Source organism: Lissotriton helveticus, chromosome 10 (assembly GCF_964261635.1).
Source record: "Lissotriton helveticus chromosome 10, aLisHel1.1, whole genome shotgun sequence".
Classification (NCBI taxonomy): Eukaryota; Metazoa; Chordata; class Amphibia; order Caudata; family Salamandridae; genus Lissotriton; species Lissotriton helveticus.
Window position 1 is genome coordinate 327793459 of NC_136071.1, and position 72089 is coordinate 327865547.

The following is a 72089-nucleotide window of genomic DNA, read 5'->3' on the forward strand; positions in this document are numbered from 1 at the left end:
TGGAGACAGTGGACACGAATGAATACATTCAGGTGGAAACTGCAGACACCAGAGTTAGCAAACCTCACAAAATATATGAAATAACTTTACGTATAGAAGGGGATAAAACTAGGAAAATAAGGGGCCTTTTTTGGGATAATCTCTCCAAGGGCTATGACATCCTTCTAGCTGAAAAAGATTGGCCACCAGACTTCGTCAGGGAGTGCCCACATGGCGAAGAAATAATTATGCCTGCCTTCTCAAATCATATTCCAATTCATAAAAAATATACACTTGCAAGAAAGTGGGCAGTAGCTCAGGCTCCTGCTTTATATAAAAATCATGTAGGATGGGATGAGGACTCTCCTCCTCACAAAATCCAGTTAAAATCACAACCTACTGCACAAAGGCAGTATCCAATCAAGCAAGAAGCTAAAAAACAGGTAAAAGAAATTCTAGATCAACTAGAATACCAGGGGGTGATTGAAACTTGCACCTCACAAATGAACAACCCTTTGTTTCCTGTCTCCAAACCAGACAATTCATATCGTCTAGTTTTGGATTACAGACACCTTAACTCGTGTTGCAAAACTTTTGCAGTACAAAACTCGCATAGTGCTACACTAATGAATAACATAGTGCGCAAAAAATATAAAACAACATTAGACATCTCTAATGGATTCTTTTGTCAAAATATAGCACCAGAGAGCAGATACTTATCAGCGTTCTCAATAAATGGCGCTCAAAAAGAATTCTGTCGGTTACCCCAGGGGTACAAGAACAGCCCAGGAGTATTCTCAGCGAGGGTAACAGAGTTACTACAAACATATGATGACGAAGCATTATCTTATGTCGATGACATATACCTAACAGATGATGACTTGGATACTCACTTGAAGAGAGTGAACACCATAATACTTGGGTTCGCAGCAGAGGGTTACAAATTCAACTTTAAAAAATCTAGAATTGCCCATATAACAGTCCTGTTCTTAGGATATGAATTATCAAGTGAAGGCAAAAGCCTGGCTGACAATTTCCTAGAGAAATGTGCCGTACTCCAAGCACCTAGAACACTAAAAAACCTACAGTCAATTCTAGGCTTCCTAAATTTCGGAAGAACATACATTGCAAATTACGCAGAAAGGGTCAAACCCCTTTATGATCTAATAAAACCAGATTTTAAAAAAACCAATTGGACTCAAAAACACACAGAAATTCTGAGATCCTTACAAACAGATATGTTAATTAAAACAAAATTAGAAACACGTGATAACACACGCAACCTTGTGATTCGAGTCATCCCAGGAAGATGCGGATTCACATACCTGACCTCTAATGAGGGAGAAAAGGTACCAATTGCATTCAAATCGCACTTGTACACTAAAGCTGAAATGAAATTTAGCCCAACGGAAAAAATTCTTTCTGCAACACAGACAGCTATAGCAAAAGAACGAGCCCTTTCACAAGGTAAACGAATAATAATCGTTACACCGATACCAGCCCTAGAGGCTGTAACAAAAGCAAGCATACCGAATGCTAAAGCGCTCCATCCGAGATGGATACAATGGGCTAATTCTCTTGCTGCAACAGACGTGGCATACGAATTTGATCCTAACTTAAAAACACAAGAGTTTCTCCAATACGAATTCGAATGTCCGACGCCGACCGAAATTCTGCCTCTAGAACATTACGGCTGTATAATATATACAGACGGATCAGCACAACCCGCAGTAGGAGGTAAACAAGCTTACAGTGCTGCGTGGGCGATTGTAAAAGGTCGCTGGCACGATGGGAAATTCAAACCAGCGGTCACTAAAACACAATCTCTAGGAGATTGTACAGCTCAGCGAGCAGAACTACTAGCATTCAAGATGGCGCTTGAAAATACCGATCGAGAATTCCCCACACTCATAGTGTGTGATTCGTATTATTGCGTTCAGTCTTACAATGAATACTTACAGATCTGGCTTCAGAATGGTTTTAAGGATGCAAAAGGAGGCACAATCAAGCATTAAATGCTTTGGGAACAAGTAGTTCTTTTACAAAAGGAACTACCAAAGACTCACGTGATACATACACTGAGTCATCAACGTGATGGCGTTCACGTTGCAGGGAATTCATTGGCTGATGAGGCCGCGAAGGCAGCTGTGCAAACGGCTTCCGTAGCTGCCATCACTCGGTCAAAAACAAAAATAGACAGCGATATATTACAAGCTGTCAGCGCTACAGTAAAAGATGCGATAGAAACACTCCCGAAAGGCTTTCCAGTAAAGTACTCATACATAACTGATGCAAATAACGTTCCATTTGCTCGAATCCCTGGAGTGGGGGATAGAGTAATTCCAAACATGGAACATAGGTTAGGACTCATCATTGCGGCACACGAAGGACTTGCTTCTGTACATGCTGGCGTCTCAGCCACAGTATCGTTATTAAAACAGAGATACTGGTGGCCACAAATGAGAAGACAAACCAGGAACTATGTTCTAGAATGTGAAATATGTCAAAAAATGAAAGTATCAACAGTGAGACGACCAGCACAGACGCCCCTTCTAATCTCGGATAAACCATTAGCCTGTGTTTACCTGGACCACTGTGGTCCCTTACAAAGGGATGGTAACTATAAATATATCTTGGTCGCAGTGGATTCATGCACGAGATTCATATGGATGTGGCCCCAGCGAACGGCTGACGCCAGAACTGTTATAAAAGATTTGCGAGTCTTTATCGGCACATACGCAATTGGCATGCTGCATTCGGACCAGGGTCCTGCTTTTAGCTCTAGAGCTTATAAGGAGGCCATGGTCAGCATGGGCGTTACATTGCGGTATTCTTGTCCATTTCATCCCGAGGGAAACGGAATTGTTGAAAGAAAAAACCGTGACATAAAGCAATCTATAACAGCAAAGGTATTAGGTTCGGGAGCTGGGTGGGTCAAACATCTAATAAGTGTCCAACGTAGTCTAAACAACTTGCCAAGAAATTCTCTGAGGGGATTCAGTCCGTACGAATTACTGTTTGGAACTAGGATGCTAGTCTTAGATCTTGACAGTCAGACTTCAGTGGTAAAAGAAAAAAGCTTTGATATCAAAGATCGTTTGGCTATTTTACAGGACTTAAACGAAACAAGAAAAGACCTGAGCAACATAAAGTTGAAACAGCAGCCAACAACCACTGAAGAACCACCACCTGTCCCAGCAAGACCTGTCTGGATTCCAAAAGTCGGGGATCTAGTCAGAGAAAAGATCGCGGTAAAGAAGGAATTTGGGCCTTCTTACAGAAAAGCAGTTCCTGTCTTGTCCATCAACGGGACGAGATCAGTTGTACTACCGCCGCTTGCTGGTAAAAAGGAGAACCGAGTTGTATCCATCGACCTGGTAAAACCACAATCATGTGGCCGATAACAAACAGTAGGCCAAGTGGACTCCCGATAAGTAGTAGAACACCGAGGTTTGCTACAAGTACAGAGGTGCTAACTAAAAGGCTAATCACATTCGAAACGCCTACAGAACAACAACAAGGACTATGCAACAATGCAATGGAACTCACACCTCTGAAAACCCAAATAAAAACATTTAGTAGAGACACACCAACCTACAATGAAGTAACAAATGAATATGCTGAAGCTGCAAGAAACAGTAATCCTGAAGCAATTGGAACAATAGACAGAACGGCATCCGGCTACTTCATCAACTTTGAAGATTCTTCTGAAGATCTAAGTGAATCAAAGACACAGCCATCAACAAAAACTTTTAAAGATAAAGCTAAGGAACTTTTGAAACAGCTGAAAGAAACCTATCTGATTTCTCCGTGGATTGAATTTTGGGTGTCATTTGGTGTATTGATCCTGATACTTTGGCTCATCATGATACTATGTTTGGGACGCTTCATTGAGGGAAAATATGCTAAAATGGACACAGCAAGCCAGAAAATCAACTTGATCCTCAAGCCACACACGTCTTCACACGTCAAGAAAAGAGAACTTTCTTCAGTCAATTTCACAGCCAATCCTATACCGGGTGGGGTAGCATGGGACAATACTGACTATGAAATTTATGGTCCGGTAGAGATCCTCAAATATCCACACCAAATCAAGATCTCGTTGAGTGACTTTGTAAAACCAAACTCATTTGCTGATGATTGGGACTTTGAAAGTATTAATAACATGATGTCTGATCTAGTGATGTCTGCTAAATTTACCAAACATGATTATTTGCAGGGTTCGTCAAATTATGATAGTATGTACTGCTACAACCACTATGGTAACCATTTTTTACATAAATCAGCACAACCTAGAAATGTTTTAAATTATAATCAATGGGAACATTGTGCAACCCCTCCAAAAGGAAGCTCAAGAACCTTTTATGACAAATATTCATACTTTTCAGGGTTCAACACAAGTAATGCTGAAACATTTTATTTCAAATTGTCAAATAAGACAGGAACAAAAACCATGCTTACAAACACAAAATTGATATATTCGGACTCATTTTTTGAAACAAATGAATACATTTGGTTTTGGTTATTGGGACAAAAATGTTGATGTAAAAAGTGTTTGGGGTACAAAAGAATGGCAAGTACAAGGTATAGAATCATTGTTTAGAGCCTGCATGATCCCAGAACAAATTATATTCTTGAATGAAACTATTCAACAAACTACCTGTCTTGGATTAGCCAAAATCAAAGACTTAAATAAACCGTCTATTCCAAAACCAACAATGAACAGCAATAACTCTGCAGATGAAGAAATAGACGTAAACTATGTATTAAACCAAAACAGAACAAATCCTGATTGGAAACAATGGTTAATCTGGCCCACAGATACTAATAACTGTCAAGACAGATTCCTGAACAAAACACAGGGGTTCAAATTGACCAGGCCAGACCCTAGATATTCCCAAAGACAACACCCAGGGATAATCACCACCTACAGTGTGGGCAAACTCTGCCTTCAATGGCTAAAAACTCCCACACTGACAGAAATTAAGCAACACCTAACTTTACTTACTGATGGTGCTGACTTGCGTGATTTCATTATGGGACCACGCAAACAGCGTCAAAAACGCTTCATAGCAGCCTCTATATATGCAGCTTACAACGAGGCCTGGAAGATAACTCAAATTGAGACAGCAGAAAGTATACGGGAAATTGACCGTATTAATTTGGAAAAATCGCTTTCTGTAGTGGACAATGGGTTAATGACTCTGTCCTCCAGAATCTTTTCATTGGACAGCATTGTGTCATCAGCAATCGACATAATATCGCAAGACTTACTGTTGTTACAACACGGTCAGTCTCAATTGCGTTCTATTGTACAGCTTGGCTGGACGTTACAAAATCTGCGTTCAGGCTATGTGCCTTGGCGTTTAATCAACACAACGTCACTATTCCATATCTTTAACCTTACTGATAAACAGATCAGTATGGCACAGAAGGGTGCTGATTATACAATCCTGAGCATTGAGAAACTCGAGAGATTACCATTGACAATGTCAGAACGACCTGTCATTGAATGGATAATACATGGGATAATTAATATTCCGATATCTACTTTCAGGTTTCAATAATGCCAAAAATATATACAGGCTGGCATGTACGAAAAATTGGGTAAAGGGTACATTAAGACAACATGGAACTTGCCCTATTCACATGCATGTGTCAGTAATAAAGGACAGAAAGTGTTTCTTAGTGGCAATAATTTTGCGAGGTCACTAAGCGGTACACTTCTGTGTAATGGAATTAGTTTGCATGGAGCCTGTGAAGGGAATTCAAATAACCTTTCATGTCACCAGCTAGGCACACCTGCAACAGAGATAGAACCATTCTTTAAAAGACTCTATAACGGGAGTTACATTCTAATTATGGATCGCAGATGTTGTAGTCTACTGCCCGGGGTTCCTTATCTCGTTAGTACGACTGCGAAGGTCATGTGCTGTGGACGCTTATTGTTCCCCAGCTCCTTTCCAGACAGGGAGGCAAGGGCATGGCCTAACTTGAAAATTACTTCTATTCGAGTTGATACTTTAAGCAGAATGAAAACAGTGCTTCTTCAGACGCCGACCAGGCTCACGTCATCAAAAGAAACTTATGATCTCCTAGTCGCAAGGACAACTGCAGAGATTCACTCATTGTTATCAACTAATTCCCCCATACATTTCGCAGAAATCCTGAATGAAATCTTAAATATTTCTGATACCAGTGGAGTCTCAAATGTATTTAAGACAGTATTTTCGATGGCATTAACACCATTCAAAGCCATACTGGGTATTTTTCCAGACTTCGTCCATTCGATTTTTGGAGGAGTTCCCCTCATTTTGGGACTAATTGCAGGAATCCTATTCTTAGTCCTTATATTTCGTTATGGCAAACCATGTCACAGACAAAACACCTGCGACAAGGGAAGAAACAATCCGAGCCATTGGATACCGGGACCGGATATCAAAAATCCTGGGACTAACCCGGCTTAGAGACCTGAACATGACTTGGTTTCTTTCATTTCGGCCGATATGGCAAAGATATGTTTTACCTGTATTAAGGTGCATGCTGTGCGGAGAAGAATGCGTGTTGGACACCTGTCTGACGCTACAATCGGATGCGCCAATGGATGCAGAAACATTGTTGGGTCCGGTAAAGGCTCATGCATTGTGCTGCCCTCAACGGCTGCCAATCCTGATGACGGCATTCGTGGAAACTTCACCACTACGATTAAGGGGTAGTGAAGATCAAGATGAAAGCAGCATCGATCAGGTACAACCTTCTGTCAGCAATACTAATCAAAACGTCAATGGAGACAATCATGCACATGAATGCATGGTTACATCCTTTACCGAGTTAGTGGAACTCTCACAGGAAGCTGTTGACAGCTTTTTCAGCAGTCTCAACGATATGATGTTCTCACCAGAGCAGAAATAACGACTCTTGAGCAAGCTAGCACACGGCGTTCCCGACACCTTGAATTTGGCCTTCAACTTTAATAATAAAGTAGCAAGATCGACTTTTCCTCCAGTTCACGGACAGCAATTTTTTTAGCAGCCCCAAAATATTTTTGTTACATTTTACGGGACACTTTTCTTCTGCTTAAAGTAAGAACTATTCTTAGAGAACTAATTTCTATTTTTAGAAACTTCATAGACATTAGCTGCCCGCTGGTATGTTCATAAATATTTTTGAACTGTGATGAAGTGGTCTCGAACTTTTCTTCTGTATTAAGAGCCATTTCATGTGTAATTCTAGTATTCAATTACTAATAATGTATACATATGCGTGATTATTTTAGCATTATTCTACTGCTTGAGTGCATATAGTACATATGACTATTTTTTTCCCGTATGTTACATAATTTCAAAATGCATTATGTGTATTTTGGGGTGGTAAGGTATACACGATACTCTACAGTATGTTTTACTATGCCTAGATTCATAAATATGGCCATAGTTAGCGTGGAGTGGGTGTGATGTATTCCTATAGGTTCTGTATCGATCCCCCTATTCCTGACCCTATTCTGGTTAACAAATTAACTAGCAGCCATCCCATGATGCAGAAACCGTTATCTGATTACGCCAGACCACGGCACAGGAGCGCGTTATCTGATTAGGTCATAACGCTTGCCATCTAATTAGGCAAGCAATATTCCTCCAGCCCCTGATAAGGCATACGGAGTTTTCAAAACAAATCAAACCTATGACAACCTGGGAAAAACCCTGCGGCCATTGTTTTGATTTCACCGAGAACTTCAGTAAAAGAATGCGCTAACGACTAGCTCGTATGACATCCTTATTGACGTATCTATGTCCATCCTTACGTCAATCTCGGCACCTTACAGGTATAAATATTACCGATATTGCCTTAAGCAAACACACGCGGTGGTGACGAGATCGGAGCAGCGAGACTTGCCGAAGCTCAGCAGAGAGCGAAGCCCACTGACGCTGCCCCGCCTTCCTGACGCGCTGAGAACGAGACGCTGCCTTTCTCCTGCCGAGAAATCCAGCTCCGGCGCTTCCGAGCAGCCCTTGCAGGCAGCCTGGAATATCGAGACCAAAGATGAGAGATACCATCCCTCAATCATCCTAGATTCAAGGTACGGAACTGAATAACCCCTTGCAGAGAATTCTTGAGTCAGTCACTTGGCAAAACAAACTTAACTTAAACTGCTACTTTCTATCCCCGCCCACGTATTAGGCTTAGGTCAGGTACACTGGGGTAGGCGTAGTTAGAAGCACCAGTTGAGTACGATTAGTCAAATGTTTATATGTATGTATCTATTCTGTCCATTTTAAATAACGTATGGCTTAGAAACCATATCAATGTTTTTACAGTATTATTTTATAATTCTGCTTTTATTGTATGCACTTTACTTAACCATAAGTATTGCAATAATATCGATTCATTTCTCTTGTACGAGAAAAGAGACTGATCAATAAATAACATCTTTTATTGAACACGCCCGTCTCTTCCTTTTCTCTACAATCTGGTGAAACTAAGAATGCACGTACTGACTGAGTAAAATAAGTTGTCTTTTGTTTTCACACGACTCTAGAGATACACTCTTGATTAGGGGAGAGCAAAGTTGTCATGTTCTATGGTTGTCAGAAACTAAATCCCTTCTTGTCTATCCAGGGAGGTTCAACTCCTCCTTGTCTATTCGAGAAAGTTTCTAGTGAACTCTGAGCTAGCTGGCAAACCCAAAACTTTAAGTCTAATATCGACAGTAGCAGACCTAGTTAACGTCTGGTCTAGGTCTATACTATTGGAGGTATTATTCCAATGCGCAGAGCCTATTGGGATAATAGGAACTACACTACACCTCCTTGTTGATAAAGTAGACATGATCGCTTTTTGTTCACTAGGTTCTGGCTAGACCTATTACCGTTTCTGCTAGGCTATCCCCCCTGTAGGAATAGGGGTCACAAACCCACATCCTGCGGCTGCGATAGTAGATCTGTAGATCTGTAATTTTATGTGATGTCCTGTAAGGTGTATATTATTCCTATTCTTAAAAGGGCAAATTTCTCTCAAGTCCAACCAGCCCCCATGTATTCACAGTTGCTCCCAGGAGATATAATTTTTAATGTACTTAGTTTTCTAAAAGTCACTGTAAGGCTGAGAAAGAGTTGTGACTAGGCACCCCATGAGGTCAGAGGTGGTAATCTCTTTTTAAGCTGTACTGTATTAATTGTGTCTACTCATCCTGATTTGTTTAAATGCTTTTCAGATTGTATGTAATTTCTTATATGTATTTATCAATGAATGGATTTTAACTGATGTTTTATTTTATGCTGCTTTGCTTTTATGGTTTTTACTTTCAATAACCGAATAAAGCTTACTTTGCTTGATTGATTGATTGCCATGTTTTATATGAGAGACAAGGGCCCTATGTGCATGTGTAAAAGTGAGCAAATGTAAATGGATGTGATAAGTAGTTATCAAATACTGAATTTAATGATATGCAACCTAAAAATGTGCAATTGGGCATGTTAGAACCTTTTTTTAGTGGTAAAGTATAAGGAATTGGGGTGGTCTTTTCAAAATGATTATTTTATGTCTGGCTAGAGACAGCACTAGCTATTCTCTAGTGTGCACATCCTCAATGTCAAACCATAGACAGAAGGGCTTTTGGTCAGTCCCTTTCCATCATAGCTTGAAGGAAGTATTATGCCACAGAATTATTTCAGTCTCTTTACTAGCTTTTGTTGTGGCTTTTAGGTATTTTAGTCTATCTGCCTAAGGAGTGCATCCAATTATTGCAATGCAAAGAATTGATGCCCTGCAGTCGAGGCCCATTTGTGCTCCTAAACCTTTTCCCACAGACCTGTTGATACTGCATCAGCAGTGATTATGCACTTAAATATGCTTTTCTCATAATTGCAATTTGTGTTTCCACAGGTGTTGTAAATATATAACAGATGTAATGTACATAAATCCTTCAGTAAGACTCAAAGTCAATTTGATTTTAGTGTCCCATTGTACACTTGGAGATTGTTTGGCTCATTGTTTCTTTTGAAGGCACAGTTGGCTTTTGGAAAAGGTGTAAAATATTTTTGAATGGTAAAGTTATTTCTGGAAATGTTGAATATATCCAACAATGAGAACTGAGGAAAAAGAAAGGTGACGTTACATATAATATTTGGGTTGAAGTAAATAGTAAGTATTGCATGAGATCTGATCCTTGTCTGACGTTACTTTGACCTTTAAAGTAACAATGGGGCCACAGCCCAAGATGGCTGCTACCCCTTGAGCTCCTCCACCATCATGGATAAAGCAGAGCCCCCATCCTATTTCCTAGTGACTCATGCTGTAAGCTAGGTGGAAACCACATCTCATTTTCCGGAGCACCCACTGACCTATCCTCAAGGGTCCATTTTCTCGTCATAACCATCTGAAGCTGCCTTTCCATCTGCACGTGTGCTCTGCGCCACTGGACTGAATTCCCTCTTCAGCATCCAGCCACTTTCTGCAACGACGTCTCTGCATGACAGAGGACCGTCCAGCGGTTACAGGACTGCGGGGCTGCGGGAGCCCTGCTGGACTGTACTCATCTCAAAACTAATCTCTTCCACTGTGGCCAGGCAGGCCTTGGGTCCCCCTACTCTGGCACTCTTAACCTTCGGGCCTGCGGGGCTAGTCTTTCTGCATTCCTTCAACCATGGGTGGGACCTCCCCATCGATGACAGCATGACTCTATGTTCCTTGGTGGCCTCATTCCATGGCTAGCCCTGGCACCGGCTGGTCTCTTGAGGACTAACTTTGCAGCTCTATCGACGCGGGGAGCCTTGCTGTGGCTGTGCTGCCGGCTGTATTTTTTGCGGCCCAATCTCTGCCACTTGAGGGTGCCCTGTGACACCACAGCTTGGACTTTGCCTCCAGACCTGCAGCTTTGGGCATTGTTGTCCCGTCCCCCCAATTGCTGTTGGCCTGGGCCGATTGCCTTATCTTTTCTCTTGGGAGCCTTGCCCCGCTCAAGTAGGCCTACTGCTTCCTCCACCAACCTCACTGCCCCCGTACCTGACTGCTTGCTGATGCCTGCGTGGTATATGCTCCTCCACAACAAAAGGGGGTGCCAACGGACACCCCGATGTAAACAGACCTCTTTTCCATACCCAGTGGTGGTTGTTCCATTGGAGGCCTGCACAACCTCTGGTCCTTTGGAGGGTGTTTTTTGGCAGCCCTGCGATTGAAGAGTCTCTCGCCCAGCATGGCAGATTGGCATGGCTGCACTCCCTAGGGACCCCGCACTGGAGTGCACTGCTGGGTTTGTGATCTAACCGCTCAGCACCACTGGAGCCCGTCTTCACCCGACCGACCTACAGGTTGTTTTTTACTTCCTCACCATTGGCCGTTGGCGGTTGTGCTCCGCTAGTCTTTACTGTCTCTGAGCTGTTTTTGATCCCCTATATTGTCCTTTTCACCTCCACAGGACTCTTACTGGCCAGCCCTGATGACGCATGCCTATGTGACTCTCTGATATTGGTCTTGATTGCAACTGTCCTATCGCGCCCCCACCCTACTTATCTGCTGTCTTTCCTTCGGCAGCTGTCTACTCTGCCATAAGGATGACCTCTGGTAAATCTTTGCAACAACTCCTTTTCATGGAGTTTGTAGTTGGGAAAGCTGCCACAGTGCTGGCTCCACAGCAGTCATACTCAACATTGGAGGTGACCCTGAAATCTATTTTGAAAGAAATCCCCTTCATAGGCACCCCATGGATATGTAAATCACAAAACATACCCAGGAGGAGTGGCCCTTTGAAACAAATAAGGGCATGTTTCACTCGGCGATAGTTGCTCTTTATCACAATCTCTCACTGACGGAAGAGAAGGCTGGCGACCATGTGTGTCTCCCATTTGGATATTAGATAACATATTTTATGCCATTCTGGAGATGATGGAACGGTCTGACTCATGCATGCACGTTCTTTATTGAGTTCTTTCCCACAGTAACAAGAATTTTCCTCACGTTCCCAATCGAATTCAAACGTGCGCACAGGATTTTGGCATGTCGCCCACCACCAGCTGGGGGAACCAAGCCTAGTATCACATGTCTTTTACACCACATACAGGCCAGAAAGATCCTCCTGGAAGTGTGCAAACATGGTCTGTACGTCATAGAGGTTGAAAAGCTTCTTTAGCAGTGGATTTCTAAGTGGAGACTAGTGATAAGCGTCGGGCCTTTCTTGCCTTCTGGCCGCATCTGAAAAGAGGGGGACTCCTGGAGGCACTAATATTGTGGATTACCATGGACGGCCACTCCAGGGACTTTCACAACCCCACAGACCTAGCCCGCTTTCTAGACTCCCTGAGTGACCATGTAAGAAATGAGCTTTGCACCCTTGTTGTCAAGGAGGGGCCACAATCCTAGCCAAGGTAAGTCAGATACACAACCTAAATTAACCTGTGTTCACCCTTTGGTAATTTGGCACGGAGCAGTCAGGCTTAACTTATTTGTGCAACACTTAAATCACAGTAACACCCTGAAAACACTACAGAAAAGACTCCACACCATTTTTGAAAAATAGAGAATATTTATCTGAGTAAAACAAGGCCAAAGTGACAGATACCAATAAGTAGAACTCTAGAAATTAATTTTTAGAGAATTGACTGCAGGAGTCGATCATGCAGATGTTCACTACTATAATGTACGTTTAGGTAACAAGGACCCCCTGATGGAATGAATAAACCAAACCTAGGCCAGGGATACCTGGGCGATACTGCTAGCAGCAAACTTTCTGGAACACCGCTCCTCGCATTCGGACGCCTGAAGACAACCTTTGTTTTTAATCTTGAGAATTCCCCATATCAGGAGGTGTTCTTCCAATAAATTCAAAGCAACATCGAATTTTAAATACAAGAATCAATACCCCTCGACGTTCCGAATTGCGAGTGCAGCTCAACTTCATAGCCTATCAGAACTTGAAACCCACATTATTGAAACAGACTCAGCGGTACATTTATTAGTTCATCAGAATTCCTAGAAATAAATGTTCTGCACCCAAATCTTTTTACGTGCAATCCTTTGAAGACATTGTCTCAAGTTACTATCTAAATATATTGTGGCTCCTCCAGAAGAAGGCGCTGGTCGCCGAAACGCGCGTCGAGAAAAATATTAATCTTGCCACTTTTCTTTTTAAAAATAAATCTTTTTTAAAAACTGTGAAATTCATGATAATATTAATTGTGTTATAATTTGTGATTCATTGAATTGATATTATGTTGTTTTGATATTTGATTTAATTGTATATTTTGTCTTGTGTTTGTTTCAATTTTTGAAATCTTGTTTTTATCATGAATATTATTAACCAATAGCTACTGGACCTTTGTATTTTCACCTCTTTTTTAATAGTTTGTTAATTTATAAATACCATTGAGCCTAGGTTGTTTTATCTCACTACTATAATGTACCTTTGCGTGGAGTAACAGTGAGTCCTTGAAGCTAACAGATCCTAGAGCAAGACGACAAAATGCAAATAGTCCAAGCCCCCCCATACATTGCATGGAGTTTCACTACAGTAACATGATGAGATGGATTAGGGAAGATACAGAAAGACAAGAGGGCCCAGTAGTTGGGCCCCTGGGTAGGGACCATCATTGCTCCTGCACCTTACCTTTAGTTCTTAGAACCCTGCTAGCTAAACTCTTAGTTCATGCGACCTACCGCATCCATGCTTATTTGGTGACCTAAGGCTGCACTTCTATTTCTGCTGGTCTTTGCTACACGCATTAAATGTATCATCTCGATGAACTCATACATTCCACAAATGGAATTTGTTTGGTGTATGCTTTTCGAGCTGCGCTGTGTATCTCTGCTTGTGACTGCATAACTACTGCATTCTTCTCTCCATGGGACTCCGGCCCATGGAGTGAGTGGCCTCTTAATGCTGATTTAAGTAGAAACAGATATGTTCACCTCAATCGGCACTACAGGTAATGCAGTAATTCCACATGGGGTTATTTTGCTTTAGAAAACCCTTTTGTTACATGGAACACATTCGCTTTGTAACACTGGAGGAATTTTCTCCTGTAAATGGACCAGAATTTGAAAATGATGTGTAGAAATGGGTGTAGAGTCAGTTTGTGATACTTTTCCCATTCCATAGAAGATATATTGTAATCCTATGGTAGTTTTACATCCCCAAATTACCCATACCAGCGGTAATGATAGTTCTGGGTAAACAATTACTGATGCAGAATTGTTGCAGTATTTAGAATGCAGTTTTCAGAACTCAATCCTATGGCAGACATGTATACAGTCACTGCAAATACATTTGGAGTATTTTGGATGCATGTGCTAAAAAAAGAGAGCAAATGGTGTTTTAAGGGGTCCACTGATGCAAGGATGTTTTTCCTGTTTATAGGAGCAGGCATAATGCAGTTCATCCCCTTTTTAAATGCGAACTATCTGTTACAAATTAATTTGTATATTTTTGTAGTTCAGTAACTTTTCATATAATTGGCAAGGCAATTAACAGTTTTTATTCCTACATTAGGGGCCTAATTATGATGTCGGTTGGAGTTGCTTGACACAAAATCCCTGCTGTTTCAGAACTGACCAGTGATGCCACTGCACATGGTGAGATCGCAAACTCCCATTTTCCTATGGGAGCTTGAGCGACAGTCAGAAACCAGCTGCAGTACAAGCTCCCATAGAGAAAGGGAAGTTAAAGTAAATGCCTGAACCGAGAGGCAGGCACATCATGGTGCATGCCACATGATGCAGGGATTTACAGGGGGCACCATAGGTGCCCTCAGGCCCACAACCGTAGGCTGGGGAGACAAGTGGGCCCTGCTAGGGGGCACCCAAGTTGCTTTCCAACAGGCTTTCCATTTTGGAAAGTCTGACACTGAAAGCCTTTTGGAAACCGACATCATAATCTTGATGGCGGAAACGTCATCTGTAAGGGATTATGAAGTTTCCAACTGGCAGATGGGCTTCTTGAGCCCGTCGGACCAGTTTAAACTTCGACCACCTTCTTTGTAACAAGGCGGTCGGAGTTTAAACCATAGATGCTGGTCAACCGACACCCAAATGAGGCCCTTAGTTCTTTGCTTTAGGGTATTCAGATCCTTCAAGGGCCATATTATTTCTAAAATCTGACTTAATTAGTGAAAGTAACATTTTGCAAATATTGAATGTATTTTTTGGTTGGTCAGATTTTAAATATCATTTTGACACTGACGCTGCTATTTGTTATTCTATTTAAATCCCAGATGACTTAAAAAAAAGTCAGTCTTAAAACTGTTTTCGATATTTGAAGAACAACCAATGGCATTGTCCTACCACCCGTGATAGTACGATTTTATGGGACAATCTGCTACTTCTCCCAAATTTTTCAGATCCATGAGACAAGATGTACTATCCTTCACAAAACAGTATGTAGTGTGAACAAATGCTGTTCCGCGTGAAGGATCAAAAACGTATGCAGCATTCAATTTACAAAGGATCACGTGGTCATGCAGTCGTTGGTGGCGCTTGCACAAAAAAAGCATGCCTTGTACAGCGCTGAGCCTCCCGCTTTGGCAGAAAGGTAAGCCAGCAACACTCAGTGTGAGACTTATATTCGAAGTTTCATGCTCAATGCAGACAACTTCTCACAGATAAGCTATGTAAAATGTGGGATTTCCTATGTCACGTGTTAGTTTTAGGTATACCGTTTGATATGATATGGCGATACCTGTTTCATCCTGGTTTGGGTTGGCATAGGGATCTGAGACAGTAAGGTCAGGATGTTTTAGCTGATAGTCTCCCATTGCATAAATTAATGGGGGGGTTTGCTCCTCACCACACAGCCCAAGTTTAAGTCTGTAAGAGGGACAACTTTTGGCATGGCTAAACTGATCGACCAGTCTTTAGTGCTTAGTGCATTTGAGCGCCCACCCAATTAACCATGCTGCACCCCAGTCAAAGGTATTGTAACCAACAACACTTCAGCTATTTGCAAGTAAATACCCAAAATCCATATCAGAAAATCATGTTCTCTGAGAGCCTTTTTTTAAATCTTTTTTTTAGCAATCTCGGAAAATTTGTGAGAAATCCAGATGTATTCATAATCTGATTATTTCCATTTGTGAAAATCTTAGTCAAACATACTTTAAAGCTACTAATGTTTATGAAAATGTTGTACCTAAACTCGAGGGTGATGAGGTGGTGGAAGCACAAGTGGGATTATCGGAATATTTCATTTTATGACTAGAAGTCAATAGTAAGCAATACCTGAATGCTGATCATACGCGCCACGTATCAAATGAAACATCTATAATTTATACACCGCCAAAACGTAAGGAAATGAAAATGGCAGAGCAAACATAATCTCAGCTGTCCCAAATGGGGGGCCTGGTGTTAATGACATTCCTTCCCATGAAAATGTTTTGCGGTGATGTGTGTTCTGAAATCGCACATGTTTCACACAGATTTACGGATATCATGCCAGACATATGGACGCAACGATGTTGCATAAATTCATATTTAGTTACTTATGTGTTGCTAAGGTTTCTAGCACCAAGTCCTAGATTAAATAAATAGACGACCTGAAATTGCTTCACATTAAAACAGAAATAATTAAACATAATGATTCCGAAATGCTGTTTTCCAAAAATTATCCTCCGCAAGGTGACGTGAAAGAAGAGGTTTAACTTCAAAACAATCTAAATAATCAAGAAAAACACTTTACCAGCACCTTTAGTAATGAACGTAGTAGTACTAGAGTTCTCTGTTTATCTTTCTGTTTCTTAATTGTCTTTTTTTAAACGTCTACGTTGCAGCTGATTCAATGCTGGTGTGATGCAAACAAATCCGTTTCATTCCCAGACAGACATAACATTTGTAATTTTGATAAATCTCAAAATGTTCTCCTTTTTAAACATCTCCCACATTGCCAGTATTCTACTAAACATGTACCTCTAGCTACATAAATAATTTTGCTTCAGAGGTTACATTTACACACAATTTAAACTTAACGCATGTCTAACAAATCATTGTAAAAAGTAGAATAAATCTTCAAGACAGAACTCATAAATTTTTTATGGTAAATTGTCCTAGGGTAAAGTCTTTATAACTCTAACAAAACGAGAAGTAATAAAGATCAAGGTGTAAAAAATGATTTACAGTAATATTATGAGAAATACATATGTGGCATTTTGAGGCCTAATAGCTTTCCGTTGATCAACACACAGTATAAATTTAAGGAGCTCTCAAAGCATAGGAACAGGGAATACATAGAAATAGTTGTCCTGGGTCAATATGCTAGGTCTTAACCCCTGGCCTGTTTTGCCTTAATTATGCCTCACTAGTGAGGTTCAACTTGAATCTGTCACAGTAAGCAACCCTCGTGTGGACGTATTGGTAACACTTAGTTTGATTTTAAGAGCAACAAAGTGTTGGATTGTAATACTCGAATTAATTTTAAACTATTGGCTCTTACTCTGGGAATATTCTGAACTATATTTCGCGGCACTATCAAAGAGAACCAAATGTATACATCCGCCTTGGTAATGCACCAATGAGAACATTGCAGCCTGAACATGTCCCTTGTGGGACATGTTCCCGTTAATGGGAAAATAAGCATTTACAGAGCAAGACATTTGGTCTCTCCTGTTTTCCATGAGACATTCCAGATTGGAACTTGAACCGTTTGTGACTGATGGCACTTAGGACTGCAGGGTTGATTTCTGCTTGTGGTTGAGGTGCTTCTTTTTGTTTTGGATCTGTGCTGATACAACGTTCAACTGTGGATGTCTTATTCTTCGTCACATTACTTTTCTCAGGCCACAAAGTGGTTGCTGTACAAAAATAGTGACTGGTTAACAGCCTGAGAAAACGTTTGCACCACGATGGATGTACAAATCTTGTCACAGCAACACAAATGAACCTTCAAAAGGATTTGCAGTATCCTGCCCCACTGATATTAATGAGACCGGATTATGTTTGCAAATCCTACTGAAAGGACATTGAATTAATGAAGGAACGGGTGCCTGCCAGGTACAGCAGACCTCCTTCCCTGCAGTTCGATTTCCAAAATGCCATTTTCTGAATCTAAAGAAAAAAATATCCAATAATACTTCAGCACTTCATTCTTTATGATTCATGATCGGTGCTAATCCCTGCTTTTCATGTATTTAAGCAGTAATGGCTTGGACAAGGAATAGTGAAGAAGTGGTAATGTCTGTATTGGTAACAATCCTCATTAGGCTAGGACATCCACTTCTTCATGACTCCACCCCCTTCCAGTGTCAGCTGGTTGTTGATCATCCTAGGAACTCTCCCACTTCCAGTGTCAGCTGGTTATTGATCATCCTTGGGACTCTCCTCCTTATAGTGTCAGTTGATTAATGATCATCGTTGGAACGCTCCCCCTTCCAGTGTCAGCTGGTTATTGATCATCCTTGGGACTCTCCCATTCCAGTGTCAGTCGATTATTGATCATCGTCGGAACTCTCCCCCATCCAGTGTCAGTTGGTTATTGATCATCCTTGGTTCTCTCCCCCTTCCAGTGTTAGTCGGTGATTGATCAACCTTGGGACTCTCCCCCTTACATTGTCAGTTGGTTGTTGATCATCCTTGGGACTCTCCCCATTACAATGTCAGTTGGTTAGTGACCATCCTTGGGACTCTCCCCATTACAGTGTCAGTTGGTTATTGATCATCCTTGGGACTCTCCCCATTACAAAGTCAATTGGTTAGTGACCATCCTTGGGACTCTCCCCATTACAGTGTCAGTTGGGTAGTGACCATCCTAGGGACTTCCCCTTTTCCAGTGTCAGTTGGTTATTGATCATCCTTGGGACTCTCCCCCTTCAAGTGTCAGCTGGTTAGTGAACTTCCTTGGGACTCTCCCCCTTCCGGTGTCAGTCTGATATTGATCATCCTTGGGAGCAGTAGATTCTTTGCTCAGCTGGGCATTACATGATTAGACGACGGAGTCCCATGCCTTACACTTTTCCCAGGAGAGGGATGGAATCAAATGGATTTTTGTATTGGAAGAAGTGTGGTGGTGCTTGTCACAGTAAGATGGTCCTCCCCTCGTGATTCGTGGACTGGGACGAGCAATACGATACCCCATTGTAATGAGGATTACCAGCGGGTAGTCCATACATTGTACTGCATTGGCAGTTATGTAGCACTTCATATCCCTGACACGGAGACTTGCTCACTATTGAAAGCAATGGAAAAGGGGTAGGGTGGTCTGCCACCTTATACAGGCTTAGTGACAAACTGTAGAAGTGCTGCTACCGATACACTGTGCTTTGCCAGAACAATACGCTTGACATTTGTTGCCTTTGTAAAATTATTTAAAAAAATAGTTCATTGTTGTCTACTTGGAACTATACACACACAACTGAATGCTAATGACCATATAACCAGATAAAAAAGAAAAATTATTTTCAAACTCTGATAGGCTTGGCCAGGAAATGAACTGCTTGATGAAATAAAGAGAGCACAGCCAAATATTTGTTGATATGGAAAATTAATTAGCTTTCTTTAACCGGAAAACAAATCAAGCTATCATGTTTCATATTTTTATAATGGCCTATCCGAAGCGGCTTGTCGATGTAATTAATTTATTTCCCTTTGTAAAATGAATTCAGTGTTTGAATGTCCTTGTGGTTCAGTGATCATGATGGCTTGGCAGGAGTACGACTTATCTTCATTGTTAATGACCAAATTCCTGTAGACCTCTGCCCTAAACTGAAGTCCGCCTGTACGACTATGCTCCATATTTCCGCGTTCTTGTACACAATCCAGAGTTATCTATTACCTGAACAGCACTGGGCCGCTTCAAGTCCAGATCAGTGCTACATACTTTTATAACTAAACACATACACTGAGCTCTATTTGTTGTTCATTTGAAAAACCGAAGCGCACACAAGCAGTTCATTTTTAGTATATGTTCAATATAATAATCTTCTTGTTTCTGAGTTGAGGTGTAAAAGGTGCTTTATTTTCTGCACAAGCATATAGCAGTTTAGTAGCGACAATTTCTTCTTTACAGATAGACCGATAGGCAGCCGACACGTGTTTCGTCCGAAGTCTTCCTCAAGGCTGTTAAGAATAATAATATTGGATCAAATGGCATTTTTGCCCTGAAAGTCATGCTTGTGCAGAAAATAAAGCACATTTAACACCATAACTCAGAAACAAGAAGATTATTATATTGAACATGTACTTCAAATATGTACTGCTTGTGTGTGCTTCGTTTTTTTATATTACATTTTGTCATCCAGGTTTCCTGTGTTTTGACCATTATACCCCAGGTATGGGCGCGTATACCGAGCAAACACCACTAAAAGAAAAAAAATTCTATGTTCTTACTGACTGTATTGCTGCTACATTACCTTGCTAACATATATGTGCGGGGTTGGATGGCATAGCCACTTTTGTCATTACTCTATTTGGTTTTGGGTAACTATACTGCCTATGACATATGTCAAGCCAAAATTATTTTACCCACTGCATCATCATATTAAGAAAAAGAAATCTATGCTTACCTATATATTTAACTTGATGAAATATAGTGGTAGGCAACATAGTGAATGCAATATTTTTTGATATAGTGTAAAACCACAAGAGAGTCCCGATAGCATTCATTGAACCAGCGACTGAATGATTCTAAATTAGTGACCGGGGAATTTCACCTCAACCAGATAGTGTAAAATGTCCTTTTCAGTCAGTGCAAATGTCATTTTGTATTGGCAAATCTTTGCAATTTTTTTAACCTTTATTTGTCATTATCCAAAAGAAATACAAAAACAAATAGGAAGCATACATTGTGCAGTATATATCTGAGTCAAGCGATATCATTAAAGTCACACATACAGAAATCATAGCAGTACGAGCACAGTCAAAGGACATTGGTAAAAACTGGGGAGAAGGGGCGCGGTAGTATAATAGTACAACATTCTCCAGTTCACTGCAAAACCATTGGGGAGGAAGTAGTAGCATAGTATATCAAGCAATAAAAGTCAAGGGCCGAGAGGCCGTGCTTCCCACCATCTCTCAACCAATTCCCTCGGGGGCCATAGCAGGAGCGGGAGGGGACTGAGATCCATCCACTGCGCCAGCAACATACGTGCGATATGGACCCCAAATGTCGACAGGTCTGGAAGTAGAGGAAACATGGCTGAGTATTCAGTGCTGTTGGTATTGCATTGCGCCAAACTCCGGAGCCAGGAGCTGTGTAACGGAGGGCGTCGGTCACACCACCGCAATGCCACTTCTCGTTTTGCCAATAAGAAACTTAACGCCGCCAATTTGTGTACCGTCTTCGGGAATTCGGCTACATATCCCAGAAGAGCAATCTCAAGGACCGGAGTCAGGTTTAAGTGTAGCATGTCGCTGAGTGTGTCGTGGACCTGGGACCAATAACCATGTAGTGTGGGACAGGACCATGAAAGGTGTGCAAAATCCACAAAAGGGCCGCCGCATTTGGGGCATGCATGGGAGCGTGAGGGATCTATTCTATGAAGTCTCGCTGGAGTGAAGTACAGTTTGCGTAAGAATTTGTAGTGTAATAGTTTGTGTTTACTATTAAGAGAGATGTCTTTCGTTACCCTGCAGCACCACTGCTATTGGTCGTCAGTAATGGTGTTCCTCAAATCCGCCTCCCAGGCAGCACGCACCACATGATCTCTGGAGGGGAGGAGGTCGCAGCACATTTGATATAGCTTAGATACTAAATGGGTGCCCGAAGTATGTTGAATAATGAATGTGAGGGGAGTCATTTCCTCGGGAGGGAGTGGGAACGAGGAGAAAGAGGCGCGCAGGAGCGAGCGCATTCTGGTCAATACGAACGAATCCATGAATGTCCGCTCCATAAAGCGGTGGTCTTCTGTAAGCGTGAACGCATGGCCGTCAGGGAACAGGTCTCCAATGGTAGTGATAAGAAATTTGGATAGCGTGTGTTGCACCACTGATTCTCCAGTGATTGGTAGCCAGGTGGAATTGGGTAACAGAAGGTTTGGGGAATACAGTTGAGGAAAGCCAACAAGGCGGCCCAGTCTACCCCATGCCCAGCAGGTCGATGAAACCGTTTGAATGTCCCGCGGATCTTTAGGGAAGCCCGACGGCAAGGTGGTGGATAGCGAGCCCGGTAAAACCAAGTCGGCCTCCGGCCGTAAGTAAGGGATCCGGGCGTCCGGGTGGAACCATGGGTGCGCGTAGGAGCACTGTGCCACCAGAAAGTAAAGATAAAAATCAGGAACGCCAAGGCCCCCTCGCTCATATGGGAGCGTCAGCACTTGCCAGGACACTCGCGGCGACTTATTCCCCCACACCAGTTTCAGTAACAGCGAGCGTAGTTGTATGAAAAAAGTTTTCGTGAGGGGCACTGGTATATTGTTGAACAAGTACAAAAACCGCGGTAATACAATCATTTTAATGATGGCGATACGTCCTACCATAGACAATGGCAGCCGAATCCAATGCTCAACCTGTCCTTCCAGGGCCGGGAGCGCCGTGCCGTAGTTTTGTCTAATAATGGATGCTGTGTCTAAATGCACATGGATGCCCAGATATTTCACAGAATCCCGGCTCCATGTGAGGGGGAAGGGGCATGGCCATTCAACCGTACTGGGCGTGAGTGGGAATACAACGGATTTATGCCAGTTAACACGGAGGCCAGAGAACCTGCCAAACCTGGTAATTTCTAATAGCAACGGCTCAAGATTGGACTGGGGCTGTCGGACATAGAGGATGGTGTCCTCCGCATAAAGCGAGATCAAGAGCGGGCCCGTCCTAAATTGGAGGCCTCGATGTAAATGCTTCTCTTGGAAATGCCGGACCAGCGGGTCCATCGCCAATATGTACAAGAGAGGCGACAGGGGGCAGCCCTGTCGCGTACCACGCGCCAGGCGGAACTGCGTAGTGACCGTTCCATTTAGGCGTAGTCGAGCCACAGGGAGGGTATACAACAATTCCTCCGTATTTACTAAGCATTCGGGTATCCCCATACGGCACATCACCGACATAATGAAAAAGAGGGTGTGAAGATTTAGAGAAGTGGAGCGGTGTGGGACAAAGCCTGATTGGGCAGGGGAGATTATGGATTCCATGAGGAGCGAAAGGCGGATGGCGAGGACTTTCGCCAGAATTTTGTAATCTAGGTTCAGTAAAGATAACGGCCGATAGGAGCCGCAGAGAGTGGCATCTTTACCCGGTTTGGGGAGTAGAACGATGACTGCCTCTCTAAGTGTAGGGGGAAGACAGTCCGTTTCTAGTGCTTCCGCATAGACTTCCACCAGGCGGGGAACCAATAAATCCTTATAGGCTTTATAAAAGTCTCCCGAAAACCCATCCAGCCCAGGAGCCGAGGACCCTTTCATGGAGTCTATGGCCTCAACCACATTGTCCGGTATAATGGGATCTGCCAGAAAGTCGATCATCCACTTATCCAAATATACCATCGCGATCTCATTGAGGTAATCACCACGATCAGCGGCATCGTCTGACAGCGTGGATGTATACAATGTATTGTAGTAAGATAAAATTGCGTCACAAATCTCAGGGGTAGTGTGTAGCGCGTCTCCCGTTGGGCTCACGAGAGTCGTGATGTAGGAAGAGGCGCGTGGGGGGCGAAGTAATTGTGCCAGCACCCTGCCAGGTCGGTCACCCTCCCCATACTGCCTAGCAGTGTGTGCTCTAGTCAGGAAAATGAGTTCCCTATCGGCCTCCTCCCTAAACTCCACCAGCAATTGTAGGTGCTTAAGGTCCCCCTCCGCAGTGTGTAATCGGAGTTGTTCCGTCTCCAGCGCCGCGATGTCACGCTCTAACGGTATAGCGCGCAGCACCCCAGTATGCATAGCAATGCAGACGCCCCTAATGGTTGCCTTAAATCCCTCCCATAGGACAGCCCAGGTGTCAACTGTGCCCGTGTTGAGCTCAAAATACTCTTCAATGGCGTCTCTTACTGTCTCAGTGAAAACCGGGTCCGTCAAAGCCCTCCCAGGGAAGCGCCATTGCCGCTCATATCCTCCCGCTCGAGGGACCTGCAATCTAAGCACTACAGGTGAGTGGTTTGACAGTGTACGGGGGAGTGTGAGGAGTTCTCCTACCCACCCAACCACCGCCGGGGAGATAAGCTAATAGTCAAGCCTCGTCCATGTGTCGTGGAACCCAGAATAGTGGGTGTAGCAGGGGTGGAGGTGTGTAACTGTGCTTCAATGTCTACGAGAGAAAAATGTGAGCATATGTCTCGCAAAACGGGGCATGAGTGAGGCCTGGTGTCTGGGGTAGCTGCAGTGCTATCTCTCGAAAAATTAAATAGGAGGTTGAAATCACCCCCAAGGAGCAACAATTCCGGATCCGATTGCAATAGGTGTAGCTGGAAGTCATGAAAAAAAGTGGGGGTGTCAGTGTTAGGGCCATAAATACCAGCAAGCGTGACCCTGTGTCCCAGGAGGGTCCCCGAGATGATAACATATCTGCCTTCCTTGTCGATAACGGAGTGTGCGAGAACAAAAGGTATCCGCTTGTGTATACAAATAGCCACCCCCCTGGAATATCTAGCGTAGTGGGAAAAAAAGCGGTGTGTGTCCCAGCCCCTGGCTACCTGTGAAGCGGTCTCCGCAGTCAAATGAGTCTCTTGAAGGAAGACTACATCAATCCTATGCCTGGCAATATAATTAAACACTTGTTTGCATTTCCTGGCATCATTCAGTCCCCGTACATTCCAGGACATCAACGATAGGGCCGAGGGGCCCACCTACAGTCCTTGCCTGGCCATGAGTGACGGACAAGTGCAGGTGACCCATGACACGCGTAGCTCAATATAACATTCGGGATTATGATGACTTCGGAACACTTCCAAAAAAAGCAAAACCAAACAAACCCCATAGCCCACCCCCCCCACCCAACCTCTCAGAAACCCCAAAGAGGAACACCCAACCCATCGTGGCGGCATAATGGCATCTCACAAGCAGAACAAACATAATGGAAACCAATCCCACCACTTTGAAATTAACAAATTCCCCAATTAGAAGGGAAAACGCCATAGGGGGTGGTAACGCCCCGTCCCCCTGGCTAGATCATGATCGTAGATTCAGGTGATAATTCCAGTGGGTCCTGAGACAAAGTGCCAAACTTCAAGGCTACAGAGGCAAATGCAGGTGCGAGAATACAAGTGTCAGCCATGGCCTGAGGTTGAGAATAGATCCACGCTATTCTGAGAGTCGCCCTGCAGCGGTGACGGGGCCCTGGAGTTGCCCGCGTTCTGAGTATCTCTAGATTTATAAGAATGACAGAACTCTTGCACCTCCGACGGATTGTCAAATATGCGGGCTCTGCCGGCCACCTCCACTCTGAGGCGCGCCGGGTAAATCATACCATATTTAAGGCCAAGTTGCGCAAAGTAGCTTTAACTCCAGTGTACTTTCGACGCGCTTCTTGTACCAGGACGGTGAAGTCTGGGTAGAAGGAGAGTGAGTCGCCCTGCCATCTTATCCCCCCCTTCTCTCGAGCTGCACGGAGGGCTGCATCTCGGTCCCTGAAGTTCATAATCCTTGCGATGATGGGCCGTGGCGGCAGTCCCGGCTTCGGTCGAGGACCTAAAGACTGGTGGGCCCGCTCCACCACAAAGCCTGGGGTAAATTGGTCCCTGCCAAACAGTTCAATGAGAAGCTTCTCCACAAAGACGTCCATCCGGCCAGTCTGGGTTGATTCCGCCACACCTAATATGCGAACGTTGTTGCGTCGTCCGCGTGCTTCTAAGTCTTCATTCTTTATGGCTACCTCTTTTAGGATCTTTTCGACGCGTTCGAGGCGCTTCAGCGTTTTAGCGCCAGCATCTTCGATGTCCGAGACGCGAGATTCAGCCACATCCAGTCTGCGATCGTGCACTTGAACTTTAGAGCCTAGATCGGCCAGGTTTTGCTCCAAAGTGTCGAACCTACCATCTAGAGCTTTGAACCCAGCCCTCATCTCAGCCATCATGGTAGCAACCAGTGCAGTGGCGTTGTCCTGGGGAGGAGGAGGCATGGCGTCAGATGAAGAGCCGGTTGCAGTGTCCGCAGTCAGCATGGAGGTTTTGTCGAAACTCAGTTTCCGTTGGTTGGGGTCTCTTTTCCCCATGGTGGCCGGAGACTCGTCCGGTGTGGGCATGAATACAGGAGCAGGGCGACTGGCAGTGCCACAGGAAAGCAGGACAGCAAGTAGGCGCAGTGTGTGGCGAGCAGGCTTCCTCCAAGGATATGGAAACGGTGTATATCAGGGCTCGATGGCACCGAGTGCGATTTTCGCGCAAAGAGTGGGTCTGTCACTGCTTCGTGATTGCCAACTGCAGGTGGGCGCCAGGACACTCCGAGCGGTGTCAGCGCAACTCCCAGTCAAAATGGCCGGCCAGGGCCGTGGAAATGGGGCCTCGCAGTTAGTCTTCCCCGCACTCCTCGTAGCCAGTGGGTATCAGGGAAGGACACCAAGGGAAGGCGGGGCCGCTCGGCCGTGCAGCAGCGCCAGCCCCCGGGGGCACCTACCGCCGCCCACATGCCCTCCCGCGGCGCCCGGGTCGGACCGTCCCTGGAGCCCATCCCGTGCTAGCCGTTACCCGAGGCCCTGGCTCCGTCTCACTGGCTAGGCCCGAAGGCAGCCGTGAGTAACGGAGTCCCGGAGTCGGCGCCGGCAAACCCCAGGGCCGGACCGCGGCAAACAATCCCAAGCCCCCGGCGCCACAAGAAGCCGCGAGTAGTCCAGCGGCGCGCCCCCAGTGCAGCACTCACCAGCAGGCCGGGCGCAGGGAGAGCGGACGCCGATGGGGTGGCGGTCTTGCTCCTCCGCCAGAAGAGCCCTTCCGGTGCCTCCACGGACCCAAAAACGGCGTCGGATGGCAGAGAAACGCCGCAATTGCAGGATGGAGTGGAGTAGCTGGATTAAAACCACCTCAGGACCTCAGGATGGTGAAGGTAGGTCACCCGGTTGGCGGAGCTTCAATCGAAAGCGGCCATCTTGGTCGCCTCCGTGACCACGCCCCCCAAATCTTTGCAAATCTTAATTCAAAATTACCCATTCCACAGTGAAAATGTTCTCAGTCACTGGTGCAGTGCATGAAATCCTGTCCCTGCCCTGCGAAGACGTCCTTGTTTCTCGAAAGTTTGTTTTTTGCAGTACTAAATTACATCAGTAATGTACTGATATATGTACACGGAGGAACTGGATATCTTGTAACTTGGGAGAAATTTCATGGTAAACTCAAAACAATTTCGCCAGCGAGTAAAAGAAGGTTTTTAATTACTGGAGGAAAGATGGGCTGCATAGTGCATTGCCCATTGCAGCTAACATGATCAATTATGAAAAAACAAACATAATGAGGTCACTGTGGAGAGGAGCCTTGGTGATATTGCTTCCAGGCACGACATGGAATTGATTCTTTTGAGGCCCGAAAGAGAGGTACTCTGTCCCATCTTTTCATTTTTCGTCTACTAAGGCGAGATAAATTGTACTAAAGGACAAGGACACAGTAACGCTCTTTGCTCTTTATTTACAGTTGCAAAGCATTATGGCGAATGAAGTACTGCTAAAGGGTGACTATTTGAAACAGTGACACTTTTTTTTCCGGCATGGTGTCTGCTCCTAAGTCCTTCTTCACTGTTGAAGACCACTTTGTATTTAAAACCAGGAGCAATTGACCCTCGTTTGAGCATATGATTAAGACCCTGGGGGTCGAAACACGTAATGCTGTATCATTTGGACCTACCTGCTGCAAGTTAAAGATCGTTTTTCTAACTGCATTTCCTATGGTGGGCTTGTTTTCACGCTGTGAATGTTACGTGATTTTCTTGTGCAGTGACTTCGCCTCCAAGCCCCGACCCGATTGGCAGGACATCCCTTTCGTCGCAATTTCATTTGGAGAAAAAAATAATAAAATATATATATATATTTACTGAAAAAACCATAGGTTTCACACCAGTTATAGTTAGGAATTAGCATTTAAAAAACCTATTAAATTCACTGAAAAAAACATAGGTTTGACACCAGTTATAGTTAGCTGGAAATTTTACTGACATAAAACCATTGAAATTCCCACGTTATAGTTAGTTGGACTCACTATAACTTGCGCGCCTGCAATGCACTGCTGATGACGTCACATATTACATCACTCATGACATGGTCAGTGACATCACTCATGACATCACTGATGACACCATCCTTGTGACAGAGTGACAGACCTCCTTTCAGTGTAATGTAACCCTTGAAACACATATTCAAAAATAGAAACTAAAACTATAACTGGTGTCAAACCTATGGTTTTTTCAGTGAATTTAATAGGTTTTTTAAATGCTAATTCCTAACTATAACTGGTGTGAAACCTATGGTTTTTTCAGTGAATTTCATAGGTTTTTTAAATGCTAATTCCTAACTTTATAAGGCCTGAAACCTATGTTTTTTTTCAGTGAATTTCAAAGGTTTTTTTAATGCTAATTCCTAACTATATAAGACCTGAAAGCCCACCAGGAATCTCCAGTATGCGCCAGGGGACTGTATTGCAGAGAGGTGTAATGAAGCCACGCCCCTTTTTACACCTCTCTGCAACGCAGCCCCCGTGCATGTTTGAAGAGGGGGAACTAATTCCCCTTGCATACTGGGGGCACCTGGGGGCCAACTAGCCCACCTGGAACCTCCAGTATGCGCCAGGGGGCTGCATTGCAGAGGTGTAATGAGGCTATGCCCCTTGTTACACCTCTCTGCCACGCAGCCCCCTGCCGCGTTTGCAGAGGGGGAACTAATTCCCCTTGCATACTGGGGGTCCCTGGGGGCCAACTAGCCCACCAGGAGCCTCCAGTATGCGCCAGGGGGCTGCATTGCAGAGAGGTGTAATGAGGCCACACCCTTTTTTACACCTCTCTGCAACACAGCCCCCGTGCATGTTTGAAGAGGGGGAACTAATTCCCCTTAGATACTAGGGGTCCCTGGGGGCCAACTAGCCCACCTGGAACCTCCAGTATGCGCCAGGGGGCTGCATTGCACAGAGGTGTAATGAGGCTATGCCCCTTTTTACACCTCTCTGCAACGCAGGCCACTGGCGCGTTTGCAGAGGGGGGACTAATTCCCCTTGCATACTGGGGGTCCCTGGGTCATATCTGCCCAAACACCGATATTCCGAACGATTGAAAATGACTTTTCTTGAGAAACATTTGGATTTGGATTATCATGTCCTATACTTTGGAATTTTTGAAAGACTGACTTTGAGGATGCTATATATTACTCAAGTCTGCCCGAATTGTGTGGGTAAAATTGATACCTAGTCACTTTGAATAAGAATGTACTTACGTCTCGTCTAACATTTGGAAGAAATATCTAGTTATATGACAACAGGATACTGACATAACTTGAAGGAAATAAGAACGCCCTGAAGAAGTTCTGTTGTACAGAACGAAACGTTTCGGCTGGCTGTGGTACATAAACTTAAGGAAAATAAAAGCATTTGAATATACACCAAGATTCAGCGCTTCAATAAGGACTCTAAGTGATATGATTTGATTGGACTTATTGTGCAAGTGGTGCTGTGCCAAACTTTGGAATATTCTCCACTACTCTCTACTACTTACTCTCTCCTACTCCACTACTCTCAAATACTCACTCTCTACTACTCATTCTCTACTACTCTACTACTCTCTACTACTCTCTCTCTCTACTGCTCACTCCCTACTACTCACTATCTACTACTCTCTACTACTCACTCTCTACTACTCTCTCTCTACTACTCACTCTTTACTACTCACTCTCTACTACTCTCTACTACTCACTCTCTACTTCTCACTCTCTACTACTCTCTACTACTCACTCTCTACTACTCTATCTCTACTACTCACTCTCTACTACTCACTCTACTACTCACTCGCTACTACTCTCTACTACTCACTCTCTACTACTCTCTCTCTCTACTAGTCTCTACTACTCACTCTACTCACTCTCTACTATTCTTTCTCTCACTCTCTACTACTCACTCTCTACTACTCACTCTTTACTACTCTCTACTACTCACTCTCTACTGCTCTCTACTACTCACTCTACTACTTACTCTCTACTACTCTCTACTACTCACTCTCTACTACTCACTCTCTACTACTCTCTACTACTCATTCTACTATTCACTCTACTACTCTCTACTACTCACTCTCTGCTACTCTCTCTACTGCTCTCTACTACTCTCTACTACTCACTCTCTACTCTCTATTACTCACTGTCTACTCTCTACCTCTCTACCTCTCTCTACTTCTCTCTCTACTAGTCTCTACCTCTCTACCGCTACCTCTCTACCTCTACCTCTCTACCTCTACCTCTCTACCACTCTCTACACGCACACATATACACATATATATATGCATATATATGCATATGCATTTATATATATGTATGTGTATGTATATACATACATATATAAACATATATAATCTGTATATCTATATAAATACAAATATAAATGCATGCATACATATACATATATGCATACAGATGCATGTGATTTACATGAAAGTTTAAAAAACACATACAAATATAAATGCATGCATACATATATGCATACAGATGCATGTGATTTACATGAAAGTTTAAAAAACACTAATAAAAACAAAGCTAAAAAGCCACCTCATTACAAACAGAATGGCTTTAACTTAAACGAGGGCGAGATCTATTGCATTTTCAATGCTTGTTTACCTTGGTTCCATCAAGAAGGCATTCAGATGTGTCACACATTTGCCATAAATTCAGAATGTTAGCACTCTAGTTGCTCATTAGATCACTGTAGTAAAGCTACTGCTCACCAGGGAAGTCTGCTGCTGGTATTCAAAGTGCATGTTTCAGTCTGCATGTCAGAATTTCTTTAATTAAATTGAAGAGGATTTGAGAAGTCACTCAAAATGTGCCCTCATTTTTCTTTCTGCAGCACTAATCATACTTTCTATGGCAAAATATACCCCCTCATTTTGTTCCTTTTTAAATTAAATGTTTTAAGAGTTACCACTTTATTCCAATCAAGATGGCTTCAGGTGTGCCACACCTTTGTAATAAGTAGGACTGTTAGCGCTCTAGTTGTTCTTTAGAACACTCTGGGACATTCTGTCATTGGGCTATACTTGGGCTACATCTGGGTGATATCTGGGCTACATTTGGGCTCTTTTGTCGATGGTGGCCATCTTGGGAGACTGCATGTCAGAATTTTTTAATGAAATAGAAGAGGAATTGAGAAGTCACTCAAAATGTGCCCTGATTTTTCTTTTTGCAGCACTAATAATACTTTCTATGGCATAATATACCCCCTCATTTTGTTCCTTTTTAAATTAAATGTTTTAAGAGTTACCACTTTATTCCCATCACGATGGCTTCAGGTGTGCTATACCTTTGTAATAAGTAGGACTGTTAGCCCTCTAGTTGTTCTTTAGAACACTCTAGGAGGCTGCAGTAGAACACAAAGGAATCAACTGATAGTCTCTGTCCTTGTTGGATGTACATGTTTTACTGAGAATGTCAGACTTCATTCTCACATGACTGAGAAAGATAATGTGAATTTACAGAAAATATGCTTTCAGTTTAGCTTATAAATCCCCTTCCAAACCACTGTGGGAAAATCATGAGATTTTAGTTTTCTTTCAAACATGATTCATGCTATCACAGCAGAAGGCTTTTTCACATGGTAAAATCACCTTAGAACACACCACAATTCCTAAAATGAGTATGGTACCATCAACAAATGATTTATAATGTAACTAAAGTCCCAAAACCCTCTATTAACTACAATGCTTTTTAATGAGGTGCTATCGTGTATATTGGTCCCAAGGTGGCTGCCAACACTTCTTGGATGAAGTGCTGACAGCCAATCAGATCAGATGTGTGGTTAGGCTCCGCCCAGATATATATATTTTTTTGAACCTAAATTACTCAAAATCCACTGGAGCATATATCTTGAGACATAGCAAAGGCACATCGGGCTACCAGTCCCTACAATTTTGCCAAGTTTTGTGGAAATCCATTCAGCCGTTCGGGCTAAAAGTGAGTCCAACCCCCCTATGGAAATTAACATGGGGAAAACACATTTTGGGACCCCCTTTTATCTCGGCCCCCGCTTGACGAATACCCCCCAAACTTTCAGGGAAGGAGCAGAGCGGAGCGGGCCATCTTCTTTAAGAACTTTGCAGAGATTCGTCCACCGGCGCCAAAGTTATTCCCAATAGAATGTTGCGGATTTCCTATGGAAATCAATCCTAACTATAACTATCTACTGGCGACCGCCAGTAGGTAATTGTGGAAGGGGAACGCCGCGCAACCCGGCAGAGCGGCCCTCGAGCCAGAATACCTTGACGACTGACCCTCCGGCGTCCCTGACGACCAGGACTCCTCCTCTCTTTTTTCCTCTGCAGGAAACGGAGCGACTCACGGAGCCATGTAACGACCCGGAAGCGAACCCCTGTGACCCCGGAAGTCCCGCCCCCATTAACAACCCGAGGTACAGAAAAGCCGACGACGGAGAGAGGAGAGCGTTCGATGCGGTGGACTCGTGGCAGGAGACAGCGTGCGGAGAACCTGGGACGGAGAGCGGACAGTGCCGGAGCGGAAGCGAGGAAGAAGAGGACGTCTGGACGGAAGACTGGTGGAGTCCTCCGGAGGTGGGTGGAGAGCGGCCGGGCACGTGAGTACACTGTTACCGTTGTTATCTCCGTGTCTCCCTGTAGATATTTGTATATTGAGTGTATATAGACCCCCTCACGGAGTACTCACTGCTGCACTGTATATAGGTAGGAATTCACTTCACTTATCCAGCTGTAAATATAGCCCTTACACTTCGCCCTCACGACTGCACGTTCTTCCCCTTCCTCTCTCGTCTACGCCTTCTCTTGCCCCTTCCCTTTCCTGCCTCCTCCCCACGGTCTCTTATGCCCCGCACGACCCGGTGGTTGGTGACAGTGCTACGACGGTCCACGAGCTGTCAAGGACTAACTGCCCCTTCTCTCTCTCCCTTTTTACCTCCGAGGCGACACCGGATCCCGACCTCAAGAGTCGAAGCCATTCCGAAGACCAGCTCATCTCTTCGGCGGAGAACGAACTTCCAGCCTACCAACCCCACCTTATTCCACACCCTCATGCTTAACCTGTTGGTGACAACAAAATAACTGCTGCAATAGCACACTATATCCGGCCTCCATGCCTGTTATTCCGGTCCGCCCGAAACCCCAGTCCACACTTGGTGTCAGAAGTGGGATCCGGAAGCATGGAGGCCGCGGTAAAGCAGTTAGCAGAAAGGCAAGAGCTGCTAGGGAAGATGATGGAACGCTTCCTTAAAACCGCTGAAGATGATCGTGGCCAGCTTCACGACGTCCCGAAGGATCAAGGAACCTCTCAGGATCAGGCTCTTGGGAGGCTAGCCGACGTCATGGGACAACAACGGCCAGCCGTCTCCCTACCCTCTGTGGTCCTGCAAAAGTACGTTCCGGGGGAGGACCCGGATTTCTTCTTTACAAACTTCGAACGCCTGGCGCAGGCCGCGTCATGGCCGACTGACCGATGGGGTCACTACTTGGGGCCCCTGTTGACGGGGGAACTACAGGCGGCCTACCAACAGGCGAACGTTCAGGGCCAAACGCCATACCAGGATATAAAGACCTGCATCCTTGAACGCCTAGGGATCGACGATGAGACATATAGGGTTTGCCTACGGCAAGCCCGTGAAGGACCCCAAGAGACACCCCGAGCCCTGTCCTTTCGCATTCAGGATCTGGCCAACCGATGGCTGAAACCGGCTACGGCCTCAAAGGAAGAGATACTGTCCAAAATATATTTGGAGCAATTCCTGGCTTCTCTTCACCCTGCTACCCAGAAATGGGTGCGACAACATGCTCACCTGACGCTAGACACGGCTGTGGAAATTGCAAGCACGTACAGCCGAGCACAGGAGTCCCAGAAGAAGGACGAACACCATTCCCGTCTACCCTTTGGAAGTCACCCTCGACCCCAAAGGCCTGCCGTTCCCCGAAAGCCGGACCCTGTTCCCTTGTTTCCCTTTCCTATGGTGCCTCGGCCTAGCCCTACTGGTCCCCAGTGCTATCACTGTGGAGGACACGGACATATAGCCAGATTTTGCCCCCAAAAGGAAGAACCCATGGAGGTCGGGCTGGCCAGGAACTACGTTTGCCTTACCACAGACGCTAGCCCGCCTCCTTTCCGGTGTCCAGTGAAGATAGACGGCCACCCCATGTTGGCCCTCGCGGATTCCGGCTGCAGGAAAAGTGTTCTGCGTCCCCAAGAGTTGCCCACACCTATCGGGTCACAGACCGGCACAGTGGACATTCAATGTGTTCATGGGGACACCAAAAGGTATCCCACCGCCAGGGTCAGATTCCAATCCTCCTCGGACAAGGGACGCCCCCTTACGGTGGGGTTAGTCCCGAATCTACCGGAACAAGTGATTTTGGGGAGCGATTACGGCGGCCTTCCTCGCCTACTGCACGACGCTACCGACGCACTGGAAAGATGGTGGACTGAAGCTCCTTTCTGTCAAAGCGCCCCCCCCTTGGAACCAGCCGCCAAACCCCCGAAAACCAGAGGCCAAAAGAGAAAAGAGAAAAGGACCTACGCAGCAGCCTATCCCGTTCACGTGGATGACCATCCCTGGGAAACCGACCAAGAATACCGGGCGGCCCAACAAGAAGACCCGGTGCTGCAGGACGCGTGGGCACGCGCCGTGGAAAACGAGGATCCACTACAAGTATGTCCCTACTTTTTCAAAAAGAATGGGCTGTTGTACAGAAAAGGGGGACCCCAAGAAAACCCTCAGCTCCTCGTTCCCGGCCCCTTTCGCGACAAAGTCTTGTTCCTGGCCCATAGCCATCTGTTAGGGGGACATTTTGGAGACGAAAAAACAGGGCAGACCATTCTGGAAAAGTTTTATTGGCCTGGGGTGTACAAACAAGTGGGTCAGTACTGCCGTGAATGCCCAGAGTGTCAGAAAAACAGTCGATACCGACCACCAAGGGTACCCCTCCAACCCCTCCCTCTCATCGACATCCCTTTCAGTAGGGTGGGGATGGACCTTATAGGGCCTATGTTACCATCAAAGAGCGGGTGTAGATATGCTCTTGTCCTTGTGGACTACGCCACCCGTTTTCCGGAGGCCATTCCCTTACGCCACCCTACCACCCAGAACATCGCCAAAGCCCTGATCACTATCTTCACCCGGGTGGGTTTTCCCCGTGAGATATTGACTGACCAGGGCGCCCCCTTTGTCTCCTCCCTTATGCGCCAGGTTTGTTCCCAGCTTGGCATCAAACAAATAAGGACCTCCGCCTACCAACCCCAGACCGATGGGCTGGTGGAACGGTATAACGCCACCCTAAAAACCACCCTGAAGAAATTGTTCGGACTGGAGAGCCGTCGCTGGGAGGAAATGCTGCCCTTAGCCCTGTTTGCAATAAGATGCAAAGTCCAGAGTAGTACAGGCTACTCCCCCTATGAACTCTTGTATGGGAGACCACCCCGGACCCTCTTAGATATGGCCCGGGAGGCCGAACCGGATCGCACCAGACCTCTGCCTGAATACTTTGCCAACCTCAAGACTCACTTAGGTCAAATCCGAGAAATCGTACGACGAAACCTGATGGCTGCTCAGACAGTACAAAAGCGCCAGTACGACCGAGGTGCCAAAATGAGGTCCTTTGTTCCCGGAGACTTGGTACTACTCCTTATCCCCTCCTCTGACCACAAGTTACTAGGCCAGTGGCAAGGCCCGTACCCGATAATAAGACAAGTAACTCCGGTAACTTACGAAATTGAATTAGACCACAACCGCAATCAGAGACAGATATACCATGTGAACCTCTTAAAACAATGGGTAGGGCCTCAACCTGTACTCGCCAACGGTCGGTGTCCGGAGAGCTTGCCATTCGAGTGTTGTATGGACCCTGACTTACTCGAAGGCAACAAAAACGAACTCCGCAATACCCTAGCCCCAATACAAGCAGTATTTTCCTCCCTACCAGGACACACTACAATCATGGAGCATGCCATCCACACTGAACCGGGGAAAACGGTGAGACAGCGACCCTACCGAGTCCCTGAAGCCCGCCGAAACCTGATCAGGGAAGAGACCAAACAGATGATAAGACTGGGCATAATAGAACCTTCTTTTAGTAGCTGGAACTCGCCCATAGTCCTAGTCCCCAAACCCAATGGCTCCACAAGATTTTGTATTGACTTCCGGGAGGTCAACAAAGTATCGAGCTTCTACACCTATCCCTTACCCCGGGTGGACGAGATGATAGAACGCATAGGCAAAGCCAGATACATTAGCACCTTGGACCTCTGCAAAGGCTACTGGCAGATACCCCTGAAAAAGGATGACAGGAAGAAAACGGCGTTCTCCACGCCGGATGGCTTATTCCAATTTCGAGTCATGCCCTTCGGGCTTCACGGCGCCCCGGCGACGTTCCAGAGGGCCATGAACATCGTCCTACGACCTCATGCCCAATACGCAGGAGCATACTTGGATGACATCGTCATTCATAGTGATGACTGGAAGGAACACCTTTCCCATCTTAGACAAGTGGTCGCTTCCTTGGGAAAACACGGGTTTACCATCAATCCCACCAAAACCACTCTCGCGGCCACATCCGTCAAATATCTGGGTTATCTACTAGGGGAAGGAGTGATCAGACCGCAAGACAACAAAATAAAGGCCATACAAGCCATCCCCTTCCCTCAGACCAAGAAAGACCTCCGTGCATTCCTTGGGCTGCTAGGGTACTACAGGAGATTCATCCCAAATTTTTCCCAAACCGCAGTCCCCCTGACCGACTCACTGAAGAAAAGCACACGAACAGAAGCCAAGCTGCAACGCCCTTCTACCCAAATGTTGACAGCCTTTCACAAACTTAAACAATCCCTGGTGTCTGAGCCAGTCTTGATCAGCCCCGATTACTCACGACCTTTCATCCTGCAAACAGATGCCTCAGACCAGGGACTGGGAGCCGTTCTGTCCCAGAAAGACCCGACCGGGGTGGAGAGGCCCATACTCTACCTCAGCAGGAAACTCTTCCCTCGGGAGGCTAATTATGCTGTGGTGGAAAAAGAGGCCCTAGCCATTAAGTGGGCAGTCGAAAGCCTTCGTTATTATCTGGAGGGGCGTGAATTCATACTATACACAGACCACGCCCCTTTGGAGTGGATGGCACGAAACCGAGGTCACAACGACCGAGTGCTGCGCTGGTTCCTAACCCTACAGCCCTACAGATATACAACCCTACACCGAAAAGGGGCCGAGCAGGGTTATGCGGACTACCTTTCCCGATACCCCCCCCTCTCTCCCCCACAAGAAAGACAGCTGGGGAAAGGGGATGTGGAAGGGGAATGCCGCGCAACCCGGCAGAGCAGCCCTCGAGCCAGAATACCTTGACGACTGACCCTCCGGCATCCCTGACGACCAGGACTCCTCCTCTCTTTTTTCCTCTGCAGGAAACGGAGCGACTCACGGAGCCATGTAACGACCCGGAAGCGAACCCCTGTGACCCCGGAAGTCCCGCCCCCTTCAACAACCCGAGGTACAGAAAAGCCGACGACGAAGAGAGGAGAGCGTTCAATGCGGTGGACTCGTGGCAGGAGACAGCGTGCGGAGAACCTGGGACGGAGAGCGGACAGTGCCGGAGCGGAAGCGAGGAAGAAGAGGACGTCTGGACGGAAGACTGGTGGAGTCCTCCGGAGGTGGCTGGAGAGCGGCCGCAACTCACCGGAGAGTTACGGCGGGGCACGTGAGTACACTGTTACCGTTGTTATCTCCGTGTCTCCCTGTAGATATTTGTATATTGAGTGTATATAGACCCCCTCACGGAGTACTCACTGCTGCACTGTATATAGGTAGGAATTCACTTCACTTATCCAGCTGTAAATATAGCCCTTACACTTCGCCCTCACGACTGCACTTTGTTCCCCTTCCTCTCTCGTCTACGCCTTCTCTTGCCCCTTCCCTTTCCTGCCTCCTCCCCACGGTCTCTTATGCCCCGCACGACCCGGTGGTTGGTGACAGTGCTACGACGGTCCACGAGCTGTCAAGGACTATTGCCCCTTCTCTCTCTCCCTTTTTACCTCCGAGGCGACACCGGATCCCGACCTCAAGAGTCGAAGCCATTCCGAAGACCAGCTCATCTCTTCGGCGGAGAACGGACTTCCAGCCTACCAACCCCACCTTATTCCACACCCTCATGCTTAACCTGTTGGTGACAATAAAATAACTGCTGCAATAGCACACTATATCCGGCCTCCACGCCTGTTATTCCGGTCCGCCCGAAACCCCAGTCCACAGTAATATATATATATATATATATATAATTATTATTATTTTTTCCCCCTGAAAAACCAAAGGTACAGACACAGTGTAGTTAGGCTTGGATTTACTCATACAAACCATATAAATTGAGCAGTTATATTTACCTGAGCTAACTATATCTTACGGTCCGGCAATGCACTGCTTATGACCTCACATATTACATCACTCATGACATGGTTAGTAACATCCCTCATGACATCACTGATGACACCTCAAATGACATCACTGATGTCATCATCCAGTGAGTGTGTTTTCCAAAAGTTTTTTTTGTGTTAAACTTATATACTAAGGTACACAAAACTTAAATTAGTACATTTTGTGTACTACTGATGATTCCTTTTTGTAACATAGTTTATGTAAGTAGTTGTATGAATCTGTGCATCAGTGGGTGCCTGAGTGACTATACAGATGTGTTAAGGGGTGTGTGAGTTGCTCTATGGGTGTATAAGTGGGTGTCTGAGTACCTGAGAGGGTGACTTAGTGGCTGTGTAGGTGGCTGTATTGGTGAATGAGTGGGTGTGTCAGTGGCTGTATGAGCAAGTAACTGGGTGCGTAAGTGGCTATATTGTTTGGTTAAGTGAGTTGGTGTGTGTGTGCCTGTATGGAAGAGTGAGTATCTGTGGGATTGGCTGTATGGGTGAGTGAGTGGCTATGTGAGTGGTTGTATGGATGTGTGTATGGGTATGTAAGTGGTTGTGTGGTTGTGTTTGAATGGTTGTATGGGTGAATGAGTGACTCTGTTGAGACCCTGTATTGGTGAGTGAGTGCCTGTGTGAGTGGCTAAATAGGTAACAAACTGGGTGTGGCAGTGGTTGGGTAGGTGAATAACTGGGTGTGTCAGTAGCTGTATGGGTGAGTGTGTGGATGTGTGAGTGGCAGTATGGTTGAGTGAATGGTTGTATGATCAGGAGTGAGTGGGTGTGTGAGTGGCTCTCTAAGTGTATGGTTGTGTAAGTATTTGTATAGGTCTGTGAATGAGTATGTAAGTGGTTGTGTGGGTGTTTGAGTGGGTGTATGAGAGGTTTTATTTGGTCACGATTGGGTATGTGAGTGGTTCTGTAGAAGAGGTCATCAGAGATGCAATCAGTGATGTCGTTTGGGATGTCATCAGTGATGTCACTGACCATGTCATGAGTGATGGAATATGTGAGATCAAAAGCAGGGCATTGCAGAGGCATAAATTTTAGTTAGCTCAGGTAACTATAACCACTGAATTTCACTGGTTTTGTGAGTGTGAAATCTGAACCTAACTATAACATCCCTGTAACCTTTGGTTTTTTCAGTGAATTGCTACGTTTAAAAAAAATTCTATTTCATAACTATAACATCCCTATAACCTTTGGCTTTATTCAGTGAATTTCTATGTTTTAAAAAAAATTATATTCCAAAATCATAACGTCCTTGTAACCTTTGGTTTTTTAAGTGAATTTGTAACTTTTTTATTTCCTAATTGTAACCACTAACCTTTGACACAGAGTGTGTGAGTGAGTGCATAAGTGTCTCAATGGGTGTATGAGTGTCTGTGTGGGTTTGCAAGTGGTTATGAGAGAGTATGAGTGGGTGTATGTGTCTGAGTTTGTCCGTGAGTGGGTGCATGAGTGACTGGGTCTGTGAGTGGCTGTGAGAGTGTCTGAATTGTTCGCTGAGTGGAAGCATGAGTGCTTGAGTGTGTTCTGCTCATTTTCTGTAGGCCTAGGTGGAGCTCGCAGAGTTACACAACTCCGTGGAGTTCCTTGAGCAGTTGGAGTATTGCTCGCCCACCCCTAATGAAATCCCCTTGGCTGCTGAGGGTTATAGTGGTCCAAGTACCCCTACTGTTGCCACAAGTTAATCCCCCACAGCGGGATTGTTGAGACCTCATCAGAGGACCCACCCCCTTCTTATCCACTTTGCAAAGGGGTCTCCTGGCGCAGCACTGGTTAGGGGATGAGTCCCCTTGGCTACTGAGGGTTGTTGGGGGCCAAGAAGACCTATTGTTGCCACAAGTCATCCACAGCAGGATTGCTGAGACCTCGTCAGAGGCCCTACCCCCTTTCTCAACCCCTCTGCAATCAGGTCTCCTGGGATACTACTGGTTGGGTGATGAAGTCTCTTTGGCAGCTGAGAGCCATTGGGGCATCTTTCTGCTCATTTCTGATCTCTATTGTGCCTCTTTCTGCTCATTTCTGACCTTTATTCTGCCTGTTGCTGCTCATTTTCTAACCCCTATTTTGGCACTTTCTGCTTGTTTCTCACCTAAATCATCTTGCTCTTTTTTTACCACCGAACCGCGGGGTAACCCTTAAGGCCCTGTGGTTCCTAGCCAAACCCTGTCGGTGAGAGCAATAGTTTTGTCCACGAAGCTCAGAATCCAGCAAGCAAGAGCATTTCTCGGTTCTTGAGGGGTGATACCCTGAAACCGGTCCTAGGATGCTAGTTTCAGGTCCAGGGAGGACCAGGCCTGGCAGTTTGACCTGGCCTGTTCCCATGGGGAGCAGGGTCAAGACTGATTTGCATATGACTGGATTTAAACTGGAATGCATGGGGAGCAAAAAGACCATGGATTTAGGCCCAGATCTCTATACTGGGGTGAACATCCAGCATTCCGTCCATCACTTGTTCTTTTTTCATTTGTCACCCTGAGTGGGATGGGTATGCCCAGACGTGGGTCCCATGCTCTCTTAGCCACTGGAGCCATGATAGCCTGGATGATGAGTGGTGATTCCCCGAAACTGGTCCAGGATGCTTGTTTCCAGTCCAGGGAGAACCTGGACTAGCAGTTCGGGCTTGACAGTTCCCATGGGGAGTAGGGTCAGGACTGATTTGTATATGGCTGGGCGTAAACTGAAATGGCATGGGGAACAAAAAAATGATGGACTTAGGCCGAGATCTTTGTACTGGGGTAAATGTTTGACATTGTTCAACATTTTGTCCATCACTTGTTCTTTTTACTTTTAGAAAGTGGACATTTCTCTGTACTTACTGCTTTGTTGGCCTGACGGCCTGTCTCCAATACATGTTTGGGCTCGGTGACAGTTACATTCATGCATTCCCTTTAGATAGCCACAAGACAGGGCACTCAACAGCATCTGCATTCATATGCATACAGATGGTCTTCCCGGGCACAAGGGATAAGAGGGGCTCATGCTCCACTTTAATAGGCAGTGTCCTGCCTACACACAAATGGCTGATCACCCCCACAGATAGCCTGGCAGGCAGGACTGGATGGAAAAGGATCCTCATGCACTTCAGAGGGCTTCTTCAAAGTCACCCCTACATCAAGGGCACTTTTGCATATAAGTACTGGAGCTCTGACCCCTTCAATTCAGACACTTTTTGGACCTGTAACCAGACACTGCTGGATCTACATTCACACATTGCCAGAAGGACTGCTATGCTGCCGGGACGGACTGACACTTTGCTACCTGCCTTGTTGTGCTGCATGCTATCTTTTGTGTGCTGAACTTAAACGTGCTTTTCAAGGGACTGCTGTCATGCTCCGTGTTCACAAAGTTTCAAGGCCATCAAAGACTTCAACCCCTGCCAAAGGATTCTGCCAGATGGGAGTCTGGCAATTACACTTCAACTATTTTGGAAGGTTTGCCAGCTTGTACTGCTCCAAATCGAGCTTCTTGTCAGGAGCGGAGACCCAGAGTTGACTGCTTCGCCCTGACTCAGTGCAGCTGGTGAAAACGATTGAGCGTATCACCGTAGTAACACTCAGAGCGCCTGCGACCAAAGGCTCCACAGTGCCAAGGAAAGCCCTTTCTGTGTGGCCCAGCTTGCTTGCCGTGACGATGAGTTTCTCCGTGTCAGCACTGCTCTTCCATATGGGGAGCTCCTTCACTACATCCCGACCTAGACCAGAGTGATGCGAGGCCTCTGCAGCTTCCGCAAGGTACAGTGATTTAAACCCTGGGACCACAAGGTCCATGAACCTGCCTTCACATTCACAGGCAACCCTCCTTTGCTGCATGTACCAGTCCCAGAAGACCCGTGCAGATTTCTCGACTAAACCAGTTGTGACCGACCTGTGTTTGTAAACTCTCAGTGAACCACTGCCTGGATCCAGAATACTTTAACCTACATTTGCCCTAGCATTATCATAAAGGATCATCTAGTAGTGAATGTGCTTTGAGCACTGTATTTCCATTGTGCATAAAATGTAAAAACTTGAAACATACTCATTGGAATTTTATCGTTTTGGTCTTGTATTGTTCAGAATATAATAAGCTATATTTCTAATCCTGTGTGGAGTCTTTTTGTGGTGTATTCATTTTGTTACTGTGTGTGTGTGGGAGAGGGGGTGGTGCACAAATACAGGACACATTGCCTCTCTTGATAAGCCTGCCTGCTCATCGCCTAGCTACCAGAGAGTGAGCACAGTTTATCTCAGTTGTGTATGAGTGATGGATTCTGCCTGGCCTGGGTATGTACCTTAGCTAACCAGAAACCCAATTTCTAACACTAAAAAATAACTTAGTCTCGAAGCAGAATTTTCAGATATGCGGAAGAAGCAGCTGTAACAACTTCCACATTAAATTAGCATTTCCCTTCAGTGCAGCATATGGTTAAGAAATGTATGATAATGCTGGTCCCCAATTAAGCAACAGGATCGAAATGTACAGTGATATTTTAAGTTATAGCCTGTGTTTCGGTGTTCTTGCACTTTCTCTTGTATGGGAAACTGTAAGGCCAGCCATAAACTTGCTGCTTATCACCAGCACGGGAGGCTGAATGCAATATTCCCCTAGTGAGACTTCATTAGTAGGAAACGCATGCCTTAAACACCTTCAAAACCAAATTCGTTAAAAGGGATCACCGTTTTTGACATTCTCTGCAGTATTTCAAAGCTCCTATAGCAACAGACATCCCCAGAGGAACAACTCCACAGAGCAGAAGTGGACGTTTGCGGACTGTGACTTGTGAACTGTTAAAGAAATAAAAAAAAATAAACCTCTAGAATTGCGACTAGGGAAATGAATACACTTGTTCCTTCCTTCGCGTACAGAGTGGAATTCACTCTCTGTTTCCCAGTACTCTGTATTGCTAATGCTTGCTTTTGATTCTCACATTAAAACATGCAGGCCACTTACATCCCCTTTGTCCTTCTTCTAAAAGACTCAAGCCTAGAAATACAGTACACTGATGCCATGATTCTTAGGTTGAGGGATGCACAGGTCCTTTGGGCACGAGAGCTTCCACTGTAATGATGACTGAGTTTTGAGCCAAAACCTGTATTTAATGGAAATCGTAAATATCCCCATATGTCATCCACACTCTAAACCAGCGCCCTTGAATATTATACCTTAAAGTCTGTGGGTATTGCATAGGCTTGGATTGACTTATTTCCTGTTTTTAAGGTGTGTGTATTTTGCATAGTTTTTATCTTCAGGCAACCACCCATTTTTGTTAAATTGCCCCCGAACTGGTGTGTGCAAATTAAATCTCATGTGATTTATAAATTTGATGTGAGGCGTACCCATCAAACCTTTTTTACTCAAACTGGTCTACTGCTGGTATCTGACATGAATTTTGTAGTTTTTATGACCACAGACAAAATTCATTTCGTGTGACATTGGATGTTACACACCCTACCTCTTCTTTTAAATAGCCCGTATCTGTTTGGGATTTTGGTCGTTTGGGTAATTTCCTCAACAACATTGTAAGAAATTAATCAAATGAGTAGAGCGCCCCAAGACTGGCATCTTGCCTTTTGGCTCCTTATGGGTGCTTAATAAATTAAATCGATCTGACCGATTATTACGGCTCTTTCTCCGTTCCTCCCATGTGCACATGAATGTGGAAGCATGTCACCTGTATCCAAGGATAAATATAACTGCATGCGTCACGGAACCTGATCAAAAGTATTCCCCTAGCAAATGTGTGAGAAACACACCCCAGGGACTGATGTAATGAAAGGAATTGATGTAACATGATTTCCTACCAAGAAAATCGCAAAATGGTAGTCGAGAAGACCTAGCAGAAAGAACATGCATTCCTAATTAGTAGTAGTAGTCATCATTATTAGGTTCAAACTTGACTGAAATAGACACACAAATCGAATGTCAGTTTTATGGGAAAGGTACATTTCTTTGAGATGCAATTTGACTTGTGACCAATCGATTAGACTAGTCAAGACTTGAGCATTTTAGCTGCTTGGTGATGGTCAGTGGTGGCAAGCACTGATTGGGGGTGAAGGGGGAGTGGTACAAAAAAAATAAGAAAAAAAACTTAGCTGATTGCAGCATCTCTCCTCCGTCGTCTCTCCCAGCCACAACAGGAAGGACCAGGATCCCCATAGCTAATCACAACACTGCAGTGCTGCATTGTGATTGGTCTGAGTGTCGTGGTTCAGCACTCAGACAGGCAGTGGGAGCCTGGGCATGCTCTCCACCAAGGCTGTAATGCAACCTGGGTGGAAAACATGCAAAGTGCGCATGAATGTTTGGCCGATCCGAGATGGCCGGACAAACATTCATGTGCACTCGTATTGGGCAAATCACTTCTTCCCCTGCTCCTGTATGAGCAGCCCAACCCTGCCCCACCCACAAAGCTGCCACAGCAGGAAAACATACAATGATAATTAATAACATAGAGTTATTATCATTTTATGTTTTCTTTATTTCACTGCTGCAAAGCAATGGATCAAAGCTCCTCCACCTTAGCGGAGGAGCTACCACTACCCTGGTGGTGATAATACTAGCTGGCAGTGACAAAGAAAATCTAACAGACTTTTTGCGATAATAATTGCAAACACAGGCATCACATATATACGCACTATTTTGAGATATCGCTCTATAACCTGCCTATTTCTGTGCTGCTTTTCCTCCTGTTTTTTTTAATTGCTATGCTTACAGTCAATGGGAGGAGCAGTATTGTGGAAGAAGAGAGAGATAAAGCGTGTGCTTTTGCAGAGTTCATCATTTTATTCAAGTGATCCATCATCGTTTACTGTCAGGCAATTTATTTTGGCTAGTGGTCACAGATTTGTGCTCAGGTCATTAAGTGGCCGGATTTAATTATGGCGTGAATGATAGCACTGCATGTCAATCATGAGAGCTTCTGTTGTTTTGGTGTTGTTGGATTGGACCACACAAATCAGTGATAAAGGAATACTGCGCTACAAGCTGGTGGAGGCAGTGATGTAAAGCACTAAAGGTGTGACTCCATGTTTTGTAGGCCTCAAATCCAATTTTGGCCAATGGAAGTCACCATCTTTCCTGATTTATGCAGAATCATGGCCACATCTGCCATTTGACAAAAATGTCATCTTATCTTTCCAAGAATTGTGTTAGCATCATGTCCTTTAACTAATGACATAGATGCAACACCTGATGCTACACCAGTCTGAGTGGAAAAAACTAGTGGGCCTCTCCGTAAGCTGCTCCAACCTTATTATCCACACGGAATTGGAGGTCCCATATTTGACCTATACAATAACATGGCACCAATTATCTTATGGCACTCTATCTGGACTAGGGAGTCGATTCACATTACCCAAAAACGAATTGAAGACTGTTTATCTATGGAAAATGTCCATAGGATCCCATCGATTTCTTATATCAAATCTACTCTCTCCTCCTTAGGTATCGGAGCACGTATGTGTTACCCCTAGGGACTGTTTGAGCATTTCAAAACAGGAGATTAACTCCCGTTTTTCTAAACAAAGGGCAGATGCCAGACTGCAAACAAATTGTGCAAAGGTATCAGTAAAATTATACCTTGAAGGTCTGATGACTCAGGAAGGGACAATGTCATATTTATTTACTGTTACAAACTCACGCCATAGATTCTTTTTAATCAGATTCAGATTGAATGTTATCCTTTGTATGTTGGCACACCCTGCAGGAATCTATTTTATAAATGAATTACCCTTTTGTCCCTTACGGGACCTCTACAAATTTACATATTTTTTTCTTCTGCAAATTTTACAGGGAACCTCGCAAAAGATTTATTCTGCTCCCGATGCACAAATTTCACTTTAAACAATGCTGTGTAGCAATATTCTTTTTACAATCCCTGCCTAATCCTAGGGTTTGCTTCTCAGTGGCGTCCTTTTTAACTCAATCATGGAAGATCAGGAGGCTGTATAATACTAGTGAATGAATTTTAAACTGTTCTTATTAATTGTTTTTTAATTGCGATTGTTATAACTTTGTATTATTATCTTTATACTGAGATGTACATAATTTTCGATTCTGCACTGATTGATTGATGTCTTAAATTGTATTCATCTGTACTTTTATGATCTTATATTATAAGTATTGATTAATGTAATTTGACTTACTAGTCTGAGTCAAATATCACCGTATCCAGGTTAACTGACAACACATACAGACATATAGTCGAAATAATATAGTCTGAATTGATTACCTTTTACTGATATTTTCATTTCATAAGGAAACATCTGGGATGCACACCTTGATGCACATAACCTGTCAGTCATTCCTAAACTTGTGTCAGAAGTTCCAATTTCTGGTAAGATTTAGTAAATGAGGACTGGTACTTGACCACTTGTCATTAAAGGTCCTTCACCCAGATTATCTCACATGATTCTGCCAGAGATGGTTGCCAGCACACTTCACAGATCCTACATCTCAACGGAAGCCTGAAGCCGAGAAAGCATAGACATTATTTAAACGTCTCTAATGTATGACCAATGAGCAGCAGGTTGTTAGAGGTGGGCAACTTGTGTTTGGATTACAGCGGTTTCTTCAGGTGTTGCAGCACCGGGTTCCATAGTCTGTTCAACAACTTCAAAGTGCCTAACTGCTTTTTAATGTTTTTTACTCATGGGATCCTATTTGTCTCCATTTCTAGCATGCTCCTTTTTTACTTATTAAGTACCAGCCCTATGGGCTGATATGGCTAGAGATAGCTAATATATATAAAGGTTAGATTATCTATATAGTGCAGGCACTTTTCCTTGACATTTGACAGCAGTATGTTTAAACTGAAGCCCAGTGAAAGCACAGCAAGGGTGAGCTGGATCTGTACATTTTAGTCATATGTGAGTAGTTCAAATACACACTTCAGCCCACATATGATATGTGACTTTTATGTAGCTGATGCATTTTCTTTGCCATCTATCATGGCCTTTCTAGACAGTTAAATAAGTCAAATAGGTTAATTCAATGCATAGTACTCGTTTTAGGGTGAAAGTACACTTGCTGAGACATTTTATAGGAGTGTCATAGCACACAAAACTGGAGGCAACACAATACAAATACATTTCTTTTTAGAAAGTCATTTGCCTTAGATTCCATTTTGTTCCACTTGATGTGAGCTTCCAGAATGTCTAAGGACCTGCTGTCCGGAACTTGCAATGACAGCAACGCTTTTACAATAGAAGCAATCAAATGTATAGAACAGACTTCTGTTTTGCTTGACAAATTTGATTTTGATGCTTTAGTTAGCATTTTCTTTACCTGATTTAAAAATCAAATATACATACACAGGCAAATGTTAATACTGATAAATTATTAAATGTTTTTTAAGTAAATGTTAAGTCTGGTATATGCATGGATTGGCAATGTATCTTGACCAATATGAACTGAAATATTTACCAACCCCTGGAATATGTTGCTCGGGTGAGTTCAGAGCCAATGTGCATCTGACTCCATGCAACTGTATGGTTATTTTTTCTATGACCTTACTCTGCATTTGTCTTATTGATTTTAGGCTTTGACACTTTCTTTCATCTGCCACCCCTCCCAAATACAGCACCACTAGATGTACCTCCTTCACTCATCCATACCCCAGTTGTCACCTACACTCCTTACAGGAAATGTACCTGACCCACATAATGGCAGCATAAATTAAGGTAATTGGCACCATAATCTGGAACAAATCTCCTTTACTGACCAAGACTTAAAAAAATGCCATTCACCAAACCTACAGCCTGCTGTTGCTTAAGCTAAGCTTTAGCGTCGCTCTACAAGGTGTGTTTTCCCACCTACAGGTGACACAGATGAGCTTGGTTGAATGGACCAGCAATAATTATGAAAGACAGGTAATTGTAGGCCTGCAGAACACGATTCAATGTGAAACTGAAAAAGAGGTATTGCTTTTGGGTTACTAACAATCCCTAAGAAGGGGTCAGGGGCACCGTGGTAACAGTAACAAACCTTATTTCATTATTCACAGTATCATACACACCCTGTACTAAGAAGAATGAACACTTAAGTAAAAAGCATTTATTACCACAAGAATAATCTGTTTCTAAGTATGTCTAAAACAAATTCACAAAATATTCTAAACACAGCAATGAGACACGCTAAAATACCAAGAATAAAATGAACCTTTCTAACTTAGATAAATAGCATCTAGACCCTAACACCCTATCATCTCCTTCTATGCAACACACGAAGTGCATGGAAGTCATAGCAACTGGCAGGCTAGAGTTTCATAGGGAGAAGAGATGCACTGCATATCTGGTTCAGGGCAAAGGCTGTCTCATCAGTGGAGGTGTGAAGACAGTGTTCTCCACGAAGGAGGTCTTCCTCCTGCCATGTTCCGCTAAAGTTCGCATCCAGAAAACAGTTTTTTGAAGCCTGTTTACTGGACATTATCTTGTGCTGAACATGGCTTGGATGACTGATCCCAGTACTCGGAACTCTCGACATCAGCCTTAGTATTGGGTATCCATTTCTCAAGCTTTGACGTATATAAATTAATTTCTGACAAGAGTACTTTGGACAATTGGTTGTTCCTTGTGATGTTGTCCGCTCAAATTGGCTCACAAAGTTTGGTTTGTAAATCTGCCCTAAGGAAGTCTTTGATAGGTGAAACGTGTTGATTGCGTGTGTGTATTCTAAAGAAGAACATAATTAAAGGACAAACAGAAACAGAAAAGGATCCATCATTCTTGTCCTCTTTACTTCTTGTCTTACGTTTCCTTGTAAACACTTAGTTTTGCTGCCTCTTGATATTGTTTAAAAGTCACTTTATAGTTAAAGTTGATTGTTTTACATGAACAGACCCAGTTAGGTACAAAATCACTTTAAAACTCTTGACATGGAAACATTTTATAGCATTCAATAAATCATATTTTCCATCAAGTTTTTAAAATCTAATTCATTTGCCTAATTAGATATTTCGCAACTGTAGTGGAAAAGTCACTTTTAAAAAGTTTACTTTGGGGTGTCTGAGAGTAAACTCATCTTGGACTGATCTACAAGGCAAACCTTCTCCAAGCTGAATACAAAACCCTGGCTGGCCTGTTTCAACAGACCTCCTAGAAGACATTGGATTGGCCTCTAGCAGCACAAGCTAGTAGAGAAGGCAATTGTTGCCATTTGGTGGAAATTAGCCATGACAGTAACAGAAGTCCACACGGGGGATGAGAAATACTGTTTAGGTGCAAATTCACTTAGAGAAAGAAAATGAAGTAGTAATTTGTGACAATAAGTTGGAACACTGTGCGTCAGTAAGACATCACATATTTTTCACTGTACATTGAGGCATAAAATCTACCTTGCTGTGGAAAATGTTTGAGCACAAATCACATTTATGTAGCAAATAACCATTAGTTCAGCATCACCAGGAGTGTGGAAATACACTTAGGAGCACAAGTGTGCCTCCTTTGCAGTGTGTGGTTGCTTCTCTTGACAGTCCATAGGCTGCCTTTGAAGGCAAAATGTAGGCAGGCAAATCTCTTAGCCAAAAAAGTGGGACCAAATTATTTCTCTTGCCTGATCCAAAATGTGAATGACACTTCTTTCAAGAAATATCTGAAGGATGGTGACCCAAACAATCAATTACCATTCCCAAAGACTTTCTTCAAATATGATTTAGGAGTTGAGGATGAGCTATGACAGACAGCCCTGGATAAGGCTAAAATTAATCCTACTTTTATCCTGAATTATTGATAATGTCCTACATGAAACTTTGCTAACTTTGGCTTATTGTTTCTACACACAATATACCGCTAATCAACCCACAATATGTTTATTAGTCACCAACATCTCATTTAGTCCTACTTTGTAGTGAATCTTGATCTGCCCAAGCAGCAGTCTTTAGTTTGCAAAAGGATACATACTGGACAAACGTTTTACTCAAAAGTCTATGGATTACACTATCAATTGTTAGAGTGCATAGACCTAATTTAACCTTATGTATATTCAATCAGCCACTAGAAACTTTACCATACACTTGTAGTTTTTTTTATGCCCACTTTCTCAATTTGTCATTTTGTTCTGTATTTCTCTTCCTTTTCATCTCACTCTTTTGTGTGTTTTCTCTCTTGCTCTGGATCAACGTCTGATGGAAAATAAGAGCTGTTCCACAAAAATGAGTGTTGGTGGGCTTCACTTGCAACTACTGGTTGAAATTAAGCACTGCATATCTTGGCATGCTGCAATGACACTCAGTCATTCAAGCCTGTGAATGTAATAGTTTACCCTTCGCTTTTGCATGTGAGAACCTTGTAATACATGGGAGACTTCAATCCCTTTGTGAAAACCTGTCTCCAATATCTTTATTGTACACCACTTGTGACTCCTCTATTAGCCAGTAATACTGAAATGATGACCTGCTGACATTACAATGCCTGCTGCCAGCAGCCAGGGTGAAAGATGGGTCACAGATCATAATTGCAGATATGTTTAAAAAAGAAAACTGGAACGGTCTTTTCCAAAACATTCAGCAGAAAGGAGATATTAAGTCAACATATTTTTTCTATGCTATAGGTCATTACAGGAAAGATAGAATCTCTGCATGTTTCAACACAGCATTTTTTAATCTGCTTACACAAAAATGATCTTAATACCTATAATTTTACAGTCATGATACTGCTTTTATTCTTTATGTCTGCAGTGTACATGAAAGAGCAAGACGCTAAGGTTGCAAGGAATTTATGAAAGTGTTAAGGACTAAATTCCGTCTGGCATACATTAAGGTAATATTGCAAGTCACCATCAGCCTCGTTCCTCTTATGGTCATGGAACTCCAAGGCGACTTGCAATATCCATATAATGTACAGAACACGTTATATAATATTAGATATCATATGGGCTAGCTAGATGCCACATTGTACATTTTGTGGCTAAACAAAGATAGTTACAGTATTGTTTGACATGTCAGATGTATTTGCAATCTATGGTAAAAAAAACGTATTGGCAGCTGCCCTCTTACAATTTCATATGCATGGCCATTTGCATGCTTTTTATTGATAGTCAGTGCTTAATTTGAGCCAGTGGTTTCTGGTGCTTGGCACAGCCACTACATTTTTAACAGCACACGTTTTTGTTTTCTCATGGTAGCACTGCTCTGGACAATGTTGGACATAGTGCCCTATATTAAAATTGTTAAGGGGACTCTCTGATACCAGTTTTACACCACTTTTTCTGCACTTTTTCTCACTTGTGATCAGCCGCGGTCGGTAGTAGGAGTTCCTGCAGGGCGGTGACGTGGGGAGGGGAGGGGCAGGGTGGGGGGTAGCAATGTATGGATTACAGAGTTTAACAGGTAAGTAAACATATAAATAAATAAAACTAATTTCGCTGCATGCACTGCATCACCAAATGTGATGCAGTGCGCGCAACAAAACTAGTTTTATTTATTTATATGTTTACTTACCTGTTAAACTCCGTAATTCATAAATTACTACCCCCCACCCTGCCCCTCCCCTCCCCACGTCACTGCCCTGTAGGAACTCCTACTACCGACCGCGGCTGCTTGTGATCATTACACTGTATGTTGCATTGTCTTCCCCCACCCTATTGCTCCACCTCCAGCGTTGGTCTGCGTGGAGATGTGTTAGCAGCCCTATCATGAAGCATGACACAGCTTGCTGTGTGTGAGGGCAGTTTTATTCACTTGGTTTATTCCCCAAACATTCACTCACCATTACGTAGATTCTTAATCTCTCTTCTATTCATGTGATTAAGAGAGAAAAGCTTCTCCACACACCCAGGCACTTTGTCCGCTGTCTGGGAGCAATACACTTATCACCAACGGAGACCCATTAACACTCAGGAGACACTGAATACTGACAGAAAGGCAAATTTTGCTTAGGCAGGAAAATGGCAAGTTTCTAAATGTGGCCTTCTGAAAATAGCAGTTTAAAATCCGACCCTATTCGTTTTGATTCCTTGGATTATATTTTTAGCATTTCTGAACCTGAAGTTATGAATTATAAGGCGTTATAATGTAACCTATTACTTCCCCATAAGCATTTAGGATCTACATCAGGAGTGACTTTCAAGTATTAGAAATTGAGTTTGACGCATGGCAAATGATTTATTTTGCCATGTCTATAAGGCAGATCTAAGGTGCACTACAGGCATTTATTACAATGTTACCTTAATTGGATGGCAGAATGAGTGCTGCAGATCCTGGGCATATGTAGTACCATATACTAAGGACTTATAAGTACATTTAAAGCACGAATCAGTTTTATAACAATTTTACCATGTTTTGAAGGGGGAGCCCAGTTAGCGAGTGCACCAAGTCCTAATGCAAACAAAAACGGGTTCAGATGCGGAAGGCAAAAAATACCACAGAAAAGATGACAAATCCAACACAGTTAGAAATAACTTTATTTTCAAATGCTTTTGCTGTTGATTTAAGGTCTTAGATTTCTAAAAATATTTTCCTACCAGGGGCTGCACCCTTTTATTGTTTGCATGGCGAGTTCTACCTCAGTTTTAGGGTTGATCCCGAGGACTGTTTGTCTGGCACAGCAGCTGAAAATGGAGGTGTTATCAATGAGATGTTTTGGCATGCATTTATAATAAAATGCTTTTATTCCCTGTGATCATTCTTGGAATTACGGTGGCTTCTTGTCCCTGACACTGCAATTGCATGTCTTTTTAGAAACTTGCCAATAAAGATATGGAAGAACCTTTGGCTCTTCAGCCACTCGAACTTTAATTGCGCTAAGATAATCGCAAGAGCACGCGCCTGTTTGAAATTAATTTCCTCCTATTGTTCCAGACCCCGCTCATGAACGCCAAGACCCTCCGTCCTCTCTGAATTTATGACACATACATGAAGACGAATGCTGAAAATCTTGGGCTGTTCCAATGTGACACGTTTAGGGGCAGTTTAGTTACATACAACAGGGGCAACCCTAGTACCTGAGCCAGGGGCAAAGTAACACTAGAATCCTAACATTCAGTGGCAGGGCACAGGGAGTTGATTGCCATTCTATACCATGTCAATAAATAGACTTTATCTGTGTGCTTTTGAGACGTTTATTTTACTCATGGTGTTTTTAAATATTGTCTTAATAATAACGGTATAAAAGCTTCAGTTGAACAGCTATTATCTGCTTGTGGTACCGAGATTCCAGAGAGTGAGGATGGGTGGCCGTTCGTTCAGTGTCGCAGCTAGGGTGACCAACCGTCCGTAAATTTCACGGACAGTCCGTAATTTCGGCCGTCTGTCCGTTGTCCGTGAAGGATTCTTTAACGGACGCCATTTGTCCGTCATTTTAGCCGGGCCCTGGTCGCCCCACCCTAAAGCCGGCACAGCTTGCCCCCACCTCCCTTCTTGACTCCCATGCAGTAGCAAAGCTCAGACACCCAGCATCATTGGAGAGGCGCAGCGGGATGGCAGCCCTCTCACCTTCAGCCCTTGATGACCTGTTAAGAGGTGCTTCGAAGGTGACCGAGAGGGAAGGGCTGCAGCATCAGGAGCAGGGGCATCTATTCAGATGCAAACAGCCCTGAATGCATCATGTCTCTGCTATATAGAGGGGGGCTCACACATTCCATTTCTACCCAAGGCCCCAAACATCCTAGGCTCGGCCAGATTACACCCCTGATTACACCGAGGCAGCACGTGCTTCTCTTCACGGAGCTTATTTACTGTCACTAAATTGTAAGCAAACCTCGGTTCTTCAAACATGCAGTCTATAATGTAATAAAATAAAGAAATGGCACAATCGCACCCACACTGATTAACAAAGTATGGAGGACAATCAGTTAAATCAGTTATTTTAGAGTATCTCCTGTAAGTACTGTACATCACAGTGGGGGGTGGCATTTTGGACAGAGAGCCTGTCTTCTCGTTGTCTTGTGCAGGAGGGGGCGAGGAGCCCAAGATGATACTAGAATACTGCATGCCCACCCCTGTGCCCACCCTGGTGGATCCTGTTCCATCTCCTGTGATGGCTCCTGCCCTCCCCTCCGTGATGGCTCCTTTCCCCCCATGTGGTGGCTCCAGTCCATCCCCCCCGCCTGTGATGGCTCCTGTCCCCCCATGTTGTGGCTCCAGTCCACCCCAGCCTGTGATGGCTCTTGTCCCCCCCTGTGGTGGATCCTGTCTCCGCCCTGGGTGGCTTCTGTCCCAGTCCTGGAACGGCCCCTGCAGCGAGGGTGAAGTTCTTGATGGGCCTCTTCTCAAAAGGGCTCAGCTCAAAATTAATATGGAAAGGTGGGCGAGTAAGTAAGTGAAGGGATGGGTGAATGGCTGGATGAATTAGTGAAAGGGTGAATGGATGAATGAAATATTGAATAAATGGATAATGAGAGAGGATGGATGGATTGATGAGTGAGGGGAAGGATGGAGAGAAAATGTAAATAGCTGGATGTATGGGTGGAAGGGTAGCTGTATGATGGATGAGGGGAAAGATGGATGAGGGGAAGGATGGATGGATGAGGAGAAGAAGGATGGATGGATGAGGGGGAAGGATGGATGGATGAGGGGATGGATGGATGAGGGGAAGGATGGATGGATGGATGAGGGGAAGGATGGATGGATGAGGGGATGGATGGGTGGGTGAAAGGATGGATGGGTGATGAGGGGATGGATGGATGAGGGGAAGGAAGGATCGATGGATGAGGGGATGGATGGAGGGGAAGGATGGACGGATGGGTGGGTGAAAGGATGGATGGATGATGAGGGGAAGGATGGATGGATGATGAGGGGGTGGGTGAAAGGATGGATGATGAGGGGTGGGTGAAAGGATGGATGATGAGGGGAAGGGTGGATGGATGGATGATGAGGGGAAGGGTGGATGGATGATGAGGGGGTGGGTGAAAGGATGGATGGATGATGAGGGAATGGATGGATGATGAGGTGGTGGGTGAAAGGATGGATGGATGATGAGGGGAAGGATGGATGGATGATGAGGGAATGGATGGATGATGAGGGGGTGGGTGAAAGGATGGATGGATGATGAGGGAATGGATGGATGATGAGGTGGTGGGTGAAAGGATGGATGGATGATGATAGGAAGGATGGATGGATGATGAGGGGAAGGATGGATGGATGATGAGGGGAAGGATGGATGATGAGGGGAAGGATGGATGGATGATGAGGGAATGGATGGATGATGAGGGGGTGGGTGAAAGGATGGATGGATGATGAGGGAATGGATGGATGATGAGGTGGTGGGTGAAAGGATGGATGGATGATGAGGGGAAGGATGGATGGATGATGAGGGGAAGGATGGATGGATGATGAGGGGAAGGACGGATGGATGGATGATGGGTGGGTGAAATGATGGATGGATGGAGAGTGGGTGGGTGAAAGGATGGATGGATGGATGATGAGTGGGTGGGTGAAAGGATGGATGGATAATGAGTGGGTGGGTGAAAGGATGGATGGATGGAGTGGGTGGGTGAAAGGATGGATGGATGGATGATGAGTGGGTGGGTGAAAGTATGGATGGATAATGAGTGGGTGGGTGAAAGGATGGATGAGTGGGTGGATGGTGGGTGGGTGAAAGGATGGATGAGTGGATTGGATGGTGGGTGGGTGAAAGGATGGGTGAGTGGGTGGGTGAGTGGGGGTGGTGGAGGGTGGGTGGGGGAATGGTTGGGTGGATAGGTGGATGATGGATGGATGGATGGATTGATGGATTGAGAAGCGCAAGGGTGAATGGATGTACGTATGAGTGAAAGGGTGGATGTAAGGATGGATGGGTGAGTGAAAGGGAGGGAAGGAGTGAATTGATAGATGGATGAGTGATAGGGTTAATGGATGGATTCATGAGTGGATGAGTAGATGGAGGGATGGGTGGGTGGATGGATGGGTGGAAGGAAGGATGGCTAAGTGAAAGGGTCGATGGAGAGAGAAATGGAGGATGGATGGATGACTAAAAGAGTGGATGGGTGGAAGGATTAGTAAGTGAAGGGATGGCTGGATTGGTGAAAGGGTAAATGGCTGAATGGATGAGTGAATGGATGAATGGGATGAAGAGTGGATGGATAAGTGTACAGATGGATAGGGTGAAAGGGTGGATGGATGGATGGATGGATGGATAATGGAGGATGAGTGAAAGGATGGATGAGGGGATGGATGAAGGGATGGATGAGTGAAATGATAGATGGAAGGATACATGATGGATAGGTTTGCAAATGGTTGAATATGTTTGGAAATGTCTGGGCTTACTTATATACTATTGCACGACCTCTGATGTGTCTTTAAAACGTACCTATTGTCCTGAAGTTTTGTCCTGAATTTTGACCTCCTGTCCTGAATTTTGTCCTGAATTTTGACCCTTTGTCCTGAATTTTTACACTCACCGTCCTGAATTTGCACCAATGCCAGTTGGTCACCCTAGTCACAGCGGCCAAGCTCTGGAACTCTCTACCACCGTCCCTTAGAAGCCAAAGGGACTTCCTCCCGTTTAGAAAAGCCCTGAAAACCCATCTTTTCCCCAGGGTTGTCTGAGCAGCGTATGTGGTGTTAATCGTTGATTTCAAGCGCCAGGATGCCCTTGGGGTGACAGGACCGCGCTATGCAAGTACACATACAATACAATACAATACAATTATGGTTAAGATCCAGAACACTCAAGTTCCCCAGTCAACTGGCTTATTTGTCCATAACGCTCCATACTTCTCTGCTCATGGCCTCACACACTATGTAAAATAGGATGTATGACATTACAACGCATGCTTTTACCACGCATGCTTTTACGACGCAGTTTTTACAACGCATGCTATTACAACGCATATCGCTTTGGGGTGCTGGATAGTGAATAGTTTAATTTACTATTCCAACTCCAGTCCCCGTGGATAGTAGGGAAGGTGTTGGATAGTAAATTAAATCTATTCCCTATCCTAGAGCGCCCCCCAGCGCAATGCGTTGTAATGACATGCGTTGTAATGGTTGCGTCGTAAAGGCACTGCGTGGTAAAAGTTGCGTTGTAAAGGATGTTTCCCTGTAAAATATGACATCACAAAGAACATCTAGATAAAATAGGTTGTTACTTCAAACACCAGATCTTCTTTGTGACCACGGAGTATATTTTTAGAGAAGCACGGCTGTTGTCTTTTAAACTCAACAGCAATATCTATCTGCATCAGTATTCATCATAAAAGGAATGATGCAAAGCTATGATAATCGTAAAGATGTTCCCACAATGGAAGTGTGGAAGTTGACAATGTTAAGATAAATTTAACTCATAGCAATGTAGAAATTTGTCTTTACGTTAAGGAAAAAAATGATGTCAATATATTGGTTACAGAAAATGTCCCTTTATTAAACATGGAAATCGAAAAATGCTGTTTATTCCTGCAGAGAACTCCCATTTCTATAGTCCTTTCTTTGCTGGGCCTCAATATATTTATTTATTCTTTCCTTTCCCTTTAGTGAAATAAATGCCTTTTTGTAAATGCTGATTTAATATTATTGAACTGCAGAACTTAACAACTTTGTAAATTGTGCTGTTTGCTGTGCAAAATAATTCTTTCTTTCCTCACGCCTTATGAATTCATCTTATTTTAATTAGTTTCCTCTTCCATTTGCCTATAACGAACAATTATATTTAGGAAAGAAAAGGCTTGCTGTAGATTTGAATTTGAATCTAACCAGGACGCTAGATATTAATGTTTCGTTTCATAGATTAGTCCATTATTACATGATGGGACACTGAACAGCTAACAGATTAGGTTTGCAAACGCTCTCATGAGAACCTTCCTATATGTACCTTTTTGTAATCTGCTGTAGCCGCATTCAAATAACATGTCGGCATGGACGTTTACTGGGAGAATCGAGAGAGAAGATGAAGGATCATCGAAAGATCCTTCTTAATTGGCATGAAATGACTTAAGCACCTGTTTTTGCAAAATATGTGTTGTGCATTCTATATAGTACGACTTCCTAGTTAGAGAGTTACGGCATTCTATGCATTTTATGCACATCTTCCCCTGCCATGCCTTCTAGCACTTGATTGTGCTATTTGTGACCGAAAGTACTGTGAGCTACTGATAATGTTGATTTTCTGTTATTCTGATGTCCTTTTGGAGACTTTCTCCATGCTGATCATAGCTACTGCTGTGATTATTTCCTTCTGCCTCTTTAATGGTTGCTACTGTAGCTGTCAGGTAACTCGGCTGAGTTTCAAGAACTACTCTTTATGGGGAGTTCAAATTTAAATAGCTATCAGCCTGATGCTCCAAATTTTCACCTGCTCTTTTGCAAAAGAACTCTTTATGGGTTTCTTGCTAGAAGAGGTTTGGTCCTTTGGATTAAGAAAGGAACTTAGAGCCAGATGTATAGCCCTTTACCGGTCGGAAACGGCCGAAAATACCGATTTTCGGCCGTTTCCGACCGGTAAAGGGCTATGGAGATGTAGGGGCTAGAAAAACGTACATTTTCGGTAATTTTACCGAATCTGTAATTTTACCGAATCGGTAAAATTACAGAATCTGTAAATTTACCGATTCTGTAAATTTTACCGATTCGATAAATTTGCCATTCGGTAAAAATACCGAAAATGTATTTTGTGATGTAGGTAGCACTTCTAACAGTGCTACAGGGCCTTTAGAATTCGGTATTTACCATGCAATACAATTGCATGGTAAATTACGAATTCTTGTGTACATGCACATCTGTTCATGTACACCTGTGCCTTGTGGCACAAAGACATGCCCTAAGGGCATGTATGTGTGCCACATGGTGCAAACGCCAGTTACAGGGGTGCAACAGGCTGTCAAAGTGACACCCTGTCCCCCTTAGCAATTCTGTATTTTTACCGATTCGGTAAATACTGAATCGGTATTTGCTATTGAATCCTATGGGCTTCAGGCCCATAGGATTCAATAGCAAATATTGATTCGGTATTTACCGAATCGGTAAATACCGAATCTTACGGATTCGGTAAAAAAATCCGAATTTTTACCTACATCTCATTTACAGATTCATAAATACCGAATCGGTAAAATTCGGTATTTATGAATCGGTAAATGAGATTTACCTACAACTGGCCCTAAGTCCTTTATGGAACACCCTGTTATTTTGTATGTCTCTCCAAATTTTTCTCAACCTTTCTGTAAACCGACTTATCTGAATAACTTGAATAAAAGACAAAAATACAGACTAATTGCCTACTGAGAAAATAAAACTTATAAAACTTTTCATTCTTTCCAGAACTTTTTTTTTTTTCAAAATCTTTTTATTCGAAAAACCAGCTCCGTAACATTTGCACATCAGTTAGCAACGGAAGTTCATTGAAAAATTTACAAAGGAAATCAGCCACAGATTCAATAAAAACGATCGATCCCACCTACCACGAATTTGAATTTGAATTTAAAAACATTTATATAGCGCGCTTATACCGTGCGGTTTCATGGCGCTGCCAGATTGCGAGGGAACAGTAGGAGCGGGGAGGATTGATTAAGCTGCGAAAGCTCGAGAGAAGAGTAGAGTTTTCAGTTTCTTTCTAAACACAGTGTACGAAGGGGTCATGCGGAGTTCTGTGGGAAGGGAGTTCCAAAACAGAGGAGCGAGAGTCGAGAACTTTGTTCCGCCCGCCCTTTTCTTTTTAAATCTGGGAATGGTCAGGAGGGCTGTGTGGGCGGAGCGGAGTTCTCTGGCCGGGGTATAAGGCTTAATGGCAGAGCAAATGAACTCTGGAGCAGTGCCCATTTTGGCCTGGAAAGTGAGGCATCCAAGCTTGAACAAGGCTCGCTCCTTCACCGGCAGCCAGTGTAGTGCCTGCAGTAAGGGAGATGCACGATGGAATTTTGGCAAGCCATAGATCAGGCGGGCAGCCTGATTCTGCACCAGCTGCAGACGGTGGATGGCATAGGCCGGTGCGCCATTGTAGATGATGTTACCATAGTCAAGTCGCGACAGTACCATTGCCATCACTATGACCTTTAGAGCAGGGAGGGAAAAGAAACGGGAAATCTTCCTAATCGTTCTAAGGGAAAAAAAGCAAGAGGAGATGACCGAGCTAACCTGTGAGTGGACCGAGAGCGAAGGATTAAGGAAGATACCGAGGGTTTTGACTTTGGGAACAGGGAGTGGAGGAACACCGAGTGAGAGGGGCCAGTGAGACGGGGACCAGGGACTGCAACCACCTCCGGTCAGGACTAGTTCCGTCTTGTCCGGATTAAGTTTGAGGTGGTTGCAGTTCATCCAATCCTGGATGAACAACATGATGGATTGGACCTTCTGAGAAGATGTGGGGGAGTGGGAAAGATTAAAAATTAGCTGGAGGTCATCGGCGTAGTTAAACACCGTGACCTCGAGCTGCTGTAACATAAAAATGAGAGGGTAGATGTATAAATTAAACAAAAGGGGGGAAAGTGAGGAACCTTGGGGGACCCCGCACACCACCTTCCGAGAGGCAGCAGTGAACCCAGCTAAATGAACTGCCTGGGCCCTGTCCCTCAAGAAGGACTCCAGCCATGCGAGGGCTAGGCCCTCTATGCCCGCCGCCCTGACACGGGTGAGGAGGATGGAGTGGTCCACCGTGTCAAAAGCGGCGGACAGATCTAAGAGTATGAGGGCCTGCGGAAGATTGGTGTCAATGCCCTCGCGAAGGCTGTCCATCACTGAAATCACCACCTTCTCCGTGGAATGGCGGGGGCGAAAGCCCGCCTGTCGGGGGGAGAGGCAGAGATTGGTTTCCACATGGGTGCTCAGGATGCTGGTTACGTGAGTTTCTAATACTTTGCCCAGGTAAGGTAGGAGGGAGATGGGGCGGTAATTGGAAGGGGATGAAGGGTCAGCACCGGCCTTTTTTTAAATAGGAATAACCGCTGCGGATTTGTGAGGGATGGGGACCATTCCTTTGCCAAGTGAGTCATTCAAAAGTGTGAGAGGGGGGGTCGGACATGTAAGGAAGATTTCTCTCAGGATGTGAGCGGGGGCGAAGTCCAGGGGAGAACCAGACTTCACCCTTTGAAGCAGGGGAAAGAAAGTGGCATTGGTCAAGGGAGGAATGGAAGTTAGTTTGGAAATAGCAACGGGAGGGAAAGGATTGATGAATGCGGGGGATGGAGGGGAAATATTAGCCTTGATCTTTGCGACCTTTTCGACGAAAAAAATCGTTGAGCAAGTCGCAAAGAGATTGGGAAGGGGGAATTGAGGCCGTAACTCTGTTAGATGAGGCAAGCTCGTGCACCGTTGCGAAGATTTCTTTGGATTGTGACTCCGCTGCCAGTATCCTGTTGGAATAGAATAAAGTCTTGGCAGCAAGGATACTTTGCTTGTATTCCTTGAGCACAGCAAGGTAGATTATTTTTTGGGCGGGGCAGTAAGCTCTTCTCCATGCTCGCTCTGCTCTGCGCGCGGCCAGCTTCTTCTCCTTGAGGTCAGAGGTGAACCAGCGGTTAGCAGCATGGACGCGCTTAACCGTGATCCGCCTCAAGGGGGCGAATTCGTCGCCTGCTTGGGTCAGCCAGTTGTTGACCACGACAGACCCTTCCCCGCACACATTGACAAAGCCCCATTAGACCTCAAATTTTGAACCCAGCAGTGCAGACAAATTACAATCCCCACCCACCACCCACTCCCACCTTCCCACGGCAAGATTATAGTATGCCCCTCCATAGTACAGCCATAGCCCAAGGACCCAAATACAACGCAGGTCTCACTGGGCTACCCCGGCGGATGCCCAGACATGGAGCAACAGGTACCACCTCTGTTCCCCTCAGGCCGGTGCGTCATCCGCCTGTGAGTCCAGCCACTCTCCCCTATACCTCCTCCAAGCTGCCCATATTTTCTCCCATTTCTTAGGGCAACCTCGACTTTTGTAGATGACCTTTGCAGCCAGTTGGCACCAATCCAGATCTCTCTCCCACTCTTCCACTGAAGGTAAGAGATCACTGCCCCATAACCTCGCGATATTTCTCTTGGCCACCATGCTCGCCAGAGCCAACCAAATCATGTCCCATTTCGGCCAGGTGACATCACTGGTGACCCCTAAGATATGCCATCTGGCCTCCATCGTAACGTCCGTTCCTACCACTTCCGACATGATATCTGCCAGTCTGGACCAGTACGCCCTGATTCTGATCACCGACCCGTCCAACCGCTTAATCCCCGGCACCCAGTTGCGCTCCAGATCCTGTTTCTCCAGCCAGGCTATCATTTTGTTGGCCTTATCCCCCAAGTCATAGACACGTCTCTGGAATCCTAGAGCATGAGATCTCGCCTGGTTAGTGAGCATATCCCTTATCTCTTTTTCCAAGAGCTGTAGCCTATGTCTCCTGCCTGCCCTGATTTTGCGCAAGGGATCCATCTCCCACCCCCCTCCAGATCCTGCAGGTGCTGTTCTAATTTGTCTATTTGCGCGAGCTTGTCCTTACGCCGCTTACCCACTTCTGCCTGCACATAATCTCTGGCCACGGTCTTATACGCCTCCCATCCTATACTATGCGAGCCGACAGACCCCACATTGTCGGTAAAGTATTGGTCCACTCGCTCGCTGAACCCCTCCTGAAACTCCTGGTCTTTAAATTAGAAATTATCTAGCGGGGGGGATTAACCCACTCCCGTTCGGGACCCCGGAGACACTGCTACTGGGGAATGGTCAGATATCCCTCTGGCCCTATGACACCCACCCTGGAACAGACCCATACACCCCACCTGTGTGAATAGGTAATCAATTCTAGACCCTGAGCCGTGAGCTGCCGATATGTGTGTGTATTGCTGAACCAAGGAATTGTGTGCCCTCCAAAGATCCACTTGGCCATAGCATGTATAAAGTCACGGAAGTGATAGTTCCCCCCTGTGGCAGGCGGACTCTGTGACCTGTCTAAATCCCTCTCCATTACTGCATTCATGTCTCCTCCCAGGATCAGGATCCCTGATGTCATTTCCAGCAATAATTTCCCAATGTCTGGGAGAGTGGTGCCATGCAGTTTAGGTGGGATGTACAGCTAGCAGAGGTTGATCATCTTGCCCTCCCATTGAGCCTTCAGTGCCGCATAGCGCCCCAGGGGGTCCAACCAGTGTCTCCCGATAGCGCTAATGAGTTCTTAATGAGTATCCCGACCCCCCTGGAGCCTGTGGTAAAACCCGCATGTGCTCACAGTGTGTACCCAAATCTATTAAGGGCCTTACAGTGATTCCCAAGTAGGTGCATTTCCTGGAGTAGGACAATGTCTGGCGCATGTCTATGTAAGTATTGGAATACCATGGTACGCTTTATCTAGTTCTGTAGGCCATTAACATTCCGTGATAAAATACTAATGTGTCGGGCGTGTGACATGTGCATGAAAGAGAACTGACACGAACGTCCGGGGAGACGATTGCCTCATCCCCCCTCCCCCCGCTTCCCACTTGCCTAACAATAGTGCCTTCGGAGCCATAACTAGTACATCGAAGAAGAAGAAAAAAGAGAAAATCACAGAAGTAACTTTTACCCCCAATCCCTAAAACTATCCCCCCTCCCTGCTACCCTGCTACGTCGGCCAACAGGGCCAGACATCCCCCAACAAGTAGAGCGCCTGTAGCTCTATCAACAAAAACGTAGGGCGTGAGTACTGCTACCTAGATCCGCAACTTGAGGGCTCCTGTCAGCCCCATATTGCAACCTGTTAGCTGCCACAACCTGTTCTATTCACCCCGAATTCTCTTTCAGGCCTCCAAACCACATTCAATGGAGCACTTCCCCTCTTTCAAAACAGGATCAGCCGGCCCAGCATTGATTTCTCCAGCCAGTAAGGGGCTCCCCCCCGCAATCGAACCTCCGGGATAGAGTCCAGTGCTACCCCCAGTGAGCAGTCAATGCATACATAAAAGAGTCAATATACTTCACGTGCACTTCGTCGAGTCCTGCGCTTCCAACCAGTCCGCGCCACCTCACCCCATGTCTGGCGAGGCCGACAGACTGCGAGGCCTATTCCTGGTAGGGGGCATAACATCCCCCCGCTGTCGACGACCTCTCCCCGCTGAATCGATCGAGGTTGTCGGAGACCGCGGCGCCATTTTCTCCAGCCGCCCCCCGATCCGGGGCCCCCCGACGCACCCGTGTGTTCTTCCAACCAGGAATGTACATCCTCCGGGGAGGTGAAGAAAAAGGATTTCCCATCTGCTAACAGCTTGAGTTTTGCTGGGAAGAACATCATATATTTAATACCCTTTTCCCGGAGCACTTTCTTCACTCCTTCAAAGGACCGGCGCTCCTGTTGGACCTCCAGCATGAAGTCTGGAAAAAGGCGGATGGTAGCATTGTCGAGCCGCAGATCTCCATGTTGGCAGGTTGCCTGCAGGATAGCATCCCGATCTCTATAATTAAGAATTCATGCAATAATTGTCCGCGGTGGGGTCCCCGGGCGTGGCGGAGGGACTGGTGCCCGATGGGCTCGCTCAATAGCGAAGAACTTCTAGAGGCGTTTGGGTTGTAGGTGTTTGAGGATAAGGTCTTCCAAAAACAAGTCCACGCTCGGCCCCTTCATCTTCTCCGGCACACCCACCACGCGTATATTGTTTCTGCGGGCCCTTCCTTCCTGATCCTCCAGGCGGGCCGTCACCACCTTCTGTTGATGCGAGAGGCGTTGGATCTGTTACTGCAATTGTTTGGTGGTACTCTGTAATTTCCGCAATATCCGCTGCATTTTGAGTGGCTTTCTCCGATGTTTTATTCAAGTCTGCCCTTTATAGCGCCATTTCGATAGATACCTTGTCAATCTTAGATTCCAGCGTGGTCCCCAGCGTTTGGATTGCCTGCATGATCGATGTCAAGGACGGTTCTTGCGCTTCAGTCAGGTTACCGGCCTGCGCCTCGCCCCCTCCGCCCGTTGCGGCCGTGTAGTTGTCCATAGTATTGGTCTGGGTCATCGTGGATTTCTTGGGCCTCATGACCGTACCTGCAAACGCTAGGCCCACCAACCGGGGGGCCCCACTCATGTGGACCCATTGGCACCACTCCGGCCGATCCCCCAACGCAAGCACTGCGGTCCCCTAGGGTCTCTCGCAGGTACAATAGCGGAGTTCACAGTCGGTCCCCCATTAAATGCGACCCCTCCACGCGGCGAGTGTTCCTTAAGCCCACAAGTGGGTGCACCATGCCAGGCCCGACCATCCTAGAGACCCTCTCACCTCTGCCCAGTGAATACAAGGAGTTGCGCCCAAGTCCTCCGCCTGTGGTACTGCACCCCGTCCAGGGCCCTCTCTCACCGATCATGCGGCGCCTTTCTTCCAGGTGCACCTTCCACCCCCTTCCAAGCGTCATGTCATCCTCAACCCTGTTCTTCGCCTTTCGCCCTCCACTTGCGTCACCCGCTGGGTCACACCACAGCATAGGGCCCTGCTCCTGCCTTGCTCTTTTGCCCCCTCTGAGCGCCAACTGCCGCCTTCGCTGAACAAGGATCTTGGAGGGTTGTCAACACTGTCCTACCCCTTGTAGCAGCTGCGGGGCATTCTCGCCATATTGAAGGCCACTGCCGGCCTTGGCACCTGCAGGCACGCCTCTTGCTGTTGTGGGCGCTCTCTCGATGTTGCCGCCAGTTCCCCCGGGGCCTGCGCTGCCTCATTTCGCCCACCACCGGCGCCACCTGCGCCGTCCAGGGCCCTCACAGCCAGCCGCCGGGCTCTCCGCTCACCTGGCACTGGTCTTCTGGCCCCGAAAAACCACTGCCGGGGGCGTTCTCCAAAACCCTGTAGGCCCCCGGGGCCGCCGGATCTCAGGCGGTCGCCGCGGCGCCCTCGAGTGGCCAGATGTAAACAGGGCAGATTACCCAGCACTGTAGCTCCTCAGGTACCCTCACGCGGCTGCCGGGACAGTGTGGCCGCAGGCGCGATGTTTAAAGGGCGGTTGCAGTCCACCGGCGGGCCCGCCACTTGCCTGACTCTCGTCGCTGAGACAGTCCCTCCGCCGCCGGCCCCTGGATCACGCGAGGCCCGAGCTCGGGATGTCCCTCTCCACCATGTAGGCCTCAGGAGGCCCAGTACTGTAGGCGGCCGCCGTTGCACTTCCACACGGCCAGGGAGGACCGGAGCAGGTTCGCTCAGCACCGGAGCCTGTCCGCCACACAAGTCTGGCCTCTCGGATTGTGAGGCTGCAGGAGAAATGCTGGAATATCTGGGGCCTTTGGAAGTTCCTCACGGGAGCCGCGTTAAAGTGCGGCCATCTTAGGTGTCGCCAGGCCACACCCCCCATAAAACTTCATCATTGACTAAACATTAAGGGGCTTATTTAAAAGCTCCTTGCACATCTGGTGCGTCACTTTTAAAATGGGAAAAAGTGACATAAAGGCGTTGCAAGGGGCTAGTAAATAAGCTTTAAAATTTCATAAGTTGATGATTTATTAAGAAATGTATTTGGTTGTGCTCCATTCTAAAATGGTGGCTAAGATTTATCGATATTGTTGGATATTCTCTAAGTAATTTTCAAGGTGGTGTTATATGATTTAATCGGTGGGATCAGTGATGTCAGTGGTGTACACTACGGAAAACTACTATGTGGTGGAACAAATGCTTGAATTAATCTCATCCTCTGGTGATCTTGGGGACAGCAATCTAGCCCATCGTTTCATGCATTTTTTGTGTTTGTTATAATATATTAGATTGTGATCTGGGTTGCCATTACTCAGTTTTGTTTTTATACAGATTCAATCCTGCCCACTGGACACACACTATGACCCTTGCCCATGGTGTTAACCCAGACCCCCACCTTTGTCCACACCCTGCTGAGTTTGGCCATTAGTAACACAAAGCACGGTCCGAGTGTAGGGCCTTGCCAAAATCTATGCCTGTTACGGTCTGGGCACACGGCATACTATGAACCCAGAACCGCTTCATTAAAATGTAATTTTATGGATACCAGGCTCTAAGAAATGGGACTGGCTTTCTGGCCGGTTTTGATCTTGGCTCACTTGTCCACAGAGTCTTCTCAAACCAGGGCTTAATTTTAGGGCTGGTCCAATGCTTGCCACACCAGCCCCACAATCCAGATCTGTGGTCAAGGCCAGCTGGCTCTGCTGTTCAAGGTTAAACCCTAAACGTAGCACCTAATTCCTCTTGGGCAACCCGAGCACAGTCATCAGACTGACCAGCATTCTCTGGACAAAGGTGCTGGTGTTTGAACAGCGCCTGTGCTAAACAACACTTTTGTGAGGTTACTTAGTAGATCATTAGTTGTGCATGTGGGACTTACAGTGACATTTGGGGGGCTTTTAAGTTTTATGTTGTAGCCCTAATGTCCATTCAAATGATGGATCTTTTCTGTTTTTGGGGCATTTCAATCAGCGTACATTTGACATATATATAAATGTTAAAGGGTTTCATATATACAAATTTTGCATTTAGAAGGTGGTAGGTAAAAGAATTACAGCATCACATGTTCCATACGCTAGTTACATTAACCTTGATATACAATCGCAGTGGGCATCATCGGTACAAGTGCAAAAAGGCAGCGTTACACATAGAAGCAGCTATGTTGTGGTGAGTGATGCAGAAGGATCTACAGTGTCCTGATCAGATGCCCTCAACCATGTAAGGAAAGGATCCCATATGTCTTTGGGCCTGGATGCAATGGGCATTATTTCCCAGAAGGCACTGAGTTGTTCCTGACAGAATGTGACGTAAAGAATCCAGGCTTTATTCAGGGGGGATTCAGTCTGCCCCCACCGCATAGCCACTCTACGCTTGGCCAGGAGCACTAGCATAGCTAAGAGCTTACGGACTTCCACAGGGGCATCCCTAACATACCCCGAAAGCCCCACTATTGCCCTGGGCTCTATACGTGTCATAAGTATTTAACTGTTTTTTCTAAAGATTTCTTTCCAGTATGAGGCTATCTGAGGGCATTCCCAGTCCAGATGTAAAAAGGTTGCCCGGTCTGTATGGCATCTCCAGCACTCCGCATTGGCCGAATGCCCATGAGAAACTGCTGTAGAGGTGTTCTGTAGTATTGATTTAAACATTTGAAATGAATTAATCTGAGTTTGTAGTTTGGGGACAAGTGCTCGAGCTGCGCACGGCAGAGTTGCCATTGCTCTTCTGTAATCAGTGGATGTATCTCGGCATTCCATTGTTCTCTGCGTTTTGGTGTATGCCCTGGGCAGTGTGTTTGCATAGACATGTAGAGTCTTGCAATGAGCTTGCATGCCGAAAGAGTGGTGAGTATGTGTTCTAGAGCTTGCAAGACTTGGGGGGATTCGGAAATGTGCTTTGGATCTGGCGGCAGGTGGCGCGTATCCGGTGGTACAGCAACATGTCCGAAAAGTTGGGGGTGGCGTATTAGTAGGCGATGGTGGTTCAATAAACCCTTTCTCCTGGTATAGGTGTGCGTAGTTTGCAGCACCCAGCCTCCGTGCTCTCTCTATGGAGCCTTTATCGTTTAACTGGGGCATTTGTGAATTCCTAGCCATGGGTATTGAGGGGCGTACAATGTTTGGGCGCGGGCTCCCCTCTGCAGGATGTCCCAGGCCCATCTCAGCGTCTTGGTCGTTTCAATTGTGTGACAAGGGCATTTTTACGGTCGGTACAGTGCCACTTCCAAAGGTGTAAGTGCCACTATGTCCAGCTCAACCGCCACATGGGGCTGAAAGGGGATCAGGTGCACCCAGTAGTGTAAAAATTGCGCTTGTGTGCAATAAGCGTAGAGAGGAAAATCAGGTGATCCCAGTCCTCCCTGGCCTTGTGGAAGTGTGAGTGTTTCCCAAGCGATTCTGGCCTTTCCTCCAGCCCATACTAGTGAAATTATCAGTGAGCACATAGTGCTGAAAAATGCTTGGGTGAGCATGAGAGGGACATTCACAAAGGTATATGAGAACTGGGGGAGGACTATCTTTTTGGCAATTGCTATTCTTCCCGCTAAGCACAATGGCAGAGTCAACCAGATACAGATCTTGCCCTCAAGGCAATTTATGGTGCGAACAATGTTCAAATTCAATAGTTCCTGGGTGTCCCTGTTCAGCCATATCCCCAAGTATTTGACAGGGCCCTCTGCCCACTGAAACGGATATTCAAGTTCAAAAGCGTTGGCACTGTCTGTCAGTGGAAATAGTATAGACTTCTTTCAGTTGATTTGAATGCCTGACATACCCCCAAATTGTGTAATTTAAAGTAATGTCAGGAGCAAGTTTACCTGGGGGTTATTAATATACAGGGTTATGTCGTCCGCGTACTTGTGATATTATTATCCCCGAGTAGAGAATCCCAAACCCCTGGCTGCGTGGTGTTGCCTCAGCCGCGCTGCAAGCAGTTCCATTGCGATCGCAAAGAGTAAGGGGGTAGGGGGCATCCCTGCCTGGTTCCACGGGTAATGGCGAACGCTTCGAATATTTGACAGTTTACAGACAGACGCGCTGTGGGGTCAGTATACAGCAATTTAATTTGTTGTATGAATAGCGGGCTAAAACCCAGTCTCGCTAATACGGCAAATAGAAATGGCCATTCTAAAGAATTTAATGCTTTGGTGGCGGCAAGTTGAGGATCTAAATAATGTAAGATCGTGAAGAAAGTGCATAGGTAATGCGCAGTCAACCTCCCTGGAATAAATCCTGATTGATCTGGTCTGGAAATGAGTGGCAACAGCGGCTATATTCTATTGGCCAGCAGTTTAGCGTATATTTGATTTTCCATGCTGATTAGGGAACGCAGACTATATGAATCGCTAGATTTTGGATCCTTGTTTGGTTTGAGTAAAAGCAGTATGCTTACTTCCCGATGCGTGGGGGAAAGTCTACTGTTGTCGGGAGATTCTTGATAAACCACCATGAGGTGGGGGGGGCAAGGATCAATGAATAGCATTTATAGAAGGAGGCTGGTAGCCCATCTAGCCCAGGGGCATTTTCAGGTGGCAGACTATTAATGACTTGGGTTACATCTTCCTCAGTGAAAGGTTCATCCAAATATGCTCTGTGCGCTCTACCCAGCCACAGCAGCTCAATTGACTCAAAGTAGGAATGTATGTGTTCCAGCAAGCCAGTGTGTTATGAGGTGTAGAGATCAGAATAGAACTTTGTGAGATGATTTATTATCTCCTCTGGGCCTCTAATTACCTGTTGCGCCCCGTCTTCCAGCTCTGTTATATAGGCTATGGTGCGGGGTTTGGGAAGTGTCACTAGTGTTTTACCAGGCCTGTCGCCCTCTTCATATTGCCTAGCTTGTGCGTGTTTTCACAGGTGGTGAACCTCTCTCTGTGCCTCCTCTGCATATTTATCTAATTTACTTCTGATTTGGGTCAAAAGCTCAGGGTTACCAAAATGAAAGTAGTCAAGTTCAAGTGCACTTATCTGTGATTTTAGGTTCGTAAGAGTTTGTCTTAGGGCCTTGAGTACACCAGCTTGCCTAGCTATGCACGGACCACGGATGACTACTTTGAATGCCTCCCATAGGGATGATGGAGAAGATACTGAACCTACATTATGTGAGAAGTATTCAATGATATCGCTTTTTATTTACTCTCTAAAGACTGCATCCAGTAGTGTTCTGGGCGGGAGTCTCTACTGGAATGCCCGGTTAGGTGTGGATGAAATAAGTAAACAAAGCAGACAGAGTGCATGATCTGAAAGTGTTTGCGGGAGGTGTTTAATTTCTGTGGTCCATGAAGCTGCCACCCGGGACAGGAGCCAGAAGTCAATGCGTGACCAGACTGAGTGTTGCTCTGTGACACATGTACCCTCTGTTGTATCTGAGTGCCATTGTCGCCAAATGTCTATCAGCCCACCATCGCATATGATTGTGTTTAGTGCAGTGCTAGCATTGGGATGTAGTTTACGGGGCACGGCTCTCCAATCTAAAGAGTCGTCCAGAAGTGCGTTAAAGTCACCCCCCCATAGGGCTGGACTGCATCCTGTTTGTACTACCTTACCCCATAGCTTCTTTGAAAAACTCAGGTGTGTCTGAGTTTTGGCCGTATACCACAGCAAGTACCACCCGCACCACACTAAGAACACCCTCCATCAAGACATATCTACCTTCTGGGTCAGATAGTGTGTTGATCCTATTACAGCCTATTCCCCTACGGAGAGGGATTGCCCTACCTCAAGCATAATTTGAGTAGGTCGCCGAATAAACGTTTCCCCAGTGCCTATGTTGTAGCTTGGTGCTCGCTGTATTCTGAAGATGCGTTTCCTGCAGAAAGCATATGTCTATTTTGTGTCTGACTAGGTATGCTTGCACTAGTCTGACCTTCCTTTTATCGTTGAGCCCACATATGTTCCATGTGAGACAATTATATGTGGTCATGTTTATGTGCATGGCTGTGAGGTTTAGTAGTAATGCTGTGTCCTGTGCCACTCTTCCTCCCTGTCCCACTTTGCCAACATCGGTCTGCCATTTTCATGTATCGCGTTGCCGCATATGTCACTTTTGGTGTGATGTGATTGTACTGCCCGTTTCCGTTGCTGCCTTTTTCTCTTAAACTGTTAACTCCCTCCTATGGACCCTTCCTCACCCATTCCAACCCCCCAAATAGGTTGAGACTGTAAGAACTCCTCAAGTTCTAACTTAGCAGAACAAACAAAAGTAACTTTAAACATTAAGTCAAAATAGTTGAGGACATGGGAGTTCTCCCCAGGGGCGTGTAGGCACCAGCGTACAACCCAATTGGGAGACTGGGTGGCCAAATGCTGTAGTTAGTTGATGTCATACGCGCAGTTTCTGTGAGCCGTGATAATGCACCACGCGTATGGGAGCCATGGTCATTGAAATATTATGGAAATAAACTTGTTGCTCTTGGCTACACAGCATGTGTAGAGCTGCATGT